General features: G+C 37.1%; 1 pseudogene; it reads right to left on the reverse strand.

The window, feature by feature from the left end:
- Positions 1 to 29,660: 29,660 nt before the first annotated feature.
- LOC118853930 lies at positions 29,661 to 32,528 on the reverse strand (annotated as a pseudogene).
- Between the last annotated feature and the right edge of the window lie 39,561 nt (positions 32,529 to 72,089).

Raw genomic sequence — 72,089 nt, forward strand, 5'->3', positions numbered from 1 at the left:
TTAAGTTCAATTCAATGGCATTTACTTATCTTTTTTTCCCCTAAATTAGCCTTTTCTCAAAACTTCTCTACTTTAATCGAGAGAACTACCCACCTTGTTCATAGCCTTGGAGTCATTCTTGGATCATCTCCTCCTCTCCTACTTCCACTTCACCATTCAATCATTCTTATTAATTCTACGTCCACAACATCTCCCATAGCTATTCCTTTCTCTTTGCTTCTATGACCCCTATGCTAATTCAGGTCTTTTTCACTGTTTCCTTGTATTATCGCAACAACCTTAGTTGTATGTCCAGATTTTTTCTCTTTCCTTTACATGTTGTTATTGGTTCGGTCACTTTACAGTCATGTCTGACTCTCTGACCCTATTGGGGGTTTTCTTGCCAATGATACTGGAGTGGTTTGCCATTTCCTTCTCCAGCTCATTTTATAGGTGAGGAAACTGAGGCAAACAAGGTTAAGTGACTTGCCCAGGGTCACATAACTAGTAAGTATCTGAGACCAGATTTGAACTCCAGAGAGATGAGTCCTCTTGACTCCAGGCCTGGCCTTTTATCCACTGGGCCATTTAGCTGCCTTACAGATACAGTGCTAAAATTATCTTCCTGATTATGTTTCCCTCCTGTTCAAAAATCTTGAGTATATCCAATCAGCCATTTTCCTAATGTAACTTTATTATGCTGAATTCTTGTAAAAGACGCTGAAATACACAGTAACACTTCCTCCTCACTCTGAGATATGACCTAAGTAAGATGATTTTTCTGTGGCTTTGAATGATACATACGGCCTTGTTTCTTCTGAGACATGCACAAATCCCTGAGCCTTGGTATTGCGTTGGCTTTTGTCTAGCTATTCTCTAGAGGAAAGCTTTCTCACTTCCCTTACCACCAGTTGTGCATCTTTAGTGCTTCCTTACAGCTGTGGCTGACTCGTCTCCTGTTTCCTGAGGCCAGCTGAGTTGCCAAATCATCTGATCAATCAATCAGGAGGTGTTATCTCCCTGATCCCCGAAGCTGAAAGCCTTCTCTCCTCCATCATTTTTCCTATAAAATTTCATTTCAGTCACCCTCTACATTGTATTCTACTTCTCTTTGTCCCTGTTGTATCCTCACTAAAAGGCTGAAAACTCCCTGAAAATAGTGGCAGTGTCTTTGTTTCATCTTTCTATCCCCACCATCTAACAGTGCCTTGCATATGTCTTATTTGTTTCTCTCCTTCTTATTTTCAACATTCTTAACACTTTGTGTTTCTTTATTTATTTTTGGCAAAGCTGAAAGTGTACCTGAGTTATGGGGCAAGGCTATGCTAACTTAATACATCTGAGCTGATTTATCTCCTGTCCTTTAGTAATGCTTATGTAATGCCTGCTTTGCACTGAGCCATCTATCTCAATTTCTCTGACCTTCTTTCTGGCTTTCATCAGAAATCAAAGGTACCATATTCTTTTCTTGCATAGAAAGTATCTAATTATTAGAAAGGCACAGGCTTTGGTTCATCTCTTAAAGCTGACATCAGTTATTGTTTTCTCTGTGAATTAAAAATAACCATATCCTCTGAATTCCCCTCTTTCATAAATGCTAGGAAGGTTATGTTCTCCAAGTGGAAAAGTGGGCTCAAGAACTTGTTTTCTGTAAGTTCTTTTATACTATTGATGGAGAACTGCTTACAAAGCCTGTGTCTACTGGAAGAGATGCAATTGACTAAGTATCTGCTTAGATTTACCTTTGTTTGCATTTATTTACCTTTTTTGTTTACTTGAGACATTGATTCAGTTATAAATTGCCAGTAAGATTGTAATTCTACGTTAAAATGGAATAACCTGGAGTTAAGTATAATTGTATCACAGTCTGCATCCTCAAAGACCACAATATGAATTAAATTGAATGAATTAAAAGCAGGTGCTAACTCTGTTCAACAGAGCAACAGTTTTACTATGACAACCTGCCAACCTGGCAAACTGGAAAATGGTAGGAAGTCAAGTTCTTGGTCCAAATTTAAATCTTCTTTCCCTGCAGCATTAGGCCTTTCATGATAGCCTTCGAAGTCCTTCTAAGTTCTTTGCACAAGTCCTTTCCCTCAATCTCATGTGATCCTCACAACAACACTGTGAGGTAGTTGCTTTTATTATCCTCATTTTACAGATAGTTGCTTTTATTGTCCTCATTTTACAGATAAGGAAACTGAAGCTGAGAGAGGTTAAGTGACTTGCCCAAGGTCACACAACTAGTACATTTCTGAGGATTTAAACTCAGGTCTTCCTCACTTCATGTCCAGTGCTTCATCTACTGCACCAATATGCCTTATTTTTTATACTTATTTTCTTTTAAAGTTATTTTATATATTTAGTTGGCTAGCTTCAGAGCTTTTAAGTACTATGAAACCTGTTTTTAAAAGAATTGTAGAAATGGAATTTTAAAAATTTTGTCTACATGAACAATTTTTTAATTCAAATCAGAATTTGAAGCATTGAAATATAAATTGGGATTTCTAGGTCAATTTCTTTAATCACTTAGTTTAACCCATGCTAGGGATTTTCTGCTTTTAAGGTTGCCTGAAAATAATAATAATAGGCCAGGTAACACAGGGCTAGAAGACAAATCTGGAAGTCATGAAAATCTGAGTTCAAGTCCTGTCTGACACGTATTAGGCATGCTATCATGTACAAGCACTTAACCTCAGTGCCCAGGGTGACCTTTTTTTTTAACCAGTTTGTTTTCCTTTTAAATTTATTGATTTTTAGTTTACAATATTCAGTTTCACAAGTTTTTGAGTTCCAGATTTCTCCCCCTCCATCTCCTCCCCCCTTCTCACCCAAGATGGCATATAATCCGATATAGTTTCCACATATACCTTCCCATTAAACATATTTTCACAATAGTCAAGTTATAAAGAAGAATTATAACCAACAGAATGAACCACGAGAAAGAAGAAACAATCAAATAAATAAAAATAAAAGAGAGAACAAATAGTTTGCTTCAATCTGCATTTAGACTGTGATTCTTTCTCTGGATGTGGATGTGAATCTTTTGAATTTGCCTAAGTTGTCTTAGAACCTTGCAATGCTGAGAGGAGCCAAGTCTATCGAAGTTAGTCATCACAGATACAGTGTCTGTAATTGTATACAATGTTCTCCTGTTTCCGCTCCCCTCACTCAGCATCAGTTTATAAAATCTTTTCAGATTATTATGAAGTCTGTTTGCTCCTCATTAAGGTGACCTTCTAAGACCGTAAATTGTACATGAATTTCCAGTCTGCATCAGGAGACAGTTTTCATTATGCTGAGATTCTTAAGCCAATGAAATAACAAAGTGTGACCTATGATGATGATGATGATGATGACGATAACAAAAATAACTTACGCTTGTATAGTTTTCAGTTGACAGAAGACTCTCCTCACAGCAATTGTGTGAGTTGCTAGTACTATTTCTCCCCTTTTATAGATGAGAATAGCAAGACTTTATTGTAGAAGTTTATATGCCTTGCCTATGATTGTGTCAGATATCTCTTGATTCCAAGGGCAATGCTCTTTGTGTTACACTAAGTTGAAAATTTTACAAAAGACTTTAAAATAAATATTATTCAATTTAAGTGTTTGTTAAGTACTTACTATGTGCATTGTGCTAAGTGCTGGGGATACAAGTAAGAAAAAGGAATAGTCCATGCCTTCAAGGAGGTTACAATGGGGAAGGTAATACACAAAAGGAAGCTGAAAAAGGTAGGAAAATATGAGGAGAAGGGTGTTATCATAGTTATCTGGCACTGTGGGGCATGGTATTCTGCAGAATTGAAGCCAAGCTATTGGGAAATGGAGTTACCTGAAAGGTTGTGAATCCTCTATATAAAGGAAGGCTTTGGGAGAAGTTTAATAGTAACTTCAAAATGGGAGCACCATATTGAAATTATTGAAGTCATAAACATCCTAGCTCCGTAGTTTAAAGCCAACTTCATTTTACAGTGTCCTAGTTTGGTAGGCAAAACAACAGTATGGATTATATGCCCCCTATTTCTTAGTGAGTTTATCTGCTCACACTGTGTAACAACGTTACTTGCAGCTACTGCAGCTGCGTAAGGCCAATAACACCAGCACATAGGTGGGCTGCTCTCACAGGTCCTTTAATCTCTTTTTCTAAGGAAAGCAACTTTAAAGGGTTAACAATCTTACTTTAATTAAACATATATATATACCATTCACTTAGTTCAGGGGGAAAAGCCAGCACCCTCAACTTCAGAGCAAATACAAACAGAAATTACAAACAGACCAACAGACAGGCTTTTATCTGTCTGACTAAATCACAATACATAAATAGTTACCTGAGAGAAGCACCAACATTTGGGTTTTCAAAGTGAGGGAGGGGGCGCTGCTTCAAAGGCTACCCGGAGTCTTGTCACCAACACTCTTTCAATGAGTGTGCCCCCAAAGGCGCAACACTAACCTCTGAGTTTATATGTACTTCTTCAGGGTCAAAGGGCATCACAACCATGTGCCTCAAACCCACATGACTTAGGCCTTGCCTTGACGTAAGCAGTTCATCAAAGACTCCAGATTCAGTCAAAGATTCCTTAGCACTAAAAAGAACTCCAAAGACAACAAAAAGTCCACTTTGCTTACCATTACATTTGAAAGGCAAAATTCATCAAAGGTACTTGATTGCCTCAGCGTTCCAAGAGACAAAACAGTAACAAAAAAAAAAGTCCCACACTAATTACAATAACGCACTGGCATTTAATTCGCAACTCTGAGTTTTCACAATAGTTCGATTGGCAATATTTTCAGTCTATGTCACTTGAGCTTGGGCCAATATGGCTTTGTTTTGGCTGCATTCAAGAAAGTAGTTTGTATAAGTAGCTTGTCTTTGCTGACAACAAATCTCATGGGAATGTTTGTACTCTTCTTAAAGTACTTACTTGGCTTACTGAATCTTGTTTACCATTATGAGTGTTACAATAAGACAGAGGATGGTACAATACAAACAGTAATGCAAGCTATGGTGTTGAGTACATCTTTGGCATGGCATATTTTAGGAGAAATCTAGTTAAGTTGAAGACGATGAAATGCTAACTTTACTCTAAAATTGTAAGATTTGAGAGATGAAAAAGAACTACTCAGGAAGGAAGGAAACCAACATGTACTAAGCTCCTACTATGTGCCAGGCACTGTACTAATTTAATAATATTACCTCATTTGATCCTCACAATAACCTTAAAAGGTAGGTGTTATTTTTGCCCCCATTTTAGAGTTGAGGAAACTGAGGTAGACGGATTAAGTGACTTGCCCAGGGTCACTATTTTATACGTGTCTGAGGCTAGATTCCTGACTCCAGGCCCAGGACTCTATCCTTAATGCCACCTCCCTGCCTCTACCCAAAGCATGAATTATATGTACAAAATCTCCATCAAGTGATCATCTGGCTTCTGCTTAAACACCTGTAGTGATAGAGATATCATTACTAGATGAGGACATTCATTGCCCTATTCGGCTTATCTAACTGTTTTAAAGATTTGCCTTATAATGTGCCAAAATCTACTTCCTAGGACCTGTTATTTCTAGTTACAACTCTTGGTTCAAGTGGAAAAAAAATTAACCCTTCAAATATGTGAAGATTATTTTTGTGTCTTTCCTAAGGCCTCTGTTTTCCAAGCTAGCCTCTCCCAGTGTCTCTCACCACTATACATTTTACATAATTTTGACTTTTCTCACCCAAAGACTAGGCTGGGTCTTCCTGAACATGCTCAGTTTTCTAGATCCTTTCAAAAGTGTGAAACTTTTTTTTTTGGCATGACCAGGTCCAAGTACAATTGGACTATCACTTCTCCCTTCTTGGACACTCCTACTCAAGATCTTTTGAATTACTGAAAATTGAAAATTATTCTTTTGAATGCTATTTCACAAATGTGTCTTATATTGAACTTGGAATTCACTAAAGCCCCTTGTTTTGCCTTCCCACCCCCCAGGACTCTCATGTAGACATATCCTTTCCTTTGTGCAATTGATTCTTTTTGTTTCTTTGTGCAATTGAATTTTTATACCCCACTTTAGGACTATACAGCTCTACATTAAATGTACATAAAATGGTCTAGCAAGGTCATTTTGGAATAAAGAAGAGCCCACATCTATCTATCTATCTATACATATATATATGTATATATACATATATATATGAAAATATGGGATGCAATATACGTATGTATGTGTTTTTGTGTCGAGGGAAGTAGTAAAATAGTTTACCTTTGTTTTCTTAGGATGAGTGTTAGACTAGATTCCAAAGGATAAATGCATACATATTCACATTCTAGCACAAATAGCTAAATCTTTATTTCTCCTTTTCCTGGCCACCTACTGAAATTATTCCTTAGTTAACTCAAGATTAAGAAGAACAATGCAATGAAAAACATGTTGGACTAGAAGCAAAACCTAGCTTCTAGCTCCAGCTCTGCTAATTAATAGTTTCAAGCCAATCATTTAACTTCTGTGTTCCTCCATTTTCTTGTCTTTAAAATTAGAACAATACCTGCTGTGGATGTGCATAGAATTTTTTAAAAAGCTTGAATATAGATGAAATGCACAGAAAAATGCTTTGAAAACTATATAGGGCAATACAAGTATTATTAGTGTATCATAGAGATGAGAAGCAAACTATGCTGGGATTTACAGAGGCTCAAGGTACTTATACCTCTCTTTTCTCTTTATCTGGCTCATCACTTTAGGATTGGCTGACCTCTTGACAAGGGAAGTTTGCTCCCCAATTTTCACATTCTTTGGCTATAGCAACAATGTTGCTAGCAGCTACTGTGGCTGTGTAAGGCCAACAACAGCCAGCATACAGATGGCTGCCGAAACAGGTTCTTTGATCTGCTTTTCTAAGGAAAGCAACTTTAAGGGGTTAGCAATCTCAGTTTAATTAAACATACATATATCATTCACTTAGTTCAGGGGGAAAATATCAGTCCCCTGAACTTCAAGGCAAATACAAACAGAAATTACAAACATCAACAGACAGACCTTGTCTGATTCAAATCACAATTCATAGTTACCAGAGAAGGACCAACATCTATCTGTCTGGGTTACAAAGATGGGGGTGGGGTTCAACGGCTTGCCCAGAGTCTCGTCACTCACATACTTTCAATGAGCATACCCCCAAAAGTCAAACACCAATCTCAGATCTTATATACCCATCTCAGGGCCCTGGGGCACTTGAGGCTCACCATTTGGAGTGTGAGACATCAGTATAGGAAAGCTCCAACCACCAGCACCACATCATATGCAATTCAATGACCCTAGATTGTCTTAGTGCTGAGAAACACTCCAAGACAAAAAGATCCCACAGCACCTGCCCCGTTCAACCAAAGAACAGTGAAAAATCCCATTATGCTTGCCATTACACTGGCTTGGACAATTCTACTTTTGGCCTGTTATCTAGGGTCGGCCAAAAAAATGTGAGAGTAAAAAAAAAATACCTAAAATACTAATAGGAATCAAACACAGAACAGATCCTCTATTCCCACAGAAGGTAACTCTAAGCACAAAAGAATGATACCTTGAATTACAGAATGGTTAGAACAGAATTCAATAATTTATCATTATTATGACAATTAGTTGGGAACCACTGTATGCAAGCCTCGTTGGGATACAGAGTAGTTTTTGACAGATGCTCATTGGCTATTTCACATTTCACTTTTACTGGGGATTGACTGACTAAAATTCAACTTCTCCTTTCTAATGGCTTCTTTCTCTCCCAAACTGACTCTTCTCTTGGTGCCCACCCAATCTTCCTCTTGTTCAGGTACACTCTCCTTGTGGTGGCAGAACTGCCTGATACAGGCGCTGCTCCTTGCTGTAAGTTGCTACTCTTCCATTGGAAGACACTGCATCTGCCTTGATAGTAGGAAAGTCCGCCATAGCAACGATGGGTGTGAGATCCTAAACCAAAGCAAAGAAGACTCAAAAGGGAGATGGCACCATCTCAAATAAAAGCTTGCCTAGGCAGGACAGATGATCACAGCTCTTGGCTGGTGGGAAGGAGAGAAAACATCTCAAAGAGATTTTTCACAGTCAGAAAGATGAGGACTGACCATGAATTTTTGACTGAGCAGTCAGTCATGGGGATTCAACCCAGTGATGTCACACATGGTTGGGGTCTGTCTCCCCAAATTCCTTGTGATTAGCAGGAATAGTGGTTGAGCACGTTCCCAGTGGCAGAGGGAGAGGTCATCTAAAGATCAGCTGCCATTTTCATCTAATTATAAAAATATTTAGATACAATGGTAAGACTACATCCTTCAAAAGAAATGCCACTTGATAGTGGTAGCAAAAGTCAAGGGAAAAGATGAAAATGATGGGACCATGAGCATAAAAAATACTAACTGGATACAATGAGGAATTCCTTAAAAAGAGGAGGAAAAAAAGATGATAGAACCATGAAGCTGATTTAAAGCAAAATGTCAGAAAGATTAATTTCATTCACCCCCTGAGCTTATGGATAGGAATCAAAGACTTGATAGTCATATGAAAGTGTCACTTTTACATTGTAACTAGCTTTTTGTTCTCAGAAACAGATGTTTAGTAAATGTAGCCTTGTACTGTATCAGGAAGGGAGGCAGATATTTAGCTTTAGTTTTAGAAGACCAAGATCCACCACTTTATTGATATAAATGGTTTGTTTGAAACTGTTACTTTTGTGGGCTTGCCAGAGTGCATGTCTACTGCATCTTGATTAGGGAGATTTTATTTATATGGACACTATTAAAAATCAATGACATGTAGCAACTTGCTTTTTAATATACTTTTTGCTTTTGATTGAATTTTGCTCAGCATGGAGATGGATGGTGATTATCCTACTGGCTTAACTTTTTTTTCAGGAATACTATTTTCATTTATAAACCCTAAGCTGGTCTTTACTTATCCTCTCTGTCCTCAAGCTTTCCATGCCTTAAGAGAACTGTACATCATAGGGTATAAGTTGACCTTTTAAGGTTAAAAAAGAGATTCTTTAGTCAGTGATGCTAGCAGCCAGGATTCTACTCTGCTGCTACTACTGTTGCTGTTAATGAATGTAGATTTCCATAATTTTTGCTATTATAGGACAAAACTAGAATTTAATAATAATAAAAATATTATATGAAATGTCACCACCGGATTCTGAGGTCCTTGAGGTCAGGGACGGTTTTTGCCTTTCTTTGCATCCTCAGTACTTAGCATAATGTCTGGCACATAGTAGATGCTAGGTGAATGCTTGTTAACTCAACTTGACTTTATGTAAGGGGTTGCTGGGCCCAGAATCTGGCTAAAGGTTGTGTAAATGAGACTGAAATTAAACCTAATGATGATCCATATAAAACCACAACATAAGCTATATGCAGAAGTAGCCTACTCAGAGCTGGTTTATAAATGTGATCCTGATAAAACTAGAAGGTCTTTGGTGCAATGCAATGTAAAGAGCCCTAAATTCAAAGTCAAATGTCCTGAGTTCTAGTCCCAGCTTACTAACCATGTGACTTTGAGAAAGTCACTCCATTTCTCTAGGCAGGTTTGTTAATCTTTAAAATGAGGGGGAGGGAGTAGATTACATTGATTCTAAGGTCCTCTCTAGCTCTAGAATAGGGATTCTTAACCTAGCATCTGTAAATTGGAGGAACAAATTGATAACTGTATATAAATGTAATTGGTTAATTTTATAATGTTTTATATTTTATGCATTTAAAAATATCATTCTTAGAACAGGTTCATCAGATGCATCAAATTATCAAAAAATCACACAAAAAATTTAAGGCCCCTGTTCTAGAACTGTGATACAGTGTCTGACATAGAAGTGGTTGTTGTTTGTCATTTGTTCTCAAAGAGAACCGTGACATTAGAGAGGTGATATCACGACATGCAAGTGAACTGGACTTACGTGAGGGAAGGCTGTCCAAAGTCACCAGTCTCACTTTCTGCTCTGGAGCCATCTGTGTCCAGTGGTGAGATACAGATCAGGATGACTGGAGATGACCATCACCTGAAACATGGTAAGGCCTCAATAAATGCATATTGTTTGACTGATAGACAACAGTAACATGAGGAAATAGTTCAAAAGAAAATTCATATGGGCTGATTGGAGAGAGGGAATTTCTAGTTTTTTCCCAAATTTCAACAAAAAGGGTATAGTGCAACTAACGGGATAAAATCTCTTTTAATAATAATAGCTCCCAATTTTGTGGCTTTGGGCTTTATAAAATACATTCCTCACCACCCTGTGAGCTAGAAAGAGTAAGTATAAATATCCTCTTCTTTTAGATAGAGGAAGTGAATTGTAAAGTATTGAAGTGACTTGCCTTCAGCCACATAGATAGAAATTGTTAGAGTTGGGGTTCATACTCAAATCTCCTGACTCTAAGTCCAGCAGTCTTTCTATCAGAATTGGAACTAGAAAAAATTTTCACCTAGGAGAAAGGCAGCTTTGGAGTGGGAGAAGAAGACGGCAGAACAAAACTGAAAAGAGACCACGAGATATGGGAGGAGAGGTCCTTGGGATCTTTAAGGGATGGGGTGCTGACTACAATGTTGATACCTTGGAAAAAGCTCTCACCATTTATACTAGTGATGGCTTTGGCTCTAAATACATCATCCTACCTTCTCATAAATTGTAATATATATAAGGCAGTATTGTCAGAACAGAGAGGTAATGATCTATATAGAGTCTAGAAAAAGAGTATTTTTTTTTGTTCTAGTACTATTAAAGAAAGGCCCTTTAAATTGCAGGCAAAATTATACCAGTTATTAGGAAGGTATATTCTATAAAGGAACAGTCATAATTCCCTACACTCCATTGCAACCTAGATGAAATACTCCTTGAGACTAAACTAATCTCTTCACTCTGAGTATCACCAGGGAAACATCTAGGTATTCAATTAGCTTTTCAACTATGTTAATACTAGGAAAAAGAATATTTTGGTTGGTAGAAAGATGGATCCCCTATTTTAATAATAATGGCTTCTGTTTATATGGTACTTGGTGGTTCACAAAAGACTTTAGTCACAATACCCCATGAGACTGTTGGTTTGTGTTTTATTTTTATTTCTAGTCAACGAGGAACTGGGGTACAAAGAGATTAAGGGCCAAAGTTAGGACTGGAACCCAAGTCTAATAAATCCAAATTCAGTATTGAGAACTTGATATTTAGATTTACCAGTCTTTTATGATCTTGAGTACAGTGAATCAGCCACCTCATATTGTGATACCTTGAAATTAATCAATATAATTGAACCCTTGAACCTGCAGAGCTGAGCATCAGAACCAAGATCCAAAGTACCTCCCTCTAGAAAGCTGCTGTTATGGCGATGTCCTCCTTAAGTCACTAGTCAGTAGGCCTCATTCTTTTTCACACTTCAAAAAACATTAACTGAAATATAGAAATGTTTGGATCAAACTGTATTCTCAATTGACTTATACCTATATGATATATTCTTTCCAGGACACAGTTATTTCTAAAATTAATAATAATGATAATACCCAAGTCTTCTATAAGAGATTTTCTTAAGTTATCCTTTTCCTATAGGTTTCTTAACACACATACATACATATTTTTTTTATTTCTCCATAAATTGTCCTTTGTCCCTTACTGTCAAACAATCATGGGCTACAGTAACTGAAAATATTGACTCATGGACAGAGCTAATTAGTGTCAGGAACCTAGTAAACCTCCCAATGTGAGAGCCATAATTGTAAATACAAGACGCTTCAAACCGCTGCTTCTCATTTGTGAGCTATCATAACGAGCACCATCTGCCAAAGGGGAGAATAAAGAATGTTAGGAGCAGTTGGTTGGGATGATGAGCTGCTACTTGTGGCAGAATATTCTGGCTCTTTGTTTCAAGAAAATGTGTTTGATTTGCCAATGAGATTTTATGTTTTCTTTTAAATTTGTTTACAAGGAATTTATACAGCAAATAAACAGCAAGCATTGATATTAATGTATCCAAAGCTGATTCTCCCAGATTCCTCTTTATGTATTTTTTGGCTTTCTCTTCTCCCTATTTTCCTTCAGATCAATTGCCCAGTCTGATCAAACTCATAAACTTACCTACCTGTATTAGTCAGATCTTAGATTTCAAGAAAATTTTCACATTGAGTTGATCTAAGTAAAATACTTACTGACTGCATGCATTCTACACCTGGAATTCTCACTTACACAAACAGATACAAGGAAACATAATGTATCCTGCATCACTGTCATCCATGTATCTCAGACCTGACCTGGCTTTTGAAAATTAACTGGCTGAGAACAGGTAATGGAGTCAAGATGGTAGACTGAAAGGTCACAATCGCCAAACTTCCTCCACCATCTGCTCTAAAGATGATCACAGAAAATGCTAAATCAAATTCTGAGAGGAAAATCTAACCAAAAGTAACAGTGAATCATTTTTTTCCAGCCTAGTGCAACTGAAGAAGATAGAGAGGTCTGTGGACATTGGGATGGGGACTGACTGGGAGAGTAACTCACAAGACTTAGTGAAAATAGCACAGGCTTCGGGCCTTGAGGAGGCAGCACTAATGGGGACAGCAGATGCACTGAAAATACAGGGGTGGTAAGGGTACTGAAGGAAGAAGTCCTAAGTGACCCCTGTGCTAGCACTGGGCACATAATCTGATACCATTTGGAAGTTCCACAGCCTATTATCCAGTTCTGGGTAGCAGTTCTAGGGCAGAGAGAAGCAGCTGCAGTTGTGAGGGAGAAGAGGCCCTACCTAGGTAAGGACCAGAGTGCAGGCCGGTAGGAAAGTGATCAGGTCTCTGCTCAATCAAACTACCTTGGAAGTACCAAAAACCAAAAGACCCTCAGATCAAGCTACAGAAATTCAGGTCAGCCATCATCTCTCTGCCCTCCCTCCACTGCTACCAGAAGTGAGTAGAGCCCAACACTAATAAAGTCCAAAGTCAAGAAATTGGTTGGAAAAATGAACAAACAAACAAATAAAAAGAGCCTAACCATAAAAAGCTTCAATGGCGATAGGGAAGCTCAAGATAACAAACTCAGAAGAAGACAACAACTTGAAAACATCTTCAGGAAATATGCAGATTGGGTACAAGCCCAACAAGAATTCCTAGAAGAGCTAAGTAAAAAGAGAAAAATGAGCACAAAAACCAAGATTTCAAAAATTAAATAAGTAGAGGGAAATATGAACTGTCTCATAAGAAAAACTGACCTGAAAAAACAGACTGAAAAGAAATAATTTAAGAATTATTTTACTACCTGAAATCTATGATAAAAAAAGCAGAGCCTAAGTACCACTTTTCAAGAAATTGCAAAGGGAAACTACCTACATATCATAAAACTAGGAGTCAAAGTAAAAACTGAAAGACTATGTCAGTCACCTCCTGAAATATATTATAACCAAAATCCAGAGCACTGAGGTCAAAGTTTAAATATTGCAAAAAGCCAAAAAGAAGGACTTCAAATACCTCTGAGACAGGATCCCACGAAATTTAGTAGCCATCAATATGAAGGAAAAGAGATCTTGTAATTTGGCTTTCTGGAAGGTAAAGTGGCTAGGATTACAACCAAAGATAACTTACCCAGCAAAACTGAGTATAATCCTACAAAGGCAAAGAAAAATTGATATTTAATGAAATAGGGGAATTTCAAGCATTCTAATGAAAAAATCAGGCATGGATAGAAATTTTTATATTCAAACACAAGACTCTAAAGTTAAACACAAGTGGGAAATCATAAAGGGTTTTACAATTTGAAATTGTTTACATTCTCATACAGAAAGACAATACAATGTAACCCCTAAAACATTCTCATTATCAAGGCAGTTAGAAGTTGCCAGGGGGACATGAGTGTAAGTCTGTAATGTTAGAATGATCTCAAAAGAGGAATGGAAGGTTAAGAAAGAGAGATGCACTAGGAGAAGGGGGGAAGGAAAAGGATAAATGGGAAGAACTATCTCACATAAAAGGCTAATAAGGCAGTTTTTACTCTTGAGAATAAATGAGAGGGTGAGGAAGCAGTGATTGAACCTGATTATCATCTGAACTGGTTCAAAGATGGAAGAATACATATACAAACAGAGTTGGGCATATAAATTTATCTTACTCAACAGGGAAGTAGGAAGGGAAAAGGCTAAGAGAAAATAGAGGTGATAATGAAGGTAGATTAAAGAAGGCAGTTGTCAGAAGTAAAACAGACTTTTGCAGGGGCAATAAGATAGAAAAGGATAAGTAGAAAAGAAGAGGAAGGGGAAAAATACACAGTTACCAATCATAATTCTAAATGCGAATGGTATAAATTCACCCATAAAACAGAAGCAGATAGCAGAATGGATTGAAATCCAGAGTCCAAAGATAGATTGGTTTTTTTATTTATTTTAATTTTTTTTTATTTTTAGTTTACAACACTTGGTTCTACATAATTGTGAGTTCCAGATTTTCTTCCCTCCCTCTCCCCCTCCCTCTCCAAGACAGCATTGGAATCCCATATAACTCGCATGTATAACTTCGCATTGAATTAATTTGCACACTAGTCAAGTTATGGAGAAGAATTGTGATCAATGAAATGAATCTTGAGAAAGAAGAAACATGACCAAAAAAAAAAACAACCCCCCCAAAAAAAAACAAAAGACAGAAAAAGAAAAGAAAAGGGGGGGGAAGGCTAGCATGAAGTGTGCCTCAATCTGTATTCATACTTCATAGTTCTCTCTCTGGATGTAGATAGCATTCTCCATCGTGAGTCCTTTGGAGTTGTCTTTGTACCTTGTGTTGCTGAGAAGAGCACAGTCTGTCAGGGTTGGTCCTCACAGGATCCATATATCTGTGGTTGTTTATAATGTTCTCCTGGCTCTGCTCCGCTCACTCAGCATTATGTCATGTAGGTTTTTCCAGGTTGTTATGAAGTCTATATCATCCCCATTCCTTATAGCACAATAGTATTCAATAGTATTCCATTACCTTCATATACCACAGCTCGTTCAGCCATTCCCCAATTGATGGGCATCCCTTTGATTTCCAATTCTTAGCTACCCCAAAAAGAGCCGCTATAAATATTTTTGTACATGTGGGTCCTTTTCCCACTTGTGTGATCTCTTTGGGATACAACCCTAGAAGTGGTATTGCTGGGTCAAAGGGTATGAACATTTTTATAGACCTTTGGGCATAGTTCCAAGTTGCTCTCCAAAATGACTGGATCAGTTCACAACTCCACCAGCAATGTAGCAATGTTCAATTTTCCCACATCCTCTATAGCATTTATCATTTTCCTGTTTTGTTATTTTAGCCAATCTGACAGTAGAGATGTGATATCTAAGAATTGTTTTGATTTGCATTTCTCTAATCAGTAGTCATTTCAAGCATTTTTTCACATGCCTATAGATATCTTTAATTTCTTCCTCTGAAAACTGCCTGTTCATATCCTTTAACCATTTCTCAATTGGGGAATGACTTGTATTCCTATATATTTGGCTCAGTTCCCTGTATATTTTAGAAATGAGGCCTTTATCAGAGACACTAGTTGTAAAGATTTTCTCCCAATTTTCTGCTTCCCTCCTAATTTTTGTTCCATTGGCTTTTTTTGTACAAAAACATTTCAATATAACAAAATCAAAATTATCCATTTTGCATTTTGTAATGCTCCCTATCTCTTGTTGGGTCATGAATTCTTTTCTTTTCCATAAATCTGATAAGTAAACTATTCCTTGCTCTCCCAAATTACTTATAGTATCAGCCTTTACTCCTAAATCATGATCCCACTTTGACTTTATTTTGGTATATGGGGTAAGATATTGGTCTATGCCCAGTTTCTGCCCTACCATTTTCCAATTTTGTGTAATAGTGAATTATTAGCCCAGAAGCTGGCCTCTTTGGGTTTATCAAAGAGTAGATTGCTGTAGTTGTTGATTTCTCCATCTTGTGTTCCTATCCTATTCCACTGATCCACAGTTCTGTTTCTCAGGCAGTACCAGGTAGTTTTGATGACTGCTGCTCTATAGTACAGTTTAATATTTGGTATGGCTAAGCCACCTTCTCTACCATTTCTTTTCATTAATACCCTAGATATTCTAGACCTCTTGTTCTTCCAGATGAATTTTGTTATTATTTTATCCAGCTCTGTAAAATAATTTTTGGTAGTTCAATTGGTATGGCACTGAATAGATAGATTAATTTAGGTAAAATTGTCATTTTTATTATGTTAACTCTTCCTAACCATGAGCAACTGATATTTTTCCATTTATTTAGATCTGATTTTATTCGCATGAAAAGTGTTTCATAATTATGTTCATACAGGCCCTGGATTTGTCTTGGAAGATAGACTCCCAAATATTTTATAGTGTCTACAGTAACTTTGAATGGAATCTCTCTTTCTATCTCTTGCTGTTGGGTTTTGTTAGTAATGTATAGGAATAATGAGGATTTATGTAGGTTTATTTCATATCCTGCAACTTTGCTAAAGTTGTTTATTATTTCAAGTAGTTTTTTACTTGATTCTCTAGGATTCTCTAAGTAAATCATCATATCATCTGCAAAAAGTGATAATTTAGCTTCTTCTTTTCCAATTCTAATTCCTTCAATTTCTTTTTCTTCTCTTATTGCTACAGCTAATGTTTCTAGTACCAAATTGAATAGTAGGGATAACAGTGGACATCCTTGTTTCACCCCTGATCTTATTGGGAATGCATCTAACTTATCCCCATTACAAATAATGTTTGTTGATGGTTTTAGGTAGATGCTATTTATAATTTTAAGGAAGGCTCCATTTATTCCTATGCTTTCTAGTGTTTTTAATAGGAATGGGTGTTGTATTTTGTCAAAGGCTTTTTCTGCATCCATTGAGATGATCATATGGTTTCTGCTAGTTTTGTTGTTGATATGGTCAATTATGCTGATAGTTTTCCTAATATTGAACCAGCCTTGCATTCCTGGAATAAATCCTACCTGGTCATAGTGTATTATTCTTGTGATAAGTTGCTGCAATCTTTTTGCTAATATTTCATTTAAAATTTTTGCATCAATATTCATTAGGGAAATTGGTCTATAATTTTCTTTCTCTGTTTTGACTCTTCCTGGTTTGGGTATTAGTACCACATCTGTGTTATCAAAAGAATTTGGTAGGACTCCTTCTTCACCTATTTTCCCAAATAGTCTACAGAGTATAGGAATTAGTTGTCCTTTAAATGTTTGACAGAATTCACATGTAAAACCATCTGGCCCTGGAGACTTTTTCCTAGGGAGTTCATTGGTGGCTTGCTCAATTTCTTTTTCTGAGATGGGGCTATTTAGAAATTATACTTCCTTTTCTGTTAACCTGGGCAATTTATGTTTTTGTAGATATTCATCCATATTTCTAAGGTTGTCAAATTTATGGGCATACAATTGGGCAAAATAATTCCTAATTATTGTTTTTATCTCCTCTTCATTAGAGGTGAACTCACCCTTTTCATTTTTGATACTGGTAATTTGATTTTCTTCTTTCTTTTTTTTAATCAAATTGGCCAAAGGTTTATCAATTTTATTGGTTTTTGCATAAAACCAGCTCTTTTTTTTTTTATTAATTCAATAGTTTTCTTGGTTTCAATTTTATTAATCTCTCCTTTGATTTTCAGGATTTCTAATTTGATAGTTAATTGGGGATTTTCAATTTGCTCTTTTTCTAGCTTTTTCAGCTGTATCCCCAGATCATTGATCTCCTTTTTCCCTATTTTATTCATGTAAGCATTTAGAGACATAAAACTTCCCCTAAGAACTGCTTTTGCTGCATCCCATAAGTTTTGGTATGTTGTCTCATTATTGTCATTCTCTTGAATGAAGTTATTAATTGTTTCTCTGATTTGTTCTTTGGCCCACTCATTCTTTAGAATTAGATTATTTAGTTTCCAACTAATTTTTAGCTTATGTTTCCATGGTTCTTTGTTACAAATAAGTCTTATTGCATCATGATCTGAAAAGTATGCTTTGACTACTTCTACCTTTCTGGACTAGATTGTGAGGTTTTTATACAAGCATTCACAATCTATGTGTATCCCTTTTAATTGTCATAATAGCTGTACTATTCTCAAGACTGACATATATCTGTATATATATAAAACATACATAAGATGATATAATCCTATATAGAGATGCAAATAATTTGCCCTTATTGATTAATAAGGTTTGTGGGGGGTTTTTCCCCTGTTTACCTTTTTATGTCTCTCTTGAGTTTTGTATTTGGAGATCAAATTTTCCATTGAGTTCTTGTCTTTTCATCAGGAAGGTCTGGAATTCCCTTATTTCATTGAATGTACATCTCCTTGCCTGAAAAATTATGCTTAGCTTTGCTGGGTAGTTGATCCTTGGTTGTAATCCCAGCTCCTTTGCCCTTCGGAATATCATATTCCAATTTCTCCTGTCTTTTAATGTGGAAGCTGAGTGATCCTGACTGTAGTTCCACGATATTTGAATTGTTTCTTTTTGGATGCTTGCAATATTTGCTCCTTGACTTTGTAGTTCTGAAATTTGGCTATAATATTTCTTGGGTTTTTCAGTTTGGGATCTCTTTCAGGGGGTGACTGGCGGATTCTTTCAATGACTATTTTGCCCTCTGGTTCTAGGACCTCTGGGAAGTTGTCTTCGATAATTTCTTCGAAGATACTGTCAAGGCTCTTTTTTTCATCATCCGGTAAACCAATAACTCTTAAATTGTCTCTCCTGGATCTATTTTCCAGGTCAGTTGTTTTCCCAATCATATATTTCACATTTTTTTCCATTTTTTCATTCTTTACATTTTGTTTTACTACTTCTTGATGCCTCATAGATTCATTAGCTTCCACTTGCTCAACTCTAATTTTTAATGAGTTAGTGTCTTCCTTTTGCTTTTGAGTCTCCTTTTCCAGTTGGTTGATTTTACCTCTCAGGGTGTCATTTTCTCTATTTAGATTCTGAATCTCCTTAGCCATTTCACCAATCTTATTCTTTAGAGACTTGATTTCATCAGTGGATTTTTTTTTCCATTTTTTCCATTTTTTTTTCACCTCCCTGATTTGGTTTTGAAAATCCTCCTTTAGCTCTTCCAGCAATGCTTTTTGGGCTGGAGACCAGTTCACATTACCTTTTGAGGTATCAGATGTAGCTATGGTGTCATTGCTCTCCTCTTCCAAATTGGTATTTTGATCATGCCTGTCTACATAAAAAGAATCAATGGTCCTTGTTTTTTTTGTGTGTTCTTCTTCATGTTGGTTAGCCTTTTCCTGGCTTTACAATAAATTTCTGCCTTGGGGGTTCAGGGCTCTCTGTCCCAGCTTTCTTATTCTGGGGATTGTGAGTCTAGTTGTCGGCTTTGTGAATTACAGCCTTCAGTTTCCTTAGGTGTGGAGGAGAGGTCTGGCTTCCTCATGTCTCTTTCCCCACGGTTGCTCTCCAGCACTGTTGCTTTTCAGCAATGGTCTCAGCTCTATTGTTTGAGCTGGTGTGGGCACTTCCCCTAGGGGAGCAAGATTATGTCTGGGCTCCTGGTGTTGATCCCTGCTGGCTCTGCTCCTCTGGGACTAATGAACTTCTACTGTTTGGCCACTGAAGCCCCACTTCTATCTCCTCTATTCCAGCGTTATTTTTTTCCGAGGAATTCTCTGGATGAGGGGGGAGGGATTAGAGCTATTTACCTGGCCATTATGTCTCCAGGAAGTTCAAGAAGCCATGTTTCATACCTTTGGGCTGCAAGCCTCAGGAGTTGGTGTTTCATGGCCGGTGGCATTGCGCTGCCTCTCATCACTTCCACAGACTGCCGTCCTGGGGATCTCCACTGGTTTCGGGCACCCAGGTTTCTCCCAGCCTGGCTCCCATGTGGGTTTCCCAGCCAGCTGCTTCTGCTTTGGTGCAATCTGTAGCAGTTCCACAGGCCAAGCGCTCTCTAAGCCTACAGATTCATTCCTTTGGCCTTTCAGACTCTCCTGGCTTGGAAATTTGCCCCACTCAGACTGCTCGCAGTTTCTAACTCTCCCAAATCTGCTCAAATTCACTTTTTTATAGGAATCTGACAGACCTTGTGACAGAGCTCCAGTAAGATGCTGTTTTCATGTGGCCATCTTGGTTCCACCCCCCAAACCCTTCAGATAGGTTGTTTTTATAAGAGACATGCTTAAAACATTAAGACACATATAGAATTAAAAATAAGGGACTGGAATAAACTCTATCATGTTTCACCTGATGCAAAAAAAGCCAAGGTTAGCAATCATGATCTCAGACAAAGGAAAAACAAAAACCAATCTAATTAAGAGAGATATTCATAGAAATTATATTTTACTAAAATAGACCACAGACAATGAATTAATATTAATACTGAATATATATACATACCAAAAGACATAACATTCAAATTCCTGAAAGAAAATTTAAATGAGTTACAAGAGAAAAGAGATTTTAAAACTTTACTGGTGGAAGAACCTCAATTTACCCCTCTTAGACCTAGATAAACTTAAAGCTAAAATACACAAGAAGAAACTTGGGGAGAAAAAGAGAATTTAAGAAAAAAATAAATATAATAGATTTCTAGAGATTCCTAAATGGCAATAGAAAGGAGTACATTTCTTTCTTTGTTGTCCATGGCACATAAAAATGTCCTAAACAAATACAGAAAAGTAGAAATATTAAATATATCCTTTGAGACAATAATGCAATAAATTATATTTGATAAAGGGCCTTTGAAGCCTAGATGGAAAGTTTTCTGGAAATAAATTAATCTACGGGGGGGGGGAGGGGGGAGGGGGAACCTGTAGCCTTGACACCATATGTGGTTCTCTAGATCCTTGTGTGTGGCCTTTTGACTGGGTACAAGTTTTACAAAATAAATCCTTTTATTAAGGGGATTTGTACTGAGAAGTTTGGATTCAGTCAAAGGGCCATACCTGAGGACCTAGAGGGTCATATGTGACTTTGGGGCCACAGGTTCCCCACCCTTGAAACCTAAAGAATTAGTAAGTCAAAGAACAAATCATAGAAACAATCAATAATTTCATTAAAAGGAATGGCCACAATGAGACAACATACCACAATTTGTAAACATGCCCAAAGCAGTACTTAGAAGGCAAATTATGTCTCTAAATTCTTATATCAACAAAAAGGAGAAAGAACAGATCAATATATTTGATCATGCAATTAAAAAAATAGAAAAACAACAAATTAAAAATCCTCAATTAAACACTAAAATAGAATTACTAAAATTCAAAAGAGAGATTGATAAAATTGAAAGTAAAAACACAATTAAACTAATAAATTAAACTAGGAGCTGGTTTTAGGAAAACAACCAAAAAATAAACAACTGGCTAATTTGATTTTAAAAAAATGAATGAAGGAAACCAAATTACCAGTTAACAAAATTGAAAAGGGCAAATGCACAACTAATGAAGATAAAATCAAACATAACATGATTAGGGTAGATAAAGATAAACACAGGAGTTGGTAGAATTTCTTTGGTGTTGGGTACCATATCCAAAACTGAACTATTTTGTTAGCCTTCTAATGGTCTTTCCTCTTCTTTTCTTCTCTCAATCCATTTTTCAAAGTTTTATTGATGTCTTTTCATTTTTAAACTATACACATTACCTAATACAAGCTCATATATAATATATATTGTATATATGTGTATATATATATACACACATGTATATATATATGTATATGCATGTGTATATATGTATGTGTGTCTATATACAAGTGTATGAGTGTGTTATGTATGTATGTATGTATATATAAACATATATGTGTGTGTATATACACACACATATATATACACACATACACACACACACACACACACACACACACATATATATATGCCCATACATCACTAAACAATGGTGAGTACCTTATGTAAGGCCTATTCAATGCATTTGTAAGGAATTTGATTGTTTGTACCTGTGATTATCATCTGTCAAAACATGTTTATGGAGCATCTAAGCATAATATAATTTACCTATTTGTTCAATTGATATAAATTTTATTGTTGTCTTATCAGAAATCACATTTGCAACTCCTTTTTTAAATGTACCTAAAGCATAATAGACTTTGTCAAATTCCCAAATTATCACTCTTCAGCTGCTTAAAATATGTCTTTTTTAATACAGCAAATTATTGGTATTCTAAGTTTCCTTCCATTCTCTTTCATTTCATTGGAGAACTTGAGTTATATATTTTTTTAACGTTTTTGTTTTCTTCTAATAAACACACATATACACATGTATGTATGCACAATTTATTTTTTTTAATTAAACCTGTGATTTCATCATCATTTGGAGTTCTCTGCAAAAGATTTCCTTTACCAAAGCAGGCAAGCAGAAGCTATACAATCACTAGTCTTAAAGAGCCATCTGGGCACTAAGAGGCTAAATAACTTGCCTAGTGACACGTAGCCATTATGGGGCAGAGATGAGACTTACCACCAGGTTTTCCTGACTCCAAGACCATTGCTCTGTTACATCTTTTTGCCTCTCATATTCATATATGTTTAATAACTGCTTTCTGAATCACAATTTCCTTAGAGTATGGATCATTTAGCATTACGGGTCTATTCCTCAGTGAACTATCTACCTACCTGGGCTGAAGTAGATGCTACTTAGAGATGGATATGTGTATGTATATACACACACATATATAACATATACACAAAACATATGTGTTTATATGTGTTGTATGTGTTCCCATTCATGTATGTATATATGCATATATCTATGCCTGCACACAAGTGCATGACATGTTTTTTTTTCTTTTGCTTTCATAGTCTAAACCCAACCTTCTCCCCTTAACAACAGGGTGCCCACAGAACATGGACGTATTCTATAATGTAAATCCAGGGCACAGTATCCTCTTCCCTTTTTTTTTTCCCTCATCATTTTACTACTTCTGGTGTCATGGAATCCTTCCACCAGATCTCAGTCATCCTGTTCAGCCCTATGTATCCTTAGGTTCCCAACCACTTCCTCCTCTTTGCTAAGACATTTGACACTTTCTTGTGGAGGCTGATCTGCAATGTATAATCCTTTCCCTACTCCCACTCAGACCACTCCTACTAGAGATAATCTCATAACCCTCATGTTTTCCTTTATTGCTAGATCATTTCCCTGTTTCTGGCTGTGCCTAGGTTCTGCTCATTCCTGTGTCCTGCCAAACAATGTCCTATTCCTCTCTACCACTTCAAAGGTAAGAGGAAAAACTGAAACCTTCTCAAGTCTTAAAGAAATCTTTACCTGAGTCCTCCCCTCCCAGATCCTATTCTCTCCTTTCTGTTTCTGAGAGGAATTCCTCATGGTTTTTTTTCCCCCCTGCCAGTTGTTTATCTAGCTTTGATCTTAAGGTCTAAAAGAATTTTAACATTTTGGATCTATTACAGCAAATTACCAGTGAGTGGTAATATTGGGCAGATAGGTGCCAGAATGGCCAGAACCAGGCTTAGAGTCAAGAAGACAGGAGTTCAGAGTCAGCCTCAGACATTTCCCCGAGTAAGTCACTTAACCCAGTTTGACTCAGTTGCTCATCTATAAAATGACTTGGAGAAGGAAATGGCACACCACTCCAGTGTTTTTGCCAAGAAACCCCCAATGGGGTCCCAAAGAGTTGGACAGGACTGAAATGACTGAACGACAAAAATAGTGGAATATATGAACTAATGAGTGAAAGGAGGATTGATAAGTAACTTTTAGTCAGAACCAAGGAATTACAGAGAGTTTGAATGCTGAGTGATTTCGAGTTTACCAGAAACACTTTCACTGTTTCACTTTCTTATTTCAGGGCCATGTCCTGATAGACCTGACTGCTGACTGAAGGACATCTGTTACAAGCTTTCAAAAAGAATATTTCTTTCTGTTGATTATCTGAAAAATGGAGATACATTCCTCAAATCTAGGTCCTTTTTTAATAGGGAGAACGGATTTCAGCTTAAGCACAAAAAACAGTTATACAACCACAGTAGGAAGAAAGACATGATGCTCTTTATAGGTTAATACAAAATTATCTTTGCCTGCTCTACTTGTCACAAGTGAGATCTTCAGGGCTTTGTTATTTTTGCTAGTAGCATTCTATATTATAATAGGCCTGCAGGTTGTGTTCTGGTAGAAAGACCACTGGATTTGGAATCAGGAGACCTGGATTTGAATTGGTGATCCCCTGTTTATTTATTAATTGTGAAAACATGGCCATGATTGGACGAGTCAGTGTCTTTTCATAGTTCTTTTCACACCTCTCAATTCTATGACCTTATTTTTCTCCTCCTCACCCCAAAAAAGTATGACCTTAAAATTGTATCCATCTATTTACTGCATTAGGCCAGAGGTTCCCAAACTTATTTGGCCTACTGCCCCCTTAAAAAATACTCAGCACTCCACCCCCAGAAATCTACTTTCTTTAACCCTTTAACTTTTTAAAAATTTATATCATTTCATAAAATATCTAACATATGTTTTATACACACATATGTATATATATATATTCATGTTTTATATATATAATCTTAAATTTAATAATTTATTGTAAATTTGTGGGGGTTTTCTTGCAATGAAATTTTGTTGATGCAATATTGTGTCATGTAAACATATAATATCTTATTGTAAAGAAGTCATTACATATACACATTCTTGTCACTGCATGCTGTACTTCCCAACAATGTGCTCACATTCACTTGCCAACACTTGCTTGTTAAGACCTGTTGGTGGACTTGACCACTGATTGGTTATAACTTGCATTTTGTGTGTTTATTTGGAAAATAATGTAATCACTATGACTTTTAACTCTGTTATACAACAGATGAAATATGCATGAATGGTTTTCAAAATTTTTGTATCTTCTCTTCTTTCTTTACATTTCCACTGCCCCCTTATTTTCATTTGATACCTCCCAATTGCACCTGAGGCTAGTACCACTCTCCTGGATCATTCCAGTACTCCCCACAAGGTGGTATGGCCCACTTTGGGAGCCTCTTCGTTAGGCTATTAAAAATTCCTCAAGAATAACTGTATAATACTATTTCATTTCAAAGTATCTATCATATCTAATATTTAGTCTTTTATAGTTTTATATTTTAATGACTAAACAGATACATCTAATTTTCTAGCCTATCTATTCCATTTTAGATTTTTCACTTAAATTGCGCATTAGGATTTGTATAAAACTAGTCCATCATTTTGAGTTCCCGTTTGTAAAGTGATTATTATCACATTGCTCCTTGTTATGTTATCACATTTGATCTACTCATCCATTTCCTTGTGCCCTCATAACTAATGTTAATTATCCTAGTTATTGGCCCTACCTGTGAATCAAAGGCGTGAACCCCTGAGCACTGACATAAGCACATCTGACAGGTCACAAACAATATGGGGTAGGGGTAGAATGAGAAACTCTATCACAGATATGGCTCTTTTGTGAGAAATGACACCTCTGTTCTATTCAACCATTTTGGAAATGATTGCTATAGGTCCTTTTAAGAAAGAAGAATCACATTAAGAATGTTAGAGTCTATTCCCTGACGTTGTAGGATTCATATTCTATAGTATACAGTTGGTGTATGTGAAAGCTTTCAATCATTTTTCTTCCCCTTGATAACTTTAGGTAAGGTTTGTGTGTTTATTGGGGAAATAACAAAGACTGCGTTTGCCATTTCTGTGGGATGAAGGTACATGAGGGAACTCAAAGAACTCTGGTGTACAGTGAAGGAGGAGGAGTCTGCTGAGAGTGGAAAGAAAACCTTTTCTGCCATGCCAGGAAAGAAATTGGAAATAAAATGGCAAGTGGTGCCAGCAGAAGTTATAGACTTATACAGGGTGTTCTTACAGCCTGGACACACAGGCGATTCACGGCAATGTGGAGTTATTGCATCAAGTTCATGTGAATCTTGCAGAGCATATCAACCTTTGCATCGCAAGTGAATTGAAGATGTTATTTTTTAATATTCCAATTTAATAAAATGTTGTTGAAAATTTCATTCATTGCATTTCTTGAAAATATGCATTTTTTGCCTATGTGTCCAGACTTTAGGAACACCCTGTATAGAAGGTATATATAGCAGAAGTTATATATTGGCTATTAGGCCAGTGCTAAAGCTTACTGAATTAGGATAACAGCTGGGGGGAAGCACATGATATTTGTCTCTGGGCAAATGGTAAGTGTTCCCAAGCCAAGTCCAAGTAGGAATTAAAAAATGACAGCTGCCAAGCCACTGGAGAGTTCTTAAACTATGTCAAGTTTCCTTACCAAGTCAGGAATAACTAGAGCAAGAAGAAGAATTAGGATAAGATTCCAATAATAAGGAAGGGACAGGAAGGATATTAAGTAACTTGTCGATGAATTTAGACATACTCTTTGCCCTTCTGACTCCTGCCTCAGATTGCCTGGTTCCTCGATTTTAAGGAGGATGACTGGGCCTAATTGCTGTCCTGGCTGTATTTCTGATTATCTTCTAGGTCTTTCTCTTCAGTTCCCCTGCTGGCTTCCTATTTCCCCTCTCCTTTCCACCTTTTTTTTTTATGTGTTATCTCTCTCATTAGAATGTAAGCTCCTTGACAGCAGGTACAGTATTTCTTGTAGTTGTATTCTCATTACTTACTTAGCCGAGTGCATGTCTCACAGTAAGTACTTATTAAATGCTTCTTGACTTATTGACTTGACTTTAATATTACTGAACTTTACTGATTCAGACATACTCTGCACGAAGTCTAATTATCTCTATCCCTGTAGCATACAATTGTGGCCATTTAAAAGGAGAAAATGCTGAGGATCGTAAAGTGAATAGAGAGTGTATTTGCATACAAGCAGACCCTGGCCAAATACATTGTGGAACAATAAGGGTAACTGACATCTATATATTTTATGATTACAGTAACTTCATATGAACTGGAAACTATAGTTTGTACAGTATGTTTTTAGGAATTGCCATTATTTTATTATTCTTTTTTAAAATTCTTTGGCAAAATGGAAGAATTGGGCATATTGTTTTCTACTTTGAAGCTTTGATATGGAAGGTGATTTGGGCCAGGGATGTGGGTTTTTTGTTTTGTTTTTTTTTTGTTTGTTTGTTATGGGCTTCTCATGAACATACTTTCCCACTATAAACTGTATCTTTCAAAAGAAACCTCAGATTTCTCTTTATGATTTCTTCTCAATGCTAATGCTATCGTTCTACAAACTGGTTTTGCTGTCAAAGAAAGAAAAGAATGGGAACATAAACAAAATTAAAATTTTCTAAAGTGGTTTCTAATGAGAGAAAAAAGGAAAACTTTCTGCCCTACTTTCCCAGGCTTAGGAGAAAAGGAACCTAGAAAATGGCTGGTCTATGACATTTCTAATAGTCCACAAATAATGCATCATCAAAAAAAAAATACCTTGAGTGACATGCACAATTTCATTTACAGGTAAGCAATATATTTTGGCCAGCATCCTCAAATGCCCATTAGAACTGCTTTAAATGCTCTTGACTAAAGTCCAACTTCATTATAGTCTCCCCATTTCCCTATATATACTTAGATGGCAGAATAATCTAAATCCTTTATAAAGTATCAGGACATTAGAAAGATATTTACAATTTAAAATTTACTGGTGATTATCACAAAGTTGCCCTTGAGTCATAACTTTTTAAAAGAACCTTAAAAATCATGCCCCTAAGATTTAAGTTGCTTTTTGTAACTTGTAAGAGGTTATAACAGTTTAATAGAGTAACCTGAAATCCATTCAGATTATTTCTAAGGTCAAGTTTTGTTCATGAACAGGAGTATACATTTTCTAGAACCAAACTTTGAAATATTTTTCTCTTCTTATTTAAAAAAAATTATGAAGTATTTTGCTTTTGACACCATCTTATAAATTACAAAAAAACAACAATAACAGCAAAACCTTATTCTGAATGTCACTGTTGCCAAGGATGTTTAAGATGCTTAACTTTCATATGCTTTTTGACCTGGATATTCTTTCCAGGAGTAGTTTGGTCTCTGCACCAAGGACCTCTTTGCAGTATCATTTTTCAGAAGCAGCAGCTTTCCCAATGTCCCACTTACCTACCAAGGGCCTCTTAGTAAAACAGTGGGACAAAAGGAAGATGCACATCATTCACATTAATGGGGTCTAGAAAGAAGCATTGATAATGCAAGATCAATGGATGATACCCAAGCAGTGTATAGCTGACTTTTAAATGAAGGCAGAGATATCCAGAGTGATAGAGGGGGAAACCATCCTGGAATAGGAAGAAAAAGTAAACAAAACAAAACTAGGTTTTGTGTTTTTTTTTATTGAGGCTTAGACACGAATTACATGAATTAAGATAAACCTCTTTATTTCTTTAATAGTCACTTCCCTCATCTACAAATTAGACAAAATGATAATGGGGAAATGATTTTTTTTCACATTCATAAGGAGGCAGCTAGGTGGCACAGTCGATGGAGTGCCAGGCCTGGAATCAGGAATTCTCATCCTCCTGAGTTCAAATATGGCCTTAGACACTTACTAGCCATGTGATTCTGGGCAAGTCGCTTAATCCTGTTTGTCTGTTTCCTCATTTGTAAAATGAGTTGAAGAAGGAAATGGCAAACCACTCCAGTGTTTTTGGCAAGAAAACCCCAAATGGAGTCACGAAAAGTCAGACACAACTGAAAATGACTGCAATTATTCATGAGATGATGAGAGGTAGACAAAGACCAAACTTAGAAAGCATCCAGTCTGATTCATACTCCTCTCTTTCTTCTGGGTAGGAAATCAGAGTCTTTCAGAGAAGACTTGCCTAGCATAGAGGCTAGAGGCACCATTCAATTTACCTGTACTGTGCCATGAGCTTGACCTGTAGTTTGCCTAGGTTCACATTTGGATGGAGTAAGACTGCTCAGAAGGAGAAATGAGCTCTGAGCTTTCACAGTCATTGGCTCATTATGCCTTCCCCAGCTACTCCAGGGAAAATTCTACTCGGGCTGTAGTACACGATTCCCCACAAAAGAACCCCCTCCATCTTCTATATGGTCTACTAAACACAGGCAAATCAAAATTTAAAAAAGCATTTAGTACACACCTGCTATGAGCCAGTCACAATGCTAACTACTACAGTTACAGAGAAAGGCAAAAGACAATACCTGTTCTCAAGGAGCTCATAGTCCAGTGGAGGAGACCACATGGAAACAACTATGTACAAACAAAACATATACAGGACAAATTGGAGATATTCAGCAGAGGTAAGGCACCAGCATTAAGGAGAATTTGGAAAGACTTTTTTTGAATTAAAAAGCATTTATTAAGCATGTTTTTATATATCAAGCACTGTGAGAAGTGAGCAGATTAGATCATCCTTTCCTCAGATAGGATCAGAATCAACACAGACTGACAACGTGGCTGCAGGTAGAACTCTGCCCATTTAGAGGCTGCTGACAGTAATCTAACTGCTTGCTTGTTTTTTGTACCTTTTAAGCACTTACAAGGGATATGGCATCCAAATTGTGATTTGAAGGATGGGTAAAATTGCAATCAGTGGAGTTGAAGAGGAGTGAAGAGAAGAAATATTCTAGGAACAGGGGACTTCTGGGGAATGTTGGGGAAAATTAAGTCATGATTTTGGCAAAAGTCAGAAGGAGTATTAGTTTATGCTAGAAGGGTATATTGGGCTGAAGTCATAGAGGGCGTTCACTGCCAGGCAACGGAATGAATACAGCTTGTTCATAGCACATGAAGAGACAGCTGGAACCAGGAGTGGTCCTTCACATGCTTTAGAAAGGTAGGAAGCAGATCTCATACAAGGGGGCTACTTTGCCATGTCCACTGGCAACTGGGGAGGTGTCAATATCTTTTGGGTCAATGTTTCAACAATCCAGCTAGCAGCTTCTGTGGGGGTGTAAGATCCACCAACAGCTAGCACCCATAAAGCTGCCAACACACTGCAAAAGCATAGGTTCTTTTGATCTGCTTAACTAAGGAAAGCTATGTGAAGGGGTTGACAAGCTTACTTTAATTCAGCACACAAATATCATTCACTTAGTTCAGGGGAAGAGACCAGCACACTGAACTTCAGAACAAATTACAAACAAATTACAAACATCAACAGACAGACCAAATACAGATTCATAGTTACCAACATCTAGGTTCAGCCTGGGAGCTCAGAACAAGGGCTGGCCCAGAGTCACATGCGCCACCACTGGTGTGGGTAAGAGCTCCAAAGAATAGAAAGGCAACCCCTGGTTTTATGTCTTTTTCAGCGTCAGGTGTGAGTCACACATGTTACTCACCCACGTGACCTAAAATCGTCACATAGAGGCAACTTAAACCCACGTGGTCTAAGACCCTATGATGTCCCAAACCTATCACTCAAACTCATACGTAAAACTAGGCCCTCCCCTGAGTTAGCCCCACCTTGGGCCCCACCTTAGTTACCAATCCACACCCACATAGGTTTTACACCTAATAGGGGTTTGGGCCTGGGACTTAGCACCTAGTAAGGCTGAATGAAATACACTTAATTACTCAAAGGGAACAAAAGCCAAACTCTTCAAGGGCACTTGGTGAACTAAGAGCCCATTTTGCTTACCAACACAGTCAATGGGAGATTTCAAGGTAAAATTCTGTAAGATGGTAATAAAAAACAGAAATAATTCCATCCAAGCCAGGCTCTCACCAACACATATCCATTTTCCTGCTGAAAAAGGCATGAAGTAGTCGCTCTTCTTAAAGTTGCCACTTTCATCCAGGAAGTGACCTGGGTCAAACTGCTCTGGATTGGGAAACTCTTCATCATCAAAGAGAACAGAAGACAGTACTGGTATTATGGTAGTACCCTTTGGGATAAGATATTGTCTAAATTGTACATCTTGTGTCACTGCATGGGGCAGGTTGGTGGGAAAAAAGTCAATGTAGCACTGTATCTCATGTATCACAGCATTGGTGTAAGGCATCTTATTTCTGTCCTCCATGCAAGGGACTTCGATTTTGGCCAATCACACAATCAATTTCTTCATTAATTTTTCCTATTATCTCAGGGTGTTTCAGGAGAATCAGGAGTCCATATCTCAGGGTGGTGCTTGTTGTCTCTGTGCCTGCACTAAATAGATCAGCTGCAGTACAGACCAAGTTTTCAATAGTAAATTTAGACTGTGGATGTTGCTTTTCCTGCTCCATTTTCATGAGGAAATAGTCAACAAAGTGCTGAGGATCACTGAGGTCCAGTGTCCTTTGGTGTTCCTTCACTTCTTCCAAAATAAATTCATGGAGTAAATGAAATAATTTAATTGATCTGTGAAGAGATTCAGGGAGATAATGTACTAGAGATGGAAAAGAATTGTAGATCTGAATCCGTGGGAAACTTACGATCTTGGTGTTTTCTTCTAAAATGTTCAGTAAACATAGAAATTTCTGGTCTTTATATTCAAAATGTTTCTGGAAAATGATAGAGCAGATTACATTGCAAGGAGCACACCCAAGGATGAACATGGGGTCACATGGCAATCTCTTTTTTTTTTAACTCCTCCACAAGGTACCTGGCCTCTTCTTGGACTCGCTCTTCAATGCTCCTCTTCCCCATCCCCAAATTCCTCAGAGTCATGAGGGAGAATCGACGCATTTGTTTCCATCTCTCTCCATTGCTTACACCAAGTCCTAATCTATTGCTAGACAATTCTAAAATTGGTATATGTCCTATGTCAGCAAACTTGTCCCCATGATCAATCAGAGCTTCTTTCACTGCCTGGAACCCATGTAACACAACAAAATGCTCAACACCCAATTGCAGAGTGAACACTGGGCCATATTCTTTTGCTAGCTTGCAAAGAGATTCTGGGATATTCTTAAGGTCTAGCTGCAGTATATTGCCAATAATGGGAAGAGAAACAGGACCATGTGGAAGCTTTCCTCTTCCAAAGCCCTGCTCTGTTGTCTTTGGTGTTTGTGGGTTGAAAAGTCTGGTGACTGCCACAGCTCAAAGATTCAGGGCCCTACAGCCTGTTCCACCTGGCTCCCGGGCTGGTTGGTCCTAGCGCAGTCCACGCTTGGTTCTGCCCTGCTCTGCTCCCAACTCCATGGGATAGACCTTACCCAGCGACCATCCAGGCTGTCCTGGGCTGGAGCCCTGCTTCCCTCTGCTATTTCATGGGTTCTGCAGCTCTAGAATTTGTTCAGAGACATTTTTTATTTTGGGAGGCAGGGCAATTGGGGTTAAGTGACTTGCCCAAGGTCACACAGCTAGTATATGTGTCAAGTGTCTGGGGCCGAATTTGAACTCAGGTCCTCCTGACTCCAGGGCCGATGTTCTACTCACTGTGCCACTTAGCTGCCCCAGGGCCATTTTTTATAGGTGTTTGGAGGGACTTGGGGGAGAGCTCACTCAAGTCCTTGCTTTCCAGCTGCCACCTTGGCTCTGTACCCCCTGGAAAAACTTTTTTATAGAAAGTGGGACTATGTTTCAACAACATAGTACAGGTTTATCCTCAGACATCTTCTAGATAGATTTGTCATACATTTTACCATGCCTTCTCTCTCTCTCCCTTCGTCTTTCCTTTTTTGTTTCCTTCCTTCCTCATGGGACCCATTTGCCACATATTTAAAATTAAGGGATTGAGGGATTGGACTAGACGGTCTCCAAGATCCATTCCAGTTCCAAATTTATTATCTTAGATCTCTTCTTTTCACACCACTAAAACTTGACCTTCTCTTTAAAACATCTCATCTCTTGGCACTTTCTCCAAAGTTGGTTGCTACTTTGCTCATACTCTGTGAACCAAAGCACCAGAAGGAAGAGTTCTCATACTCTATGTTGCCCACTGTAATTTTCAGACCTTCTTCTCATAGTCTTCTCTCACAGTAGCCTCTGGCCACTTTGAATACCCTGGCATCCCAGTTTCTCAACCTTCTCCCTTGCCATGTCCTCTGTGTCTGATTGTCTGAACTGTGGTCATATGTTGGATGCCCCTTGAAGCTTCTCCATTTCTTCTTCCATATATCCAGCTCAATTGAGTTGTTCTCAATTGCCAGAATTCCAGGTTAAAGCTTTGGGGCTCAGTCAATTCACACTTAGCATTTCAGAAGCTAATATGTCCAATGCCATATGTATTCATTTGATTGGACTTTACTATAAAAACCCTAGTACCTGACTGTAAGAATAGGCTCAAGATTATCATAATCCACAAAGTAGATATTATACTCTTGCATAATAATAAAAAGTTGCCTTTCCTTTGGACAAAATATCCTATAACACCGTAAACAAATTATATTAGCAGACATCCCTTTTTCCTCTGATATGCTCTCTCTCTTAACCTCTCCTTGCAATCCCTGGTTTCTTTTGAGAGTCAGCTCAAACCAAAAGCCTTTCATGATCCCCTCACCCACAAATGTTTTCAACCTGCAAGCTACCTTGTATTCATCATGTGAATATTTTACATATTTTTCATAGTTATATATAGGTCATCTCTCCCTTTGTAATGTAAGATCCATGATAGTCAGGAGTGTTTCACTGCCTATGCATCCCCACTTCTTAGCAAACTGCATTACACATAGCAGGCATTTAATAATATTTGATTATTAATTGACTGACAAAATTAACAAAATAATTCAAATAAACAATAATACATATTTTCCTGTAATCATAGAAACCTGATGTGGTAAAAATATGCAAAATTACAACCTTGAAAAAATATCTTTTGAGATATTGGGCTGACTATTAATTTTCTTTTTCTCCGTTGAAATCTTCATGGGTAGATGGGATTCACTTTCATATTGGAGGATGAAGGTAAAAATTCTGTTCTGGGGTTTTTTGTTTTTGTTTTTGTTTTGTTTTGTTTTTTGGTGGGGGGAAGCATATTGATGCTTCTTTAAAGAGCTTTAAAAAGTGAATTTTAGGAAATAATCTAATCTTCTAAACTGAGTACTGGCTGCAACCCTTTAGGACAAGCTTAGTAAACTACAGTAAGAAGACTGAGCAATCTGAGTTGTATTAGGGCAAGGAAGAATAGATAAGGAAGTTATCTTAGGTATCACATAAAATCTAATCAGCTTTCCCCATATGTATCAGGAGGGCAGAGTTTATAATCTCAAAGAGGATCATAAACATGTCTGATAGGTTCGGAATCGCCGGATAGAAGAAACTCTCAAAGTAGAAGGCAGAAGAATCAAAACATTTATTTAGGCTCAACAGTAACCAACCCATGAACCAGCAACCCCATTTTGATATGTTGGTCATAATCTTCCAGGCCCAATAAGTACGCCTTGAAAGAGTAACCAGGAGGCTACAGAGAAACATGATTGCGTAAAGCAAAATCATGTTTCCCCCTTGATGGTAATAAGATTACCCACTGGACTGAAGTCTTTGTTCAGCTTCCTCCCGTAGATCAGCTCTGCTGCTGGCAGCTCCTGCCTCAGCTGTGTCTGTTTCTGAAACTGAAACTGCAACTGAAACTGACGATGTAACGGTCGCTGTAACTGACGTAACTGTCGTAACTGTCGCTGGCTCCAACCGGAAAAGGAAAGAGAGAATCTTCAAGCTGTCCTCTCCCCTCTTATAGGGTTTTTGACATCATCAAGCTCCGCCCAAATGACCAGGGCCGATTGGTTCCTGAGTTGGCTCCTCCCCCTAGGGTAGACCAGGTTCTGGAGCTAACACCTCCCCTCAGCCAGCCCCATGACTCCCCACACAGGAAGCCGTCTGCCTCCCGGCATGCTCCCCGGGCCTCCTGCCCCGGAAGAGCAAGCCACAGTGTCCAGAGGCTCAATGAGGCAAGCTGAGCCATTCAAAGAAAACAAAAGCCATTATGGCTACACTCCACCCCTTGTTATAGGATACATAATCTAATCAGCCATGTATCCTAGAACATACATTGTGATCCAATTACAAAGGAAACTAAAACATATTATTCATTATAAAGCAAAACATATCATTCAGTGACATTCCCAAACATTGGTTAACGATTCAAATGCGATCCACCCCTAGATCCCAGCAAAATAATCTTTTCAATCAATCATCCCCAAAATAATTATTAATAATTCAAATGTCCACCCCTAAATCCTTGTATCCATTACATAGGATCAATAATATCATAACAATAAAACAACACAGCAAGGATAACACAAAATAAGTAAACAGAACACTATCATCATTTCCACCCCCCTTGAACGATTGGGGCTCAAAATCTTGGGGTGAGGGGTGAAGGTCTCATTTTCCATAGCTTCTTCATGCTGAAATTGGATGTAGAGATGGCCCTGCCCCCAAAAAGTCCCATTCCAGAGGTCATTTCTTTAACGAGCTGGCAGGAATTCCAAGAATGCTACATGCTTAGGCAGTCACCGGAAAGTGCAGGGTGCTTAAGCCTGAAGGAAACAAAACTAGCAACAAGGTTAGCCAAAACAAAGGACAAAAAGAATAGACAAGTATGGACTATAATTCTTCAAATAAAATCATCTCAAGTTTGGTTGAGATTTCAGTTATGCAAAGATCCAACATCAGAGCCAAACTCAGGTGGGAAATGTTTCTTTTCAAAAGGAACATAATGAGGAAGCCAAGAGGATCCCACCCTAGATATAGACTAAGATTGTCCTCCCAGCCTTTCCCCAGATGTACAAGTTTTCATCCGTTGATCACACAAGGTCACCTTCAGTCTGAGTGGCTTGTAGGCTTGCAGGAGCAGTTCTTATTTCCCTATTTCTCGTGTTATCAAGTCCTCTATACATTCTGTATAATTCATTGGTTGGAATTCCATCTATCATTTCAAAACCTACCCCTGCTCTCAATAAAGTAGTAAACATTTCTTTCCTTGTTACTCTCCTTTGGCGCCAAGTTTGCTGGTTATACACTCTTCTCTCTCGAGGAGATCTATCCCTTCCCCAGTCACCTAAGTCATATAACTGTAAAATCTTATTTATCACTGTTGTAAGACGGCTCCCTACTTCTCCAAGCAATAAATTCAAAATTAGTTGTTTATAAGCAGGGGGAGCTGTCCTAATTATTAAATTCCTATGAGACAGTCCCATTGGATCATTGTAATATTTGTCTGCAGTTCCTATCATAATGGCAGTCTTCATTACCTCCTCCTTTAGTCTCATGATACAATCTCTAAGTGAATACCAGGGTCTGTGCTCAGTGGGCCACATAGAATCAGTAGCATATCTCTTATTGCATCCCACAGCGGCTAATGCCAACAGAGTAGTCCTGCTATCACCATCTCCTTGCTGATGATGTTCCCTAAAAGCTTGTTGAACTAGAGGATCATGGCTGATACCTATGAATCTCATGCAGTCTGTCCCATCTACTGATATTCCACCGGCCCCTTGATCACTGAGTCTTACCATCCAAGATATCAATGGTTCTCCTATTCTTTGGCTGAATCTACTCAAAATATCTGTGACCTCTTGCGGTGAGAAATCTTCCTGAATTTCCCTTGTAACTGAATCTTCACCTCGGGTTTCTGTCTTCCTCCTTTGTATGGGTCGAGCCCTTGTCTGATCATTTAACTATCTCCTATTCTCTGTGTGAGGCACATCCTGAACCCCAGTAGTGTTTTGTGCCTCAGCCGGCTCTTTCTGGGCTGGGTTGAAATGCACTCTGGGCTTTTTTGGTCTCCTGTTGCTCTTAGCCACATTAATAGAAAAGTTCTCATTTGAGTCAGTTTGGTCTCCTGCTATCTGAGATTCCTCTTCTTCCTGTGGGGTAGGAGTGCCCCCATGTCTTTCACTTAATCTCAATCTTTCGTATACTAGCCGGTAGGCTGATAACACTATCCAGCTTTGCCTAGATAGTGATGCCCCTGACTGAATCCCAACTTCTCGTAAACACTTTTCCAAATCCCTAGGATCTCCTCTCCGTAGCCTTGGTTCCCAGTTTTCACAGGGTCCAGCTTTTTTAGCCAATTCTTTTGCTAGGGAGGAATAAAATGGATCCTCCCATCCTGGGATATTCATCTCTTCCTCTGGAATTGTTCTGCTTCTAAATAGAGATCTTATACCTAGCGATCCTGTTCGTGACGCCAAATGTATCAGGAGGGCAGAGTTTATAATCTCAAAGAGGATCATAAACATGTCTGATAGGTTCGGAATCGCCGGATAGAAGAAACTCTCAAAGTAGAAGGCAGAAGAATCAAAACATTTATTTAGGCTCAACAGTAACCAACCCATGAACCAGCAACCCCATTTTGATATGTTGGTCATAATCTTCCAGGCCCAATAAGTACGCCTTGAAAGAGTAACCAGGAGGCTACAGAGAAACATGATTGCGTAAAGCAAAATCATGTTTCCCCCTTGATGGTAATAAGATTACCCACTGGACTGAAGTCTTTGTTCAGCTTCCTCCCGTAGATCAGCTCTGCTGCTGGCAGCTCCTGCCTCAGCTGTGTCTGTTTCTGAAACTGAAACTGCAACTGAAACTGACGATGTAACGGTCGCTGTAACTGACGTAACTGTCGTAACTGTCGCTGGCTCCAACCGGAAAAGGAAAGAGAGAATCTTCAAGCTGTCCTCTCCCCTCTTATAGGGTTTTTGACATCATCAAGCTCCGCCCAAATGACCAGGGCCGATTGGTTCCTGAGTTGGCTCCTCCCCCTAGGGTAGACCAGGTTCTGGAGCTAACACCTCCCCTCAGCCAGCCCCATGACTCCCCACACAGGAAGCCGTCTGCCTCCCGGCATGCTCCCCGGGCCTCCTGCCCCGGAAGAGCAAGCCACAGTGTCCAGAGGCTCAATGAGGCAAGCTGAGCCATTCAAAGAAAACAAAAGCCATTATGGCTACACCATACTACCAAATAGACCAGTCCCCTCCCCTGTCCTCCTTCATACTTGGGGAGGTGTCAGCAACAATTTAGTAATTTGTGTGCAAAAGGAAGAATAATATATAATCAAAACCTTGATTCTAAGACTGATTGGATTATACTGTACTGATTAAACAGATGCCAGCATATTTCATTTCCTTCAGCGATTAGGAGTGTTTTCCCACACATCTTAAAGGCATCACACAGTTAAGGCTCCCTCTCATGTGGGGCAGGGGGTTGGGTAAGTAAGGTGTTAAATTATGTATTCATTCTATTATTTGAGAATATGCTAACTAGCTCTTAGCTGGTCCTTAGGGACTGAGCCCCCAGGAGCTGAGAGCAAAGTCATCTTTCTCACTCTAGGGGGTTTAATGGAATTTATTACCCCAGAGTTTTGGCAAGCTTGATGCTGGCATTTCAAGTGAAAACAGTATGCTAAACTGCAACTCCCCTCTCCCCAACATTAGGTATCCTGCCCAGTAAGTTTACAATTTAATTCATTAAATCAAATCATTTTCATTAAAACACCAGCTTCATTTGTAACTACTAGCATTAAAATCAATCATTTCATTCAATCCATTATGTTAAGTGATACATTTATTAAGTTAAAGTGTTCTCTAAAATTTTCACATTCAATTATTCCTGTCACAAGTTACTTTAAAGATAACTCCCTAGGAGGCATCTACCTAACAGAAGTATTATCTATAGGAAATGTCTGACTCCTTAGGTTGGCATTCAAGGCCACAGTCAACCTGTCTATAACCTACCTTTACAAACTCATTTCTTCCTACCACCCCACAGAAATGGCTTAACTCCACCAGATTCATATAATTGCTAAATTGTGAAAACACCATGAACATTTATTCCTTTATATTTTGGGGTTTGTTTGTTTTTGCTCAAGTCATTTGCTACCTAGAACATCCCTCTACCTTCACTCATTCAAATTTATCAACCTTTCAGGGCTCAGATCCAACATGTACTCCATAAAACCTTCCCTTATCACTCCGACCCAGGACAATGTCTGTCATGACTTCACTCATGGCAGTTCTATTGTAGATTTCATTTACTTGGTACTGTATGGGACAGAATTTTTAAAACAATAGGAGAGACATCTTTAAGAGAAACAAAGTAAATTTATTCTACAAACCTTGCAAGATTCAGGCACACCTCCATAATGGAGGAGGTGAGGTGAAAGGGAACCTGCCTTAATTTATAGTCTTAATGAAAAAGATTCCCACCCACCTCTATCCCTTCTCACCATTGGCTAGGGGGGTGGGCTTACAGTCTAGGCGCAAAAACTACCCAGAGGACCAAGATTGATCCGGTTCGTTCAGGTTTTTCCCTATCAGAACTCAACTGCCAGGGTGGCGTCTGAAAGTCTAGGAAGAGAAATGGGATGGGGGCAGGAGAGACCCTTCCCAGAGCAGAGAACAAATAGCTCACAGGAAGTTCATTATCTTCTAACATCTGAGAGAGAGAGGGGGAAGGGCATGCCTTCCCAAAATTACAAGGCCAAATCCCAAACCCTCTCCATTAGACATACCCTGTAAAGTCTTCACAATTATCCACCCCATGCAGTACTTATTCATTTTTTTGATAGCTCCTTATTTAACTCATGTACTTTTACTTAATATTTTATATATTTTCCCTCATTTTCATAGAAAATTGTAAATTTATTGATGGAAAAAGAATTAGGGTTCAAAACAGGGTTAGAGCAAATGGCAGGAATTGGATTAGTCATTTTGTATTTTCTCTAGTACCTGATATAGTGAGAATCATCAGTGAAATAGGGCTAGGGTACTGGACGTAGAATCAGGAAGACCAGGGCTCAGATTGTACCTTTGACACTTAACACATCTGTGACCATGAGCAAATCCCTCAACTTCTTGGAGTGTCATTTTCCTCATCCTAAAAAATGGGGATTATAAAACCAGTAGTACTTAGGTCACAGTGTTATTGTCACATTCAAGTGAGACAATGATTTTTAAAGGATTTTGCAAACTTTAAATATAATATAAATGCCAGTTGAGAGACAGCATGGCGTTGATGAGTTGCCAATCTGCATCAGTGGGGAAACTTCCACCCCAGGGAGTTTCCTACAGTGAAGAAATCACAAGTCCAAAAATAATTAATTTTCGTTATTATTATGCATCTACAAGGCACTCAGACACTTAAGAGAATCTCCTAATATATTGTGTCAAGTATCTCTGTGTGTATCTATCTACCTAGCTAATGATACAATGCAGATAAGTGACCAAATTAATGGTTCCAGGGAATAACCTCTTCATAGTCACAATGTGCTAATTAATCAATAATCTTTTCTCATCCTAAAACAATGACTAAAAATTCTGTAGATTTTATCCTCAAATCCTTTCCATGATTTCTCCACTGTCAGCCTGCCCCACCATATCATTTGTTTTTTACTCTACAAAACCATTCTTTTTCATTATCAAGTAGAGGCCTACACCCAAAAGCAGTTGTAGGTGTTTACACATATTTAAGCTCAACTATAGTCCATAAACTCATATATATATATCAGATGTAAGAACTGGTCAGGTTAGATTACCCAGCTCCTTCCTTTTGCAAACTTGGTATTAAGTGCTAGCATTAGATACTGAGCAAACACATTGAGACCAGGAAGGAAAGAACATTGCAGGGATGAAGGAAAGAACTCTGTTTTAAAGAAGGTTGAAATATAGAATATTAAAAATAGACAGAAGAACACATTAACAGAGGTAACACTCAAAAAATGTCTTTGTGAAATAAGATGGGTTGGGCTCTATTATCTATAAGGATCCTCCCAGCTCTAACTCTGTAATTTATGTCCTCTCAGAGTTTGTGGTCGAATTCTGTTCTACTGTGCCATATGGATTCAATATGCATATTTTAAGAGTATATTTTGTGCCTTATATCATAAAAAAATAAATTTTGTTGAACTGAATCAAATGTATTTTACTTAAATCACTATAAAACCTGGAAATTCTGTCATGGAGAGTGCCTAAAGGTCATTATATAGTTTATGGAAAAGGTTTTGCTTTTCAAAGTAATTAAAGATTTATGTAAAGATTCACTGTGAAATGCATACGGTTAATGAATAGTGGGAGTAGGGATACATCCACATGAAGTGGGGCAGAACTAGTTCAGTATAAAGATTCATTGGGTCCAAAATACATATGGGGCTGATTGCACAATTGTGTGTGATTTTGGAAGAGGAAAAATTCAGTATTTCTACCACTAGTTGAAGTCTACCATTATATAGAGTTGTAGTGGCATATCAAAGTCATTAACTTTTTTTTCCACGTATTTTAGCTGCTTCCTTAAGACAACGTCTTGCTCATAATATTTATCAGTTTTTTCCAAACACTGCCACTCCACCCTGACGCTGCCAAGAGACAGAGACCTACCTAGCTTGTAAAAAAAGGAAAAAAAGTTACATGTTGTTACAGTATATATAACATTTCAGATCCAGAGTTCTACACTTTACTGATAAAAGGAGCTAGATGCTAAATTATCTCTGCTCTAGGGCCAAAATTATAATTACTCAACATTACAGTTGATTGTAGAGTTCCTTTTATTTATGTTGTTAAAAGGATTATGTATATTTTTCTCTTGGTTCTAGGTCAGTCTGCACCAGTTCCAACAAGTCTTTCCATATTTCTCTGGCTCCTTTATATTAGTTGCTGCTTACAGCTCAATAATATTTATATATAATAATTTATTCAACCATTCCGCATTCCATAGACCCTCCCTTCAATTCTAGTTTTTGTCTACCACCAACACTAACTTATTTTTTCTATTCCTTCTAGTCTTGCAGCTTATCACAATAGTGGGTGGATCCACTTTCAAATAAGGATTCAGAATCTGAAAATTGGTATTCATTCATTCAAAAATATTAGCTATGACTTAAGGAATTGAAGTATTAGGTGGTTAAAAAACATTCAGCCTTTTAAGGTATATAGATAACACTTTTTATTGAGGTGACTGAAAATTTTATAAATGTTTTAATTAATGTTATGGATGTCCTTATAAGTATTATTAATGTGCTAATAAGTATTTGTTAAATATTTAATTGTATTATTATCACTGATAAATTGATTGTAATATATTTAATTGCTCTCCCAATTTCATTCTTTATTAAAATATGTTTTATGGATCCCTATGGAATAGAGAGAATATTTAGAAATTTGAGAAGTTCTCTGAGCATAAGTATCCAATTTTAACAATTGTACATCTTTTGCGAAGTAATTTAGTGCTTCAGTCTACATTCAGAATATTAGTTGTGTAGCTATTTATTCACAGCATATTAATTGATCTATCATGTCATTGGTTAGGGAGCTCACCTACCAATGTAGATCACAATCTCTCCATTCCTATGATTAAATTTAATGAGTTGCTATTCTCCTCTTTGCTCTCTATACCTTTAAAAAATAAACCTGGTATCCAGCTTTCTGATGAGGATACTTTCTGAATCTAACTTGGATGATCTTTGGGAAAAGAGTCGGTCCCTGGGCCTGTGGTTGAAGCTCTTACAGCTGGGTAGGACCTGTCAAACTATGAGGTTAATTTATGGAATCTTCAAGATTACCCTCTGACCTTGTACTCATGATAAAAGAGTGATGATGGTAGGGATTTTAGAGGGAGATGCATATACTTGGTTGGCTGATAACTGACAGTCGCAGACAGTGACAATCTACACAGGCAGATTTTGTTTCTTGAGCATTTTCTCTCTCTCTCTCTCTAACAGGTACTATGTGCAGAATGGGCAGCTAGATGGCACAATAGTTAGAGTGCCCATCCTGGAGTCAGGAGACTCATTTTTCTGAGTTCAGATCTGGCCTTAGACACTTTCTAGCTGTGTGACCCTGGGCAAATCACTTAACCCTATTTGCCTCAGTTTCTTCATCTGTAAAATGAGTTGGAGAAGTACATGGTGAACCACTCCAGTATCACTGCCAAGAAAACTCCAAATGATGTCTCAAAGAGTTAGATAAAACTGAAAATAACTGAACAACAACAAAACACACAGAACATTGTTTTAGTTGCAATGGGGTACCCAGAAAGTCTAAGATTTTATATTTTCACTGCTCTCATGGAGGTAACATCATGGTGAAGTTGTGGAGTGTTTTTTGTTTGTTTGTTTTTAATAGGTTTGAATAATTAAATCCTTTTAACAGGATTAGACATTTACTACAAGGAGCTTACTACAGGAATTTTATTTATTAATAAGAGAAACATTCTCTGCACACAGAAACCTGAGATTAATAAATTAATGTGGCAACAAAATTATTTTGATAGAAAAGGTCATCAAGCTCCATAATGAATGATTCCCAACCTATCCTACATGCAAATACTAAGGTTATTTTCCTTTTTTTAATTGTCTAAAGTTTTATTTTCAGTTCCAAGTTCTCTCTCTCTCTCTCTCTCCAGCTCTCCCCAGCCCATTGAGAAGAAGCAATATGATATTCATTATACAAGTGAAATCAGGCAAAGTATATTTCCATATTGGCCATATTGAAAAAGGAAAGAAAAAAGAGATATCCTTCAATATGCACTTAGAGTCTTCTCTCTGGAGATGGAGAGCATTTTTCATCATAGTCCAAGGTTATTTTTCCTAAAGTACAGTTCTAACCATACCACCTCCCCAGTCACTAAACACCAATGAATCCCTATTATCTAGTTGCAGAGGCTTTTAACCTGGGTTCTGTGAACTTAAAAAATATATATGTCTTTGATAAGTATTTCAATATAGATTGGTTTCCTTTGTAATCCTATGCATTTTATTTTATTCACTTAAAAGCATTTTTCTGAGAAGGGCTTCACCAGGCTGTCAACAGGATCCACAAACCCCTGCTAGGTTAAAATACAAACTCTCTGACTTTTAAAGCCATTCACAAACTGATTTCAACATACCTTTCCAACTATATTATATTTTATTCTCCTTCATGTACTCAGTAGTCCAGACAAACTGGCCTTCTTTCTGTTCCTCACATGTGACACTCCATCTCCTGTTTGTATGATTAGAAGGCATTTCTCCCCTCATCGTTACTTTGTAAAATCTTGAATTTCTTCCAAAACTCAGCTCACATGTCAACTTCTACATGACACCTCTCCTGATCCATCTTAGCTGCTAGTGCCTATTTCCTGTCAAAAAGTTAAGAAGTATTTAATTTTGTATATATCATATACATATACATACACACACGCACATATGTGTGCTTAATAAATGAGTGTTGAACATCAAGTACAATCAAGATACCTCAAAAATATAAGAGTATGCCACAGGTTAAACATTCAAAAGAAAAAAAATTTAAAAATGGATTAGGATGTTCTCTCCAAATTACGGATATACTTTTTGCAAATGCATATGTGACTCCAGATGTCCAGATTTAGTCAATCCCTTCTTTGCAAAATATTTCTTTTCAAGTTAAGTTTTATGCAGTTTTAATGGAAGAAGTAAATTAGCTATGTTGTCATTTTCTGTGGTTATTGTTTTTGTTTTATAGGCAAAGGATTACTTTTGAATACTGCTATTATTTTCGAAAAAATTCCTCCCCAAAAGTAGAATTAAAAGATGTAGTGATGTTCACCAAAATCTTATCACAAAATTCACAAGGCAATTTTAACTATACTTGTTAACATCCCAACAAGTAAAAAGGAAGAGGGGAAATTCTGGCAATTTTCTTGTCCTTTCTCTCTCATGTTGTTGTTTTCTTCACTAATTCCAATCATTCATATCACCCTGGCTCTTCTTTGTGATTAAAGTTCAGGCAGAAATGAATATGTAAGCTATGGGGAGAACAGACATGACTGCAGATTGACCATGTGACAAAGTAGGGCTCACCCATCTGATCATAGAGGAAGAAAAGACTAAAAAGAAAATTGGAGACTTTGAAATGTCAACTACTGTTGCTAATATTTAGAAAAATGAGTAATGTTTTTGATCAAATTTTTTCAGCCAAGTTTTAGCATATTGTATTTTTTAAGGAATATGTGTAGTGGATAAATGTTTGGTATTTGAATCAGGAAGATCTGGGTTCAAGTCGTACTCCTGACACTACATTATACCATGCAAGGGAATAAACCTTTCAGGGTCTTAGGTGACTCTCTAAGTTATAAATTGAAAGAGAATTGTGATGTAAATGAATGGAGCTAGTGCATCACCAAATGACTGAAATTCCAAGCAGCAGACAAATATCTATCTCTATCTCTCTCTAATAACAATAGCTAATATTTATATAGTATTTTTTACTTCCTAGGTACTGTGGTGAGTGCTTTACAGTTATTAACTCATTTGACTCTCACAACACTGGGAGGTGGGTGCTACTATTTCATAAAAGAGGAAACTAAGGCAAACAGAGGTTAATTGCCCAGGGTCACAAGCTGACTAAATAAAAGCTTTTAAACCTCTTCTCAACCTTAGTACAACCTATCTTTCCATGAAGGGCAGAGCAGGGCAGGGCAGACAAAGCCAGGCCAGCCCAGGGAAGGGCAGGGCAGGAAAAGTGTAACAACAATGTGCCTAGTAGCTACTGTGGCTGTGTAATACGAACAACAAGAGCACATGGAAGGGCTGTCAACACAACTTCTTTGATCTGCTTTTCTAAGGAAAGCAACTTTAAGGGGTTAACAATCTCAGTTCAATTAAACATACATATATCATTCACTTAGTTCAGGGGGAAAAGATCAGTCCCCTGAACTTCAAGGCAAATACAAACAGAAATTACAAGCATACCTTATAAACAGAGCAAACAACACAAACCAGTCTATCCATAGCAATACATAGCTACCAGAGAAGCATCAACATCTGGGTTATCAAAGCCAGAGGGTCTGTTTCAATGGCTTGCCCAGAGTCTCATCACTCTTTCAATGAGTGTACCCCTAAAGACAAAATGCCAACCTCAGAGCTCTTATACCCTATACAGGACCTGAGGGCTGGGGCCAACTTAGCATTTGGGGTGTGGAAAAGTTCTTCAGTCACTAGCACCATATCATATACATATCAACCTGCCCCATTCAAACAAAGGCCAGACTCTTTAAAGGTACTTGATAGCCTTAACATCCCAAAAGAGAAGAACAGCAAAAAGTCCTACCCTGATTACCACTGCAACAAAGCAGGGGAGGGGAGGGAAGAGAAGGGGTGTTTATTCCATGCCAGGCACTTTGTTAAGCTCCCTACAAATGTTAACTAATATCTAATAACTTATAAACCTGTGTGGCAGGTATTATTATTTACAGCTGAGGAAACTATATGTCTATGTCATCTATATCCACATCATATCTATATCTTACATCTATGTCTACATTGATATCTGGAGTAGCTAGGTGGTACAGTGGACAAGTGCTCCAGACCTGGAGTCAAAAAGACTAGAAAGCCCAGAGTTCAAATCTGGCCTCAGATATTTACCAGTTATTACTTTGGTCAAGTTACTTAACCCCTGCCTACATAAAATTCAAGGAGGAAATGGCAAATCACTCTAGTATTCTGGCCAAGAAAACTTCGCGGACAGTTGGTCCATGGGCTCACAAACAGCTGAACAAGACTTAACAACTGAACAATAACAACATCCAAATCTATAGATAGATATCATAAGTATATGCCCTTCATCTTCAGTTATAGATAGATAGAGAAATGGATGATATAGATAGAAATGCATTCGAATGAGAGAAAAAACGTTATGTGTATAGAGGACCAGCTTTGGGGATGAAAAAACCTGGGCTTAAATATTGCCTTTGACATTTTTGTTCAGTGATATTTGGCAAGCAACTTAAACTTTTAATGCTGGAGACGTCTCTAAGAGAAGTTAAACATGAGATACGATCTGCATTAATGCATGAAGTTTTCATACTGGGAGTTCCAAACACTGATGGAATCATAGTTCTGGGCCCCTAACACATTCTCTAAATGAAAAAAAAACAAACATGTCTTCAGAGTGAAAATACCCCTCCCCCCAAGAAAACGCCACAAAACAAAACATTGAATTTTAAAAGTTTAATACAAAGTTAAACTTGCAGCAAACTAATGAAATTTTAAAGGAGTATAACAATATTAGAAAAACTTGGTTTCTCAAATGTAATGTTCATTCCATGACTAAAAAATAAAAGAAACAAACAAATGAAAGCCCCAACCATTTCACATTACAAGAAAAACAAAAAAAAGCTTCATAGCATCAGGAGGAAGATGCAAATATGTTAGAAACTTTGCTTTCCTACTGTTAACTTCTCCTATCAAATGACTTTTGCAAATATGCTATCCTTACTTCTATATGATAATTTTAGCACATTTTCTACAAGACAGGAAAGTATATTTTCAGTTTGAGTTTTTACATGAAAATTTAAAAGATATAAACTGTGTTCCTCATATAAATCCACAATGAAAGCCTGTGTCAGAGATGAAATTAACCTTAGAGTTAATGTCAGTGCCATCTATGATTGATAAAAAAAACTTTATCAAAATGAGGTTATATTTATACATTTCATCATCTTAATCCCTATTGTACATCTGCCTACTTTCTTCCCATATTAGATTCTGGATTTCAAAATGCAGCAGCAGTATACTACCAGAACAGAGGAATATTAAGTAATACCATTGATCTTTTGATTCTCCTTGCAAAGTACATTAATTGTATATACAAAGGAACTTATGTTAGAAAATCTTTACTTATGCATAAATTTATTAACATTCTTGTCTCTAATAAAAGAAATTCTTTTTTTCCTTTTTAATAGCCTGAGCATATTGAACTTTTACATGTCAAAGTCTTGCAAAGTCAGACATTTTAAAATGATTTTGACCTTATCAAGCAATGTTTCTTGTTTAATGATATCATTTTTGATATCTTCATTAACATCTAGCATCATAATCATTGTTCCTTCTTTCCTCCTAGAACTACATATCTAATATCAAAAACAGAAAGTGTTGCTTCCTTCATTGCTCAGCCCCCTTCTGCTCCCCTCCATTCTATAGTTTAATTATCTTTTCCTCTGACCTGCTATAGGTCAATGGCACAATGTTATAGTAATAAGAGTACTGGATAAAAAACAAAAAAACAAACCAAAAAAAAAAAACCAAAAACCTCATGTATCTAGGTTCAAATCCTTCCTCTACTTATTAGTTACCTGTATACATCATTTCTCCTCTCTCGGCCTTAGTATCCTCATGTATAAATTAGATGTATTAGACTAGATTGTTTCTAATGTCTTCTGTTGGCTAAGGATATAAACTAAGATAGATGGATAGATAGAACATTTATGATGCAAATATTATGTGCCAGGTACTGTGTTATCTATCGGTGATACCAATACAAGCAAGCAAGTCAGTCTCTGCTCCCAAACAATTTACATTGTAATGGGGGGGGGTGGGTAAGGGTAGAGGACATAGTATAAGATGGCTAGGAAGTGAGTTGAAGCCTTTATCCTGCCAAGATAAAGCAAAAGATACAAAGTGTTTCCAGGAGCAGAGTCTGTTTCCTGAAGGAGGAGAGATAGGGATAAAAAATGGAGTTGGAGAGCACCAGTCAAAGTCCAATAAGGTTCCAAGGGCAGAATTTAAGTTTCTGGTGGGGATGAAGACCTCAGTTGAGGGGGCATGGTTTAGAAATGGGTACTAAATGCCTCAGATGATTAAAGATCCAAGTGTAATCTCATTCATTGAATATAAATCTGGCCCTTTTCAGAATTAAATGTGAATTACTGAACTACCTGAAAGTAAGTTACTAATTTCATTCTTCTTAGCAGGTAATCTGAACTACTAGCAAACTCAGAATTTGCCTTATCTTGGAAAAAAAAAAGGGATCATACTTATATTAGCAATATTATGTTAAGCTTCAAGATGGATCTACATATTGTATGGTAGAGTTGAACTGATGGAAATAAACTCATGCATGGTCAAATGCCTTGGTTCCATACACAACAGAAGTCCAGAAGGGCCAGTTCCTATTGTTCATTCAGTAAATTTGATGAATTCAATAATCCATGTATCTCAACAGATCATTTAATCATTTCTAGTACTGCTCTGGTTAACAGAGTTAAATCCTCAGAATAATTGCCAAATAAGTATTTCAGATATATATATGTATGTATATATACATGTATGTATATATGTATAAAATATGTATATGTATAGACATATACACACATATATATATATTTAAATAAATACACACACATATATATTTATATATATGTGATATAAAAGACAATAATGGACAATGTTTAACTGACAGTATAATCTCTAAAATGGCTCCGTTACCTCGAGTGGCGGTGGGAAGACAAGGACTCTTAAAATAACTGATTGGCTCATGAATTGTGGTTCCTGAAACCAAAGGAATTCTACGAACTCCTGTTGATATCTTAGCCTGACCTACTCATGATTGACACATTCAAAGATGGTCAGAGTCTACTTAACCTAGTCTGATGCATCTAGATTATTTTGTCTACCTCAGCAAGAAAAGTGCATAGATTTTAGCTATTTGAGATGGGTGCCACAGAATCAACGTGAAAAATTCTAGGCAGTCCTGATTTATACTCTTTCATTTCTTGAAAGCAAAATCCAATATTTAGTCCCTGGTGGTGATGGAGTGGTCAAACCACATACCTAGACTAGTTTGCACACTCTCAATAAATCCCATGATTAGATCAACTGATTATGAAGTTCTGTCTCTGTGCCTTGTAATACCAGATCAAACTAGTAGGCCTGAAGGCTAGTTTCAGATTGGCATCTGAATTCTCTTTATTCTTTTGACATAACCACGAGGAAGATAAACGTTTGATGATTGATCAATTGATGTATCCTCAGTTTGTGATCTCTAATTGAGGAATGGAAGGAAAAAATTACCTAAGGATTAATGATGTGATGTTGGGAATGCACTTTGCATTAGTTGGGTAGTAATTATAATAAAGATAATTAGTGGAACCTTCACTATATCTGCTGAGCTGAGTTTGGAGCTGAGTCTCTCCCATGACCCTTTCTGATGCCACTTTTAGTGATGCACAAACTACTCTAGATCTAAAGGTAAGGTGTGACCAGAGGCTTCTAAATGGCTAGTTCCCAAGAGTTGCATTAGGTCAAGGTCTATTGGCATTTTCTGTATTATTTGATACTACTTATTAATAACATGGCTATTAACAGGAAATTGTAAAATCACATGATTTTAGGTGGCCAAGATTAAAGTGAGCCTATGGAAAAGTGAATTTTTCATGTTTTTGATTTCTTAGTTTATATCCTAGAACTGGGTTATATTGCCTTTTACCCTGGAAGAGATAGAAGGGAAATGAATCTGTGCAGAGCAGGATGATAGCCCCAGAAGCAGCTTTTGAGCCCTACAGCACTGAATATATTCAGCAAAGGACATCTGTACATCAATACACTCCATACTTTGTAATAAACAAAGAGAAATTTCTGAAGGTTGTAAAAGAAGTCAGGACCATAAATTATAATACTAAATAGTTAATAATCCATTTAAGAAAATATATATATATATATAGACCTTGAGAAACTGCTCAAAGGTCACTGATCTCAATCTCCTTTTCATTTTACAGATGATGAAATGAAGACCTAGAGAGGTCATGTGATTTAGTAAAGGTTCACAGAAACTCAGTATTGTAGGCTCTACTGAAACTCCATTGCACTGCTTCCAGATTCAATGCTCTTTAGGCTGTATTAGAAGATAAAAGAAACATTTACACTGTTACACTATACATCAGTTTTTGTTCTTTAGTTTTCACCATATTGACTTGAATACTCAAGCGATCATGATTGGCACCAATACAGAATTTAATGGTTCACAAAGTGCTTTCCTCTCAATAGCCCATTAAATAGACAATTCAGGTATTACTGTGCCCACATTACTTATAATGGCATTGAAACTCAGAAAGACTAAATTAATTTCCTATTTCATGTTAGCAAACAAATATTAAAACTGGGACTTGAACCCAGATCTTTTGATTTTAAATGTGAAGATTTTTCTAGTGCATCAGTGAGTATATACAATTTTTTACTTCCTAGATGGACATTAGGACAATCTTAAAGATATTTTTTAAAGCACTACAAAGAAAATGAAAACATTATTAATATATTGAAATCTTATTAATTTGAATATTAGATAAAAATGTACATCATATTCCAATGATTTATACCAATCAAAAACTAGATGGCATGAACACAAAATTAAAAAAAAAACACTGAAAACTATAGACTTATATGTACAATTTTTTTATGTACACACACACACACACACACATATGTCCTTTCATAGCTATTTCTCAACTATTTTTATGTGTCACTAGAATCTTTAAAATGCAGGGACCATGTCTAACTTGCCTTACATAATACTTAGCAAAATTTCATTAAATATTGATAGATGATTCAGATGCCCATGAGGAACATTTTAACCATTGTAAAGAAGTATTACATTAATCCAATGAATTCAGTGAATGAATACTAAATCTTGTAAAAATCTCATTGTATTATTAAATTATAGCATATACTTCATTCTCATATTTGTTCATGGAAAGTTTAAGTTTCCAAGTTTAATTCTAAACTTCCTTGCTAAGAGAGATTAATAATAATGGGCATGCTTGAAGTCCCAACCTTTCATTAAAAATTGCCTCAGGCACTTAGATGTTCTATTTGCTCTTTGAGATTACAGGATTCCAGCTCCACACTACTTGCATATCATTCTGTGAAGAGGTTGCCAATCCTGAAACTTCTCAAAGAGAGGCAAAATAATTTGATTCATATTTTTTCCAATAGAAATTGTGTTGCTTATCATTGTAGTAAATTTAAATTTCATGATGTCTGCCTCAAGAACTTTCATAATCTATTTCAAATTGCCTTCCACCATCTAATTCGTTTCATCTCTCACTACTCCTCTATTCCATTCCAGCTAGGCTGAGTTGTTCTTTTACTAACACTACTTCTTTATTTGTTTCTATCCCCGAACCTTTGTGTATTTGTAAAATTCTCGATGCCCTCCTTTCCACCAGTGTGTATTTAAAATTCATGCTATTAATGAAGTCTGTCTTGATTGATCACATCCAGCTCTTGACTTTCTTGGTCAATTGACAAGATGATTAGATCATTAGCTCAACATATTTTGTACACTCAAAATATGTATATTTGTAACAAAGATCAACAGAACCGATTGCATTTCTCATGAAACAATGAACCTCAAAAATGGCTTGATTAAAATTTCCAGAACTTCATTTTTTATGGGTCTGTTTTCCTGGAATTTAGGGTAATCACATTATGAGAGCAATGGAAATTCTTATGATGATGAAAGTAAAAAGAAGTTTTCTTTTGGGGGAATCCTTGTACTACATGTCAGGTGTTCGCAACTGTGACAATGACATTTAAGATCCTGGAAGTCTAGAGTGTTCCTGAGGCCTCATGGAGCAAGGTGGAAATTTATAACAACTATGGTAGACCTTTGGAGACCAATGCAGTATAAAAGCAAAGATTTGAATGCTGCAAGCAAAATAACTGGCTAAACTTCTTTCTGGCTACAAGAAAACTGTATTATGTTCTCTGCATTTCAAAGACAAGCATCATGAAAAAGCTGTTTAGACAGGATACATTGGTCAAATCAGTTTCAAGTTGATCCTCATTGGGTAATGGTCATTGAGGTTTTTTATGGCTTTGCTTCACAATTCTGTCCTGAGTAGTTTGCTATTTTAATGCATTTGCCTTCCATGCTAGTCCATCAAAAGACTTTTAGAAAATCCAAGGAAACTTGGTGGGAGTTCAAGTTAGAAGAGATAAATTATAGTAATTAATAGTATATTCTTATGAATTCTTATGAATCCAGAATTGAAAGGAAAAATGTGAATTATTATACGTAGTACCTTCTGGACTTGTTTTCAACCCTTTATCAAGTGTGTTTTTAGATCATTTTAGTACATCTTTGTCTTGTGTTCTCCATTAGATATTTTATTTATATCCATAGGACCTATGAGCAAGTTGAAGTGGTCAATAAACCTCCAGTTGAGAGAACCATTTTTTAATTATTTTTCCTGTGTCATCATATAACTAATTGTAAATTTGTAAAAATAAATCTTTATTCCTTGTCACCAATCAAAAAATGTACATAAAAATCTATAGTTTTCAGGGATTTTTAAAAAATTTTGTGTTCATGCCATCTAGTCTTTTTTTTTAGATTTTTTATTTTTAGTTTACAACACTCAGTTCCACAAGTTTTTGAGTTCCAAATTTTCTTCCTCTTCTCCCATCCCCCAAGATGATATGGAATCCAATATATGTTATACGTATACCTTCACATTAAAATTATTTCCAAAATAGTCAAATTGCAAAGAAGAATTATGACCAATGGAATGAATCATGAGAAAGAAGAAACAAAACCAAAAAAGAAGAGAAAAGAAAAGAGCAAATAGTTTGCCTCAATCTGCAGTCAGACTCTGTAATTCTTTCTCTGGATGTAGATAGCTCTTTCTATCATGGGTCCTTTGGAGCTGTCTTTGAACCTTGTATTGCTGAGAAGAGCCAAGACTTCAAAGTCAACACAGAAGCAATACGTCTGTGGTTGTGTACAATGGACTCCTGGTTCTGCTCCCCTCACTCAGCATCAGGTTATGTAGGTCTTTACAGGTTATTATGAAGTCCATATCTTCCCCATTTCTCAAAGCTCAATATGATACAATTAAATCCATAATTTATTTAGCCATTCCCCAATTTATGGGCACCCCATTGATTTCCAATTCTTTGCTAATACAAAAAGAGCTGCTATAAATATTTTTGTACATACAGGTCACTGTCCCACTTGTGTGCTCTCTTTGGGATACAGCTCTACAAGTGGTATTGCTGGGTCAAAGGGTATGCACATTTTTATGGCCCTTTGGGCATAGTTCCAAATTGCTATCCAGAATGGCTAGATCAGTTCACAACTCCACCAACAATGTAATGGTATTCCACATCCTCTCCAGCATTTATCATTTTCCTATTTTGTCATGTTATCCAATCTGACAGGAGAGATGTGGTACCTAAGAGTTGTTTTCATTTGCATTTCTCTAATCAGTAGTGATTTAGAGCATTTTTTCATATGCCTATAGAAATATTTAATTTCTTACTATGAAAACTGCCTGTTCATATCCTTTGACCATTTCTCAATTGGGGAATGACTTGTATTCCTATAAATTTGGCTCAGTTCCCTGTATATTTTAGAGATGAGGCCTTTATCAGAGACCCTGGTTGTAAAGACTTTCTCCCAATTTTCTGCTTCCTTCCAAATCTTTGTTGCATTGGCTTTGTTTATACAAAAACTTTTCAATTAACATAATCAGAATTATCAATTTTGCCTTTTGTAATGCTCTCTATCCCTTGTTGGGTCATGAATTCTTCCCTTTCCCGTAAATCTGACAGGTAAACTATTCATTGCTCTCCCAAATTGCTTATAGTATCAGCCTTTATTCCTAAATCATGAACACATTTTGACTTTATTTTGGTATACAGTGTAAGATATTGGCCTATGCCCAGTTTCTGCCATACCATTTTCCAATTTTCCCAACAGTTTTTGTGAAATAGTGAATTCTTAGCCCAGAAGCTGGATTCTTTGGGTTTATGAAAGAGTAAATTGCTATAGTCATTGACTACCGTGTCAGTGTTGGTAAGCAAAATGGCCTTTGTTTTCTTTGAGTAATCCTTACTAGGTGCTAAGCCCTAGGCCCAAATGCTATTAGGTGTAAAACCTTAGTGGGTGTGGATTGGCAACTAAGGTGGGGCCCAACGTGGGGCTAACTCCAGGGAGGGCCTAGTTTACATGTCTGGGACAGGAGAGGCTCTTAGACCACATGGGTTTAAGTCACCTCTTGTGACGATTCTAGATCATGTGGGTGAGTCGCATGTGTGACTCACCCCTGACGCTGAAAAAGATATAAAAACCAGGGCTTGGATGTCTGTTCCTTGGAGCTCTTTGCTGCAGCAGTGGTGGCACGTGACTCTGGGCCAGCCCTTGTTCTGAGCTCCTGGGCTGAACCTAGATGTTGGTAACTATGAATTGTATTGGGTCTGTCTGTTGATATTTATAATTTGTTTGTATTTTGTTCTGAAGTTCAGGGTGCTGGTTTTTTCCCTTAAACTAAGTGAATGCTGTCTGTATGCTGGATTAAAGTAAACTTGTCAACCCCTTGACCTTGCTTTCCTTAGTTAAGCAGATCAAAAGAACCCGTGCCGTTGGCAGCTTTCCGGGTGCTGGCTGTGGGTGGATCTTACACCCCTACAGAAGCTGCTAGCCAGATTGTTGAAACAGTGTCTTGTGTACCTAACCTATTCCACTGATCCACCACTCTGTTTCTTTGCCAGTATCAAGTAGTTTTGATGACTGCTGCTTTATAGTACAGTTTGATATTTGGTATGGCTAGGCCACCTTCCCTAGCATTTCTTTTCATTAATATCCTTGATATTCTGGAACTTTTGTTCTTCCAGATGAATTTTGTTATTATTTTATCCAGCTCTGTAAAATAATTTTTGGTAGTTCAATTGGTATGCCACTGAATAAGTGAATTAATTTAGGTAAAATTGTCATTTTTATCATATTAGCTTGGCCTAACCATGAGCAACTGATGTTTTTTCCATTTATTTAGATCTGACTTCATTTGTGTGAAAAGTGTTTCATAATTGTATTCATATAGACACTGGATTTGTCTTGGCAGGTAGACTCCCAAATATTTTATAGTATCTACAGTAACTTTCTATCTCTTGCTGTTGGGCTTTGTTAGTAATATATATAAATGCCAAGGATTTATGTGGGTTTATGTGCAACTTTGCTAAAGTTTTTTATTATTTGAAGTAGCTTTTTACTTGATTCTCTAAGTAAATCATCATATCATCTGCAAAGACTGATAACTTGATTTCTTCTTTCCCTATTCTAACTCCTTCAATTTCTTTTCCTTCCCTTATTACTAAAGCTAACATTTCTAGTACCAAATTGAATAATAGGGGTGATAATGGACATCCTTGTTTCACCCCTGCTCTTACTGGGAATGCATCTAGCTTATGCCTACTACATATAATGCTTGCTGATTATTTTAGGTAGATGCTACTTATAATTTTAAGGAAGACTCCATTTATTTCTACGCTGTCTAGCATTTTTAAGAGGAATGGATGTTGCATTTTATCAAAAGCTTTTTCTGCATCTATTGAGATAATCATATGGTTTCTGCTAGTTTTGTTGTTGATATGATCAATTATGCTGATAGTTTTCCTAATATTGAACCAACCTTGCATTCCTGGAATAAATATTACCTGATCATAGTGAATTATTTTCATGATAAGTTGCTGCAATCTTTTTGCTAATATTTTATTTAAAATTTTTGCATCAAAATTCATTAGGGAAATTGGCCTATAATTTTCTTTCTCTGTTTTGACTCTTCCTGGTTTAGGTATTAGTACCATATTTTTTCCATTTTTTCTTTTACCTCTCTAATTTGGTTTTAAAAGTCCTCCTTGAGCTCTTCCAGGGATGCTTTTGGTGGGGGGCTGGAGACCAGTTCACATTCCCTTTTGAGGTTTCAGATGTGGGTATAATGTCAATGCTGTCCTCTTCTGAATTGGTATTTTGATCTTCCCCATCTCCATAATAGGAATCAATAGTCTTTGGTTGTCTGGTCTGTTTTTTCATGGTTTCTTTTCTTTTTTTTTTTTTACCCCAGCTTCTAAAGTGGATCTCTGCTTCTGGGGCTCACTGGCTTTGTGTGCTGTGGTCTCTGGTTTTGTGAGGTGTGGGGGAGAGATGGTCTGGCTGCTGGAAGTCTTTTTCCCTTAGTGCTACACTACAGCTTAGGTGGTCTCAGCAATTGTCTGTTCTGGTGTTTGCCTCTTCCCCTGTCTGTGCGAAGGCACACCTGGGGTCTTGGTGTTGACATTTGCTGGCTGCACACCCCTGGGGCTCAGGAATTCCCATTGTTCTGCTGAAGTGGGGCCTGCTGGGACACCTCTCTTCCTGCATTAGTCTCCTTCTACCACCACAAGCAGAGCCCTCTCCCCTACTTCTCTTGCTACAAGGCTACTGAAGCCCCACTTCTGGCTCCTCTATTTCAGGGTTTCTCCTGAAGGAGTATTATCTGGGTGAGGAAGGGAGGGATGAGAGTCATTTTACCTGGTCATCATGGCTCCCATAAGTTCAAAAAGGCGACTCTCGACTTGCCTTAGGGGTAGCTACTCCCGTGGCTGCAGGCTCTGTACTGGTGTCTCCTGTGGCTCTAAAAACTCCCATCCTGGGCTGAGAGGCCTGGGGACAGATCACTGTTGTAGCCAGCACTTCCACCTTGTTTCACAAGCCCAGCACTCTCCCAGCCTGGCTCGCTGGCTGGATTCCTCTGCTGCTCCCATTTGTTGCTGTCTGCAGTGCCATTCCACGCACCTGGCCCTGCTGCCCCACTCTGTCTACTAGTGGCTTCTAACTCTCAAATCTGCTCACATTCACTTTTTTAGAAGTATCTGACAGAATTTGCAAGACAGCTCCAGTAGTTCGCTCCTTTCTTTGCTCCACCCTGCCCCCATCTAGTCTTTTGACTGGTATAAATCATTGGAATGTGATGTAAGTTTTTATCTATGAAAGCACAGTACAATTCTACTGCAAGGTGTCAGCATGAAATACAATTTAAAGGGAAAGGCACAGTAAGGTGGTCACAGAAAAGCAGGAGCTAATAGTGTTGGAATCATCTTACAACAGTACTCAAGGGTGCCTGACCAGAATGTTTACAAATTGCTCCTTTAAAGGGTCCCTAAATAGCCCAATTTGGAGTCTAATTTTCTTCAAAGGTAGATGACCTTTAATGTATTAGCAGAGTTATAAGTCTAAGTGCTTATGAACTAAATATATTGGATAAAAATCCTTACTAATATATGTTTGAACAAATAGATAAATTTTCAAGTATGACATCATACTATTATTGCATTTTTGTACATCAGGTATAAAGCAGGTAGATTGACTAAATAAAGGATGTATTTATTTAAGATTTAAAAAAATAGGAATTATAATACATAATGTCAGAATTTTTCTATGTGTTGGTTAGCTTTCTTGATTTTTTCCCTCTTTTTTATTCTTTGCTATAAGGGATATCTCTATTGGGTAGAAGGAAAGTAGTATGTAATGGAGAATGTAGGTGATAAAAAGATGAATTTTGTTAAGAAAATGTTTAAGGGATTAATAGAAAGGCTAAATCTAGGGACCAGAGAGTCATATATTAAAATATATTTGAATGAATGAGTAAATGAAAAAAGCATTTATTAAGCACTTACTATGTGCCAAACACTCTGCTAAGTATTACAAATACAAAAGTAAAGATTGTCTCTGACCCTCTCAAGCTGGCATTCTGATAGTGGGAGGCAACACATGGGGGAATGATGGCCAAGGAGAGGTATTTAGGTTCGGAAAATTATAGAGATGGTAAATTGTTGTTGGTGATGGTGGTGGTTCTTCATTTTTGAAGAGGACTAATAACATTATGGGATGATGACTGGTGTTTGGATTTGAGTGAGACAGAGTTGCACAAAATCATCAGCCCCTCTCTCTCTTCCAAAGTCATTGAAGTCCAGTGGTAAGACAAAAGTAAGGATGACTGGAAATGGCCCAGGATGTAATGGATGACCTTGGCTTCATCAATATATGACCAAGTTCTAACAGCCCCAGAGTACGTACTTCACCTGCCTCCATGGCCTCTAGAACTAGTTGTTCTAATCCACCCATTCTGCCCGGGGAACTCTTCACATGCTTCAGGTAGACATCTCCCTAACTCACCACTGGATTTGAAGCCAGTCAGTTACCCCCAACCTGGATTAGCCTCACTGCTGAGTTTTGCTTCCTTGTTGCCTATTCCTTTAATCCTTAAACTTAGTTTTCTTTTCTTGTCTTAGAGCTATAGTTAGCATTTTTAGTGCAATATTGAATAATAATGGCAACAGTGGACATTTTTGCTTTACCTATGATCTTATTGGAAAGGTTCAACTTTATCACCATTACAACAAATAGTGCTTTCTCTTGGTTTTAGATAGATACTACTCAGCATTTTTAGAAAAAACTCCATTTATTCCTATCCCTTCTAATTGTTCATCCTTCATTTTCAAAGAGGACCAATGATATCACATGATGATGTCTAAATTCATGAGTGAATTGGATTTAAGTGAGACAAAGTGGTACAAAGCTGTCAACTTCACTTCTCTTCCAGAGTCATCAAAGTCCAGTGGTAAGACAAAAGTTAAGAGGACTGGCGATGGCCCTGGCCCTGGATGCAATGGAAAATTTTGGCATCTTCAATGTTTGACCAAGTTCTAAGAGCTCCACAGATCCTGCTTTAGCTGCCATCATGGCCATTGGAATAAATTGTTCTTATTCACTCATTCCATTGGAGGAAGTCTTCACATGCTTAGGGTAGCCATCCCTCTACCTCATTGATGGATTTGAGGCTTGCAGGCAAACGTCAAGCTGGATTGGTCTATCTGCCAAGATGATTGTACTGGAGTGTGGCCACTGCACACACTACAGCCTCTTGAAGCCACAGGTAAGAGTTGGGTGAAATTTGAACAAAAAGGTAGATGAGCAGCCCTGAAAAGGGCTCAGCAAACCATCACAGCAGAAGTGCTCATATTCCCTGAATACCTCAAACCATGATGGGAGAGCAGCTTAACACACATGGCAAAGTAGAAAGAGTAAGTAGTCAGAAGTTGTTGTTGTTCAATCATTCAGTTACATCCAACTCTTCATGACCCCATGGACTATGGCACACCAGGCCCTTCTATCTTCCACTACCTCCAAAAGTCTGTCCAATCTCATGTCTGTTGCTTCCATGATACTATCTATCCATCTCATTCTCTGCCATACTTTTTTTTTCCTTTTTCCTTCAATCTTTCCCAACATCAGGGTTTTTTTTTTTCCTAATGAATCCCGTCTTCTCTTTATAAGACCAAAGTATTTAAGTTCAGCTTCAATATTTAACTTTCCTGTGAATAGCCTGCTGTCCCAGGGACTCACTCTCAAAAGTCTTCTCCAGCACCACAATTTGAAAGCATCAATTCTGCAGTGTTCAGCTTTCATTATAGCCCAACTCTCACAGTCATAAAATGATACTGGAAAAACCATAGCTTTGACTATGTTGACCTTTGTCAGCAAGATGATATTTCTGCTTTTTAGTATGCTGTCCAGATTTGCTATAGCTTTACTTCCAAGGAGCAAATGTCTTTTAATTTCATGACTGTAGTCACTATCTCCAGTGATCTTTGAGCCCAAGATTATAAAATCTGACAATGCTTCCATTTCTTTTCCCTCTATTTGTCAGGAAGTGATGGGACCAGTTGCCAAGATCTTAGTTGTTTGTTTTTTTTTCAAATTTTTTCAGATGTTAAGCTTTGCTCTCTCCTCTTTTACCCTCATCAAGAAGTTTAATTCTTCACTTTCTGCCATCAGAGTGGTATTGTCTACATATCTAAGATTGTTGATATTTCTCCTAGCAACCTTAATTCCAGCTTTTGATTCATCCAGCCCGGCATTTCACTTCATGTACTCTGCATATAAGTTAAATAAATGACAATATACAGCCTTGTTGTACTCCTTTTTCAATCATAAATCAATCAGTTGCTCCATGTTTGGTTCTAACTATTGGAAGACCAATTCCAAACTCCAGTGCTTACTACCTATATAACCTTAGATAACTCACTTAACCTTGGGCCTAAGTTTTCAGATCTGTAAAATAAAGGAATTCAAACTAGAGGGCCTCTGCTGTCCCATCCAGCTCTAGATCTATAACCATTGCCAGTAACAATGGAAAAAATGATTAAATTATTGGTCCAGTATTGGAAAGCTGCCCAGACATTCACAGAAGGCATCAAGGCAACCAGGAAGAAAATGGGCCAGGTATAATGTGAAGCATGACTGGAGCCTGCCTATGTGTAGTGGGTCAAGTGAGGTATTCGTCAATCAGGAAAGCAGGGCCTAGAATATGCATTGTGGAACTGAATGGGATAATTTCTGTAGGACTTAGTCACAGTCTGGGTGGAATGGCAGCTGGTGAGGAGATATTTATGTGGATATGTTAGTGTTTGAGAAAGGACATAAATCCTAGGAGAGCAGTTAAGGACCCAGCTTCCTACCTAATTTAATTTTTACTTCTTAACATCTGTTTTAAAATTTATTTTCTTTCCTTTTTTTATATTAACTCATGAAACTAAAGTGAGGTGTAATGAAATAATATCTGAAGAGTTCTTTATGTTCTTCCAAAGAAATACACTAGCTCTTTCTATAATCTTAAATGATTATATCCACCAGCATCCACCAGTGCCTCATGGAAGGATACAAAGGAACTTTCCATATAGTTCCACTAAAAAAAAAATGTATGAAACAGAAAAAAAAATCTTGTTCCTTGATCTTTTTTTAAATAACATATTAAGTTACTTGTTAGCAGGTAGTTCGGATGGGTACACATAAAAAAAAAATTACCTTGTCATTACTCAAGATTTTCTGAGAAAAGGACATATGGATATTATATAAATGAGATGAAAATGTATGGCTGAGAAATATCAATATTGTGAGAAAAGAATTTCTGGAAGAAAACTGATTTCCTGGGAAGCAGCTTCGCTTATCATTCCCTAAGACAGGGAAAATGCAGAGAACTGGAAAAATCCCATCCAAACCAGTGGCTGCTTAGAATAAATAACCAATGATTGTCTGATTCCTTTATCGCAAATGCTTTTCTTGCTGGAAAGTATAAGGTGGAGCATAGTGGAAACTAGAAGTACTATACTAAAAACACTATTCACTTATCAGAAAATGCCTTTCAAAAAGAGGAAGAACTGTCTACTAAAAAACTGACAAATGGTAGATACTTTTCATATTTGTAAAATGATTATTTCTAAAGGCTCAATTTCATATCCTTTTCATCTCTATCAAAATCCCTCCTGTATTGAATAGGTATAGGGGCTGGAATAAGAGAGAATAGTTATGACCTTAAATACTTATTAATATTCAATTTTTAAAAGAAGAAAATGCATTTTAAAAATATTTTCTCTCTTTAGGAACTTACAGATTATTTCTGTTCCCCATATAACCTTCATAGAATATTTCTAGGGTTTTTTTTTTTATTCCTTCTGTGAATCAATCAACAAGTATTTATGAAATGTCTACTACATTCCAGGCAATGTGGTAAGTGATTGAAATACAAATACAAATATAAAATTGGTACAAGAAGATGATATTCCACTAAGTGAGTTTGTGGAATTCCAGCCATTGCTCAACAAGCTCTATATGGCAGCTATTAAAAATCTTTTGTAAAGTGAGTTTCTGTATCATTTATCTTGGTTTGTATCTTCATTGATACTTTGCACATTTTCTTAATGACTTTGGGCTTAAAAAATAACCACTGGCATTTTTTTCAGTGTTGTTCTTTAAGGAGGAAGATGTCAAGAAAATAGTTTACTTTCTACAGGTCCATTTTGTTTGTCAAACTCACATTGGATTGCATTTCAGAACCAAGGTAGAAAGGCAGGATTTAAGATTCAGGATGCATCCACTGTAAAGAAGAAAAATACAGATTGTGACAATACATTTGAAGATTAGTAAATGGAGGTGGGGAAGCATTTGTTATATATGCAAATGCTCGAAATTAGATTTTCATATGTTTTCATTTTTATGCCTCCTTGGGTACCCATCCAAGATATGACATCATCATGTCTACCTGGTTTCAATTATGAAATGAAAATTTCAAAAATGCATTCAAACATAGTACCTTGTCCCAAGTAAATGCTGCTTGGTGGTAGTGGTGATAGTGGTGGTAGTGATAGTGATTACTGTGATGATGAGAATGTGAGTAATGTGAATTATCCAGATATTTCATCTACTTAATTCCAGTATTTTAATACAAAACTGACATTATGTGGTTAGAAGTATACTGATGTAAGGAAACAATCTTAATGCTCTGTGTAACTTAGATCAAGTCACATCCCTTCTTTGCCTCAGTTTGCTTATGAGTGGCAACAGGTTGATATCTGAGGTGCTCTTTAGTGTTAAAGTTCTTTCATAATATGAGAGACATAACCTTACATCAGTGAGCATATTGTTCCATGTTTAGTATAAATTTGACTGTTTTCCACTTGTTATTATTGAAAATCCACTTCTCCTAGACAGATTTTCCTTCCTGGGTTTTCCTGACATGATTCTCTCCTGGTTCTTCTTCACTGATGTGACTATTCCTTTTCAGTCCCTTTGATCTTCATCTGCATTCTGCCTCCTATATGTGCGTGTACTCCAGTATTTTGTCCCATGCCTTCATTTCCTCTTTCTTTACATTTATTCCCTTGGTGCACTCATCAGTTCTCATGAGTTAAATTGTCATCTCTATACCAAAAACTTGCAAATAATTCCCTAGCATTCATCAACTGTGTTCTGGTTAGAGTTCATCAGCTGCTCACTGGAAATCTACACCTTGACATTACACAAATATCTCTCAGCAACATCTCCCAAAAGAACTCATATTTATACCCTAAAAAATTTACCTCTCTTCCTAACTACTCTTTCTTTTTGATACATTACCATAATTTCAGACACTCACATTTGCAATCTTGAATTCTGTGCTTGATTCCTCACACAAAAAATGATAAGGGCCCCCAATCCCAACATGTAATTGAACAAGAATCTCCTCTAAAATATAGCTGGCAAGTTTTCATTCAGTATTTAAAGACCTTTATTTAGCAGGTCAGTTGCTAAAATTTCCATTAGTCTTTGCACTCTTAAAAATTACTGCCCTACCCCAAAAGAGCTTTTGTTTACACGAATTTTATCTATCTACATTAGATATTAAAAATCTTAGTATTATTACGGAAATAACTTTAAACTTACAGACCCATTGAAAGGGTCCTTGGAATACTCTTGGTTTCCCAGTTAAGAGCTGATTTTTGAGTCAGAAGAAGCCTCCAAGACTATCTAGTCCAGGGTTTTTATGCTTTTTTGTGTGTATCATAGACCCCCCCCCCCCCTTTGGCAGTCTGGTAAAACCTATTGACTCCTTCTCAGAATCACATTTTTAAATGAATGAAATACATACGATTACAAAAAAACTCAATTATATTGAAATACAGTTATCAACATATTTTTTCCCATCCAATTGTAAGGGGCCTCTAAATTTTCACTGACCTTGAACTGAAAGTTAGCCTTTCTTCAGTCATAAATCTGGACAACAAACTTTTTTTTTTTCCCTCAGATGTCAAGAAGCTTCATCAGATTGTTAAGGGGGTGATTACACACAAAAATGTTAAGGGCCCCTGATCCTAACATGTAACTGAACAAGAATCTCCTCTAAAATGTAGCTGACAAGTTTTCTTTCATGACAAGTTTTCTTTCAGTATTTAAAGACCTTTATTAGTAATGGGGAGCCCAACATTTCCTGAGGCAGACTATTCTATTCTGAATTGCTAATCATTAAAGGCTTTTAACATTTAGCCCAAATGTACATCTTTGCAACTTCTATCTATTATTTCTTGTCCTTTCCTCTTTTTTCCAAACAGAATAATTCTTTTCTCTCTCCCACGTGATAGCCTTTTGAATACTTGAAGAGTTATCTTGTCCCCTTAGGTCTTCTCTTCCATCTATGAATCACCAACTCCTTGAACCCAACCCCTTATTGCATAAATGCTGGGCCCTTCTCTGAATACTCTTAAGCTTATCAATGTCCTAATTAAAGTATACTGCTCAGAGCTAAGCATGGTATACTAAGTGAAATCTAACTAGAGTAAAATACACCAGAACTCTCTCTCATAGTCCTTAGATAACTCTTTTTCTCTTAATGCAGCTTAAGAGGACATGAGCTTCTTTTTTTTCTTTTGTGGTTTCCAAATGAAACTATTGTCTCATTTACTAAAACCCCCAAGTTATTTTCAAATAAATTCTGCCTAGCCATGCCTTCTCCATCTACTTGTGAAATTTATTTTTGGACTCTAATGTAAGAACTATTAAATTTCAGCTTGCTAAATAAGTTTAGCTCAATACACTAGACCAATGAATCTTGACTTTGTCATCTAGTGTGTTAAGTCTTCATCCTAGCCATTTATCACCTGAAAATTTGACAAGCATATCATCTATCCCTTTACCCAAGTCATACATACATACATACATACATATGTGTGTGTGTGTGTGTGTGTCTATTCCAAGATTATAGAGACAAAGAGAGAGACAGAAAGAGGAAAGCATGGTAAATCCTTCCTCAGTTATTATTATTCCACCTACACAGAACAGCAGTTCTATTCATTCTAGGATCCTCTTTCCCAAAAAAATACAACACACCCCTCCAATCCATTTTGTTGTTTTATTTTCCTAGACAGCTTCAACTCATTTATTTTTAATACTCCTGACATATTTCTTATATAATTGTGCCATCTTTTTATGTTCATTCTTCATTACTTGCCTTATATCCATCATCTTCATCAGTGTTTCATAGAACTAAGCTGCTGCTGAGCTCCCTGTTTATTCACATTGATGGTCTTAAACAATTCCCCTTTTTCTTCCACCTCAGATTTTATTTTTTTTTAATCTTTCTGGCTTTAAGATTTCCATCTTGAGAGCCAGGTTTTTCTACAGAATCTGAATGCATTGGATCCCACCTCTACTTTATTTGCACCTTTTGAATATGACTCTCACAAAACCTAGGGTGTCTTTCATAATATGATCTTACCTTACACTGATTATAAACTTACTGGGCCTATCATGGCCTCTGAGGAAAGGATGCTAGGCAGCTAGGTATCTTCCATCTATGGAGAGAATCTACTACTTCCTACAGCTGCCTAATAGCCCAAATCCCTAGATGAGAAGACCTCAGACTGCAGGTACACTAGGGCCCTGAGCCTTCCATTTCTTGTTAAGAACTGTATGTAGGCTTAGGAAAGGCTGCTTATTTTCAGTCTCTTCCTTTCAACTGGCACCCTGCTGCCTAAAATCATGGCCATGTCTCTACCGTCCTGAGAAAACGCTCACTTGATCCTTCTGTTCCGCCATATCTCTCTGCCTTCTTTAGCTAACCTCCTCAAAAAGGCTGTCTACAACAAATGCAGGCCCTTTCTCTTCTCTCACTCTCTCCTTTGCCCTTTGCAATGTGGCTTCCAAATTTGTCATTTCAACAAAACTGATCTCTCCAAAGTTACTGATGATCTCTTAGTTGCCAAACTGAATGACCTTTTCTTAGTCCTCATTCTCTTCTGCAGGCTTTAACACCTCTTCTCCTTGACATTCTCATCTCTCTGTTTTTTGAGATACCCCTCTCTTTCCTGGTTTTCCTTTTACCTATCTTACTACTCTTCCTCTGTCTCCTTTGTTGGATCCTCCTCCAATACATACATCTTACTGTAGATATCCCTGAGGGTTCTGTCCTGGGCCCTTTTCTCCCTTCCTATTATTTCACTTGGTGATCTCATCAATTCCCACGGATTTAATTACCATCTCTATGTTGTTGATTCTCAGAAGTACCTACCCTGCCCAAATCTCCCTACTAACTTCCAGTCTCACATCTCCAACTGTTTTTTAGATATCTCAAAGTGGATGTCCAGTAGACATCTTACATTCAATACATCTAAAATAGAAGTCACCATCTTTCCTCCTAAATCTTCCTCTCCCTATCTTCCCTACTACTGTAAAAGGCAGCACCATCCTCCCATCCCTCAGGATCACAACCTAGGAGTCATCTTGGACTTCAAGGTGTTCCCAAAGCCTATCAATTTCATCTTTGAAATATCTTTTGAACATTCCTCATTCTCCTCTCTGACACTGTCAAGGCAAGCAAAGTGGTACTTTTTGCTTTTTTTTTTTTCTTTTGGAGTGCTTCTCGGCACTAAAGCTATCAAGTGCCTTCCATTGAGTCTTGCCTTTGTTTGAATCAAGAATCTTTGATTGAATCAAGAGTCTTTTGATGACCAGCTTAAGCCACAAGAAAGCCTAAGTCACATGAGTTTGAGTCACACGGTTGTGACACCCTCTGACCCTGAAGAAGTATATATATATATACTTAGAAGTTAGCATTTTGCTTTGAGGCTCACTCATGGGAAGAGTGTTCATGTGATATAGCCAGATGAGACTCTGGGTAGCCATTAAGGAGACCCCCAGCTTTGAAAACCCAGATGTTGATGCTTCTCTCTCTGGTAACTATGTATGTATCGCTATGGACAGACAGTTAGAAGCTCTGTTTGCTGATTTGTGTTATTTGCTTTGTTTATATAATTTCTGCTTGCAATTTCTGTTTGTGTTTTCTCTGAAGTTTAGGGTGCTGACTTTTTCCCCTGAACTAAGTGAATGATATATGTATGTTTAATTAAAGTGAGATTGTAAACCCCTTAAAGTTGCTTTCCTTAGAAAAGCAGACCAAAGAATCTGTGCTAGCAGCCCTCCTGTGTGCTGGTGTTATTGGCTTATACACCTGCATTGGTGTTACACACTGCCACCAGTCTTCTGTGAGCCCTCATCACCTCCTACTTTGATTATTACAGTAGCCTGCTAGATCCTCACTCCAATCCATTCTCCAATCATCACTTAAGTGACTTTCCTAAAACACAGGTCTTATCATATCACTTCTTTACTCAATAAACTCCAGTGCCCTCCTATTGCTTCCAGGAGTAAAGACAAAATGCTCCGTTTGGTATTCATAGCCCTTCCTAGCCCAACCTCCTCCTAACATTCCAACCTTCTTACACCTTACTCTCACACAAGTACTCTTCAATGCAGTGACTCTAGCCTCCTGGCCGTTCCATGGACAAGTCAATTTCTCAGCTCTGGGCATTCTCTCTGGCTTTCCCTCATTCCTGGAATGTTTTCCCTCTTCCACTCTGACTTCTGATCATCCTGGCTTCCTTTAAGTTCCAGCTAAAATCCCACCTTCTACAGGAAGCTTTCCTCAACCCCTCTTCATTTTATTGCCTTCCCTGTATTAATTATTTCCTATTTATCCTGTATATATCTTCCTTTCTATATACTTGTTTGCACACTATCTTCCCCATTTGATCGTATGTCCCTTGAGAGCAGAGATTGTCTCTTGCTTCTTTTTGTATCCCCCGCATTTAGTACATTTCCTGATACCTGGTGGGGTCTTAATGAATTTTTATTGATTGACAGATTGTTTGATGGCATAATGACTTTCCCTCAGGATCTCCATTATTGACAGCAACAAGTTCTTTCTTATTGTTGAAAATCAGGTCTACGACAGGGTTTCATTTTTTCGTTCCTCTACATTTTAAGAAGTGAAATTACTATTAAGTCATGTATTGAAATTCCTAGTGGTGCTTTTTTTTTTTTTTTTGGCAGGGAGAATGCCAGCAGATGTCCCCTATCACAACTATTCTCTGCCTCTATGCCAGGCTTGTGATCTGTTTCCTGGATTCCTTATCTATTTCTTCTTTCCAGGTTCTCTGTAACATACTCCAATGACAACTTCTTTTCTGTTCCTTATTCAGTTGAACTTCACCTAAATGCTCTCCACATGCTTCTCTACTCTGGTTCCTGGATTTCCTCAAATGAATATATATTCTTAATATGTAGCACATTCTCCACCCCCCCCCCTTCCAGGCTTTTGCATATCATGTCTCTTTTGAAGAAAGTATACACTTCCAGAACCATATGATTTTCAAGAGTTTTCTTGAGACTTAAGAGGTCCAATTTGCTGCTTTGCATTAGATTCTCATCTTCATCTTGATTAGTAACATTATATATTTATATATCAATATGTCTGGCTATGGGTTTTATTACTATTTCCTTTTTGTAAGTTTTTTCTGTTGGGAGCTTCTGAACGTCTCTTCTAAACCATAATTTTTCTTCTTACATTGTAGTTGCATTTCTTTAGTATATGACTATGGATGGATACAGACACATTTTTTTTCCCCTTTCTCTCTTCAATCCTTTTCAATTTAAAGCACTTTTGACTTGAATTTTTTAAAAATTGAATAAACAAAACAACTCCCCCTGCTGCCCCCCCCCCCAGAAAAACAAACAAACCAAGTAAGTCTATGTTACTAGCCTTTTTTGTGTGCATTCCTTTCTATTATCAGGAACATATCATTCCTTTATTTTTAGCCAAAATACAGAAATCCAAATGCAATTCTTAGACATAATCTCCTTACCTCCTTAACCTTCTTAATAGCAGCTCACTTTCCAAATGCCTTTCTTTTTGGGAGCTGATGCCTTCAGTTAGCAGCAGTGATGAAAATGCCATCTTTGTTCCTAAGGCCTTTAGTTTCTTACTCAATATTTTGTAAAAATTAGCAAAACTTTTGGAATTATTTTGCGTTTATGATTCATCAGAATTGATTAGTGGACATTTCACTTTGACAAATCTTGGGAGGGTTTCTGGCATATTTTATCTACAAGCCCTAGAAGATAATGAGATCTCTCTATTAAAGTTACATTTTTTTTTGTAGAAATTAAAAGACAGATAATCAGAGTAAAAAATACCATGCATTTAAAAAGTAATTAGGAGATATTCTAGGAAGCACCAGAGAATAATATTTAAAGAAGTTTGCCTATTTTATATTGGTAGGAGTTTCTTAACTGCACTTTCACCTGGCATCTATGAATACCTGTACATAATAATACTACCTCAGCATCTTAGAGATTTCCTTGCTGTGACCTGATGATCTGAACTATTAACCTAGCCCAAACTTGTCTCCCCATAGAGACGTGAAATTATATGTGAAATGTCATGGATACTATGCTTCCCATTTGCTAATTCTCTTTCCTGAACTGAAAAAATTCATTGCAAATTTCTACCATGAGCATATGTATGTGACAGAAATTGCTATAGTGCAATTGAGACTTTCATTGGAGATAGAGGATAAAGGCAGTTTTGTCAAGATAGTAAACAGTAAAACACATTCTGGAAAACAATTTAGTTGTGTATGTGTATGTGTGTGTGTGTGTGTGTGTGTGTGTGTGTATGCAATACTTAAGTTACACAGGAGTATACTTCCTGTGTGGCAGATTCTGAATTGTGTGAACACTTCTTGAAAGATGCTCAACAGAATGATTATATCTTGGGATAGAAAGGAAATGTTGCCTTTTCATTAGCATAAAATAAACCTCAGTGTAATTCCTACCCTACCTCAATTTCTCCATTATGTTCATGCTCTACTATTATTTGTTTCATTTGAACATTACTGTTGGTATCACATTCTGGCAGATATATACTATAGAATAAGTCTTGTGTTTCCCTGATACTGACCAACTGCAATATAATTAAATGTTTGGTAAATGACATCATACCAAAAGTCCACAGAAAAAAATAACTTATTAAATTTAAAGTTCTGGGCTCTCAAGTGAAAAAAAAATAGATCCACTAGTGAAAGGTAGGTGTTTAATTCACGACCTCTACTAACTAATCCAGGGATTGCTTCAGTGTTTAATATATAACTCTAAGTGGGAGTGTTATTTGCATACAGATATATAAATAAAATGATCCATTTTCATTTGTGTAAGTTCATGTAAGTAAATTATCACACTTCTTTTTGAATCAACAAATCTATTATGTTTTCTGGCTTTTATCCCCTTGAGCATAGCTGTATATATTATTATCTACTTAAAACCACATAAATCCCTTTCTTTCCTGAAAAGTCTATCAAAATCCCTGTTGATAACCCAAATTCTCATTCCTTTAAGTCATCTTTATTATCAGTACTGAAACTACTACTATTAATGATAATAACAGCTACCATTTATATAGCACTTTCAGGTTTGTAAAGCACTTTACATTGAATTTAATGTTCAAGCTAGAACAATTTTATATGTAACATCTAATTCATTTAAGCTCTTTGAATTATAGTCACTCCCTTTAAGCCAATTACAATTTTTAAAGCAAATAATTTGTTACACTGCTGCTTGATAGTTGAATTATCACTAAAGTTTTCTGGAGGAAAACTTCTTAATAAGTCTGTAAAATTCCACAAACAGAAACATTTTCAGGAATTTACAACATAGGATTTGAACAAGAATTAACAAAATGGTGAGAAACAAAGATATTTACATGTAGAATTTAATTCTGATCAGTAATACCAGTAAAATACAGCCATATTAGAGTAGTTCAATATACCATAATAAATGCTAAGCTAAAGAGCCACCATCAAGCAATTAATATTTTGACACATAGTAACTAATATTCAGATTATATTCAAATACATGCCATTTCCCCCTCTTTCCCAAACTGTTAAATATAGTAAATAATACATCTTCTGATATAGCATAGGGTATCAGATAGAGAACTGATCTTGAAACCAGGGTGATGTGGATCCATGTCCCACCTCTGACATATACTGTCTGTGTGACCCTGAGCAAGTCACCTATTTTGTTGGTTGTTTAGGTGGCTCTTAAGACTATAAATTGTAGTGAAAGTACCAATTTGCATTGGCAGAGGGATTTTCTTCATTTGGTATTTCCCTATATCAATTAAATCACAAGTCTAGTCCCTATTTCAATTGAATGATGATGAGGAAGAGGAGGAGGTGGAGGATAATCCGCACCCTACAGTGCTTATCTATCTGCACATATATCTTGGACAGACATTGCACATGGACCCTGAGTTTGGTCAAGAATTGAACAGAAGGAAAATATGATGTATTCTGAGGAAATGACAAAGCTATTTTTAATGACTTAAATTTTCCTTTGAAACAAAACTTCATCTTTTTAAAAAAATTTTTTTAAACTTTTTTTGGTCTTCTAAAGTTTCTATAGACCTTAGGTCAAGAAATATTATATTCTTGAAGGATTGGAATTTGAGGATTACCCCAAAAGGAATGGAGATTAGCCAGCATTTACATAGCGCTTTAAGGTTTGCAAAAATCTCTACAAATAACACCTCCCTTTATCCTCAGTACAACCCTGGCAGGTAAGTGCTATTATTATCCCTATTTTATAGACAGGGAAATGAGGCAGACACAATAAATGACTTTCCCAGGCTCACACAGCTAAACTTGGATTTGAACTCAGATTTTCCTAACTCCAAGTTCAAAGTTCCAGCACTATGCCTCATTTATTTTAAAAGCTGTCAAAGTGAAATTGAGTTCACCTATAAATAGTAGATCTGTTATGGTTAATTAAGGGTGTGAAGTGACTTTAAAATGCAAACAATCCATTTATGGCATAAAATACATATAATCATCTATCAATATGTCTAATCCATGTAGCTAATTTCAAATGAAGAATATATAAAATGGTTTGAGAGTAATAATTTCACCAAGCTCTAATAAAAGATGAATTTAAAAAGAGAAATGAAGATACAAGGGATACCAGGGAGACTATTTTAGACCATATTTAGAACTGCAGCATTTACCACTGTTATAAAATTAAACATGCCTTGAAAGGGTAATTTACCAAATATTCTGGTAGAGTCACCAAATAGCACTTTCAGAGCCAAATTATAAAATAGTGAAATCAGATACAGTTTGAAATCTTTATTGGCCTTTTATACCTAG

This window comes from Trichosurus vulpecula, chromosome 6, assembly GCF_011100635.1.
Source record: "Trichosurus vulpecula isolate mTriVul1 chromosome 6, mTriVul1.pri, whole genome shotgun sequence".
In the NCBI taxonomy this organism is placed as follows: Eukaryota; Metazoa; Chordata; class Mammalia; order Diprotodontia; family Phalangeridae; genus Trichosurus; species Trichosurus vulpecula.